At 44.8% G+C, this 72,089-nt stretch overlaps 1 protein-coding gene and 2 long non-coding RNA genes across 3 annotated transcripts; 2 read left to right on the forward strand and 1 right to left on the reverse strand.

Moving 5' to 3' along the window:
• Positions 1–3,095: 3,095 nt before the first annotated feature.
• Positions 3,096–21,908, reverse strand: LOC124667398 (cationic peroxidase SPC4-like). The gene is made up of 2 exons (XM_047204689.1): positions 21,236–21,908; positions 3,096–3,756 (listed from the first exon to the last, which is right to left on the reverse strand). The coding sequence occupies exons 1-2, from the start codon at positions 21,887–21,889 to the stop codon at positions 3,334–3,336; spliced, it is 1,077 nt and encodes a 358-aa protein (XP_047060645.1). The 5' UTR covers positions 21,890–21,908; the 3' UTR covers positions 3,096–3,333.
• LOC124667399 lies at positions 7,685–9,699 on the forward strand. The gene is made up of 3 exons (XR_006991258.1): positions 7,685–8,703; positions 8,792–8,869; positions 9,621–9,699. It is a non-coding gene; the product is annotated as an uncharacterized LOC124667399 (long non-coding RNA).
• Positions 9,716–10,692, forward strand: LOC124667400. Its single transcript, XR_006991259.1, has 3 exons — positions 9,716–9,889; positions 9,979–10,094; positions 10,631–10,692. It is a non-coding gene; the product is annotated as an uncharacterized LOC124667400 (long non-coding RNA).
• Positions 21,909–72,089: the final 50,181 nt, after the last annotated feature.

Below are 72,089 nucleotides of genomic sequence, written 5' to 3' on the forward strand. Positions count from 1 at the left end.
TTTTACATTTTTTTGAACTTTTATTTCCCTTTATAATACCCATTTGTTTTCAGGTCAAAACCTCGAAAGTTAACATAACTAGATGGTGAACCCTTCCAAACTTCAAATACAGAGATAGATAGATTGGTTCGTTTATCATTTTTACCGTGAATAGTAATGGCTACAAGAAATCGGTGATGGTTTATCATTTTTTTGCGTGAAAAGTAATGGATACAACAAATCGGTGATGGTTTATCATTTTTTCGTGAAAATTAATGGCTACGACAAATCGGTGATGGTTTATCATTTTTTGCGTGAAAATTAATGGCTACAACAAATCGGTGATGGTTTATCATTTTTTGCGTGAAAAGTAATGCCTAAAAGAGTTTATAATTTTTAGCGCGTGAAAATAAATACAGAAAACCGCCCTTTAGCATACTTAGAGAGTGGAAGGTAACCGCCGACAGAGAGAGAGGGGTTATCCTGCCCGTTAGATCATACGATCAACGGTCGGTGGGCACGATCCGCGTGACATGGGCTAGACCAATCGGGACAATGTTGCATGTGTGAGAGAATTTGTGGAGGGAGAGGGCAAAACTGAGTAGTATCAAGAAACCAAGGGCACCTATGTAATAAAAAGACTAAGGGATTCAAATATGAGATTTAAAAAATGGAAAATGCGTGTTTTGTACAATGAAACCCATCTTGGCCTATCTCAAATTATTTGCAATACAAATATACCTGAGTATATCTAAATTTCCAGGGTTAGACTCGAGGACGCGTGTTGCGGTGCAGAAATGGAAGACGTGCAATTGTTGACGCGTAGACGCGGGTCGCGGTGCAGAAGTCGAAGATGTGCAATCGTGGACGCGTGTCGCATTGCAGAAGTCCAAGACGTGCAGACGTGCAGCGGTGGACGCGTAGGACGCGGGTCGCATTAACCACCCCTTGCCTTTATAGACGCCTCCTCCCACTATCTCTGTCACTCTCACTCGCCTACGCAACGCCGCCTCTCTCACGTCCCATCATCTTCTCCAAAGCAAAAAAACCCTCTTCCTCTCCCTCTCCTCTGCCGGCGAGATGGACAAGGAGAATGCCAATCCCATCGTCCACGGCGCCGTCGGCTCCAAGCGCGACACCTCCCTCTTCGACGCCGTCCCCTCAACGGACGTCGCCGCTTCCTCCGCCGGTGCATCGGAGGCTGCTGCCGCCGGTGGCGCTCAGATCCCGCCGGGATGGGACCCCTACGAGGAGGTGCCGTACGTCCCGCCCCGAACCCCTACGACACCTCCATGGAGGACGCATGGAACGAGGTAACTACTGTTTGCTTTCTTTTTTGTTCCCCATTCCTTTTTGAACCCTATTTTTGCTGGTGTAGATGGATCTGTGGATGGATGAGTATTGGGATAATATTTGCGCCAATTTTATTCCATTTTGCTTTGATCCCTCCTTGATTTCGTTTAAGATTTGGGGTTCGGCCGTTCGGTTAATTTATGCAAGTAATAATGGGATCTCAATCAGTTAATTTATGCAAGTAATCATAGGATCTCAATCAGTTATTTTATGCACGAATCAAAAGATATCAACCGTTTCATTTTGCAAATAATCTGGAATGTGTTCAAGTTCAGATCTGGAATCTGTTTCTTTGCCTATGATGAATCTGTGGGCACAGATTTTTACAGGGAGGGTTCAGCGAACCATTTCTGTGTACAAATCTGTTGTGCATGAGCTTTGTTTCGCTGACTACATCCATGTAGACATATAATCGTGTCCACCCTAGGCTGCCTCTGTTTTTCCTAACTTTGTTATCATGCACGTAGTCATCGTTGCAACTCATTCACTAATAGTTCCCGTTTGATATGGATCAGCTGTCTGGCAGCAACGTCGGCAGCGACGACGAGCACCATGACATCAAGACTCGCCAGGTGCTGCGGAGGCTGCAGGTCGACCAGTACGTCTCCTACTTCGCCAAGGGTGTCTACAGGTGCCCCTTCTGCACTAGGAGGCTCGGCGGCACTGACTTCAACTGCCTCCTCACGCATGCCGAGAACATCGGCAACACCAACCCCAAGGTCGGCGCGTCGGTGAACCCCCACTCCTTCCGCGCCAAGCATATGGCGCTCGGCATGCACCTCCGCAGCATCCAGCGGGTGGAGATCTCCGCCGGGCGCATGCCTCCGCTCAAGCCCAAGGCTCCCAAGGGGAGCAACAAGTGGAGGCAGAGGCAGATGGGGTAGGCGGAGTCCTGGACGTGTGCTGCTGCTGCCTCCTCCATTTTGTTGTTAGGATCCCTTTGTTGTTAGCTAGGGATCCCTCGTTGTTATGTTGTTAGTATGATGGTGCTGTGAAGAACCTCGAACCCTACCATGTTTGGCTGCTGAATGCAGCTTATTATCTAGTGAGGGATCCCTATTATCTATCCCTATTCTACTATATGACCTTGTAAATTTATCGTACATTCCCTGTAGATTTGCTTCTAGATTTAACTACATACATATGGACCATATGGAGTACTAGATTGGGCTCCCTACTAGATTTGCTGCCATATTGGGCAAACAACGAGGGCCAAAAGGCACAAATAATAATTGAAGAAAGACAGAAATGCAAGCTTCTCTAGATTTGATACTAATTAGGTGAAAAAAGGCAGAGAGAAGGAGAGAAGGAGGCAGAAAAGTTACTCTTAAAAGGGAAAATACCAATTTGGGTCGAGAGAGACAAAACCCAGCTCCTGCTCACGTGCAACCAAACGCTATCTCGTCCTGTCCCACGCGGTCCCTTTCTACCAGCCCCACGCAACGCGGCCCCACACGTTAGCACGGAACGGTCAACTAAACGGGAATCCTGCCGTCTTAGCTGCTTCTGTGCGTTTCAAACAAGGACTTGGAGAAAACTGAGGAAAAACTAAGGAGCTGGAGAAAACTGAGCACAACTAAGGTCCCGAGGGCACGAAAATAGAAATCCCTTTTTTTTGATATTTGAAAATGTGTGTAAGATGTATTTTAAAATTAAGTGAGCATAGCCGTGAGGGAAAATACCACAAAGACGACAACTTATATGCGGGCACATGCCCTTTGTTAAATAATAGTCGAATAAAGGAACAACAGACATCAGTCATATATTGAAAATAACATCAAATATTCATCTCAATTTTCTAGTCGTCATTCGACACACCAAAAACCATCTCGTGATTATTAAACTGGTCGAGTTGCTCAAGAAACTAAACACACATGCATCAACTGTGGCTCTCAAAGCCCAAACCATTACCACACGGCTCGCTAATAAAGCTACAACTTTGGGAAGAAAGTACGTAGGCTAGAGATGGATCGACTGAACCAACCTATCCACAGCGCATATCTACAACACCAAGCTCTGGGCGGCCTCGGTGACGGTCTCGAGCACGGACCACGGCAGGTCGTCGTTGGTGCGGCCTTTGTTGGGCGCGGAGCAATCGTTGCGTATCTGTCCCTGGTTACCGGTGAGCACGTTGATCTGCCCCATCTTGACGACGGAGAAGACGAACTGGTCGAAGAAGGCGGCCTGGTCGACGGCGAACCTGGTGACGGTGGGCTTGGTCCTGGCGTCGGTGTGCAGATCCTGGTCGGAGGTGAAGAGGCCCTGGCGGTTGAGCAGGTCGACGTAGTACTTGTTGTCGAAGACGTTGGGGGTGCGGATGTCGTTGTTGGTGGTGTTGTCGGTGTTGAGCGCCGGGCAGGTGAGCCTGAGCTGCGACGCGAACCACTTGTTGAGGGTGACGTCGTTCTGCGGGAAGAGGCGCTCCTGGAAGGAGGTGCAGTGCGCGCCGGAGAGCGCGACGAGGTCGTTGGCGTCCAGGCTTGTGATCCTGGCGAGGAAGCGGAGGAGCGTGTACGAATGAAACGTACGCGCGCTGGCTGGATCCCAAATTCAGAGCGCCGCGCGAGGATGTGGTTGCATGTTGAGCGTGTGCATTTGGACCACGCGCGCAACGCAACGTTGCCGTCGCGGCTGATAAATTACGGAGCTCGATCCGAATGAAACGTACGCCATTTGGACTCATTCTTTCTCTACCGCTTGCATTGCGTCAGCCGGACAGCTGGCCAGCCGTGAAATCTGTCTGTCTCATTTACGTGTAATTAGCCACTCTGGCTGGCTCCGATCGAATCATGCACGGTCACGTACGTACGTGTTTAATTTGCGCTCCATCTGGATCGACTAGCTGTACATCCTTTTTTTTATTTCTTCTTTCTGGATTTGAAGCCCACCCGCGAGAGATACGTACTCCTTTTAGAATTACCGACGCCACGCCATTTTTTCCTACCACTGCCCGGTGCCCGGCCGCAACGCTGGCTAGCTCGCGCGCGTGGGTACAAGTACGATACCTAGTACAAATAAACACCAACCCGAAAACAAGAAACCGGGAAAATTCTCATGGTTATGTTTACGCCGGTACATCCATATCTTATGCCGCTGACATCATGAATAATGGCGCTTCCACGAATTAAGGATTGAGATATATATATATATATAGACCTAATTAAGATTTAAGAGCATCTCCAATCGCCTCCTCCAAACCGATTTGGGGCTCGCCGGACAAAAAAAAAAAAGCTTCCAGCCGCGTCCCCCAATGCCGTTTTTTTGTCCGGCGCGGCCCGATACGGTGTCCAGCGCCCCGAGCCCGTCCCCGTCCCACAGGGGACGCTCCAAGCACGCCGGACACAACGAAAAGCGAGGCGAAGCGACGCAGGCCCGATGCGTCACCGGCTCGGAAGCCTAAAACCCCGTCGCCTACCTTTGGTCAAGCGACGTTAATGGCGTCCCAGTTTTTCCAGGCGACGCATGGACACGTCTCGTCGTGCATGGCCCTGTGGCCGTCCGCGCCGGCGTTATTGCGTGCAACCACCCGCGCCGCCGCCGTACATTAAGAGGCCCCGCGGTTCGTCCCAATCTCTCACGGCTCCCAAACCTTCTCGTCGCCGCCCCCGCATCTTCTCCTCGCTGCCCCAAGCAATGTCGTCCTCGTCCGCCCGCAAGATCGCCGCGGCGGGCCGGAAGATGGCCATGAACGGCATTGGCATCCCGCCACCGCCGCCGCCGAAGCCGTGCACGGAGCAATGGAAGGACATCATCATGGCTCGGTGGGCTGAACTCAGCGCCGAGGAGCGGGCGGATCCGACCTGGGCACCCAAGAACAACGACAAGTGGTGGGCCACGTACTTCAAGACCATGTACGACGAGGAGATGCGCAGCACCGATGGCCTCATCGGCGGGCCGAACAGCTAGAGCAAGGACGGGCGTGCCTGGTTCTTGGGCGTTCCGGGGCTCACCCGCGAGAGTGTCATCCGCAACGGCGCTCCTAGGTTGGAGGCGCCGCCCTCACCGCCACCGTCTCCCGCAGCGCAATGGCAGCCGAGGAGGACCTCCTACTTGTCCTCCTCGAACTCTTCTTCCTCAGGACCGGCCCGATAGACGCCGTCCTCATCGTACCGCTCGGCGCCCTACACCGTTCCTACCCGCGTGAAGGAGGAGCCGGTGACGCCCGTCAATCTGAGGCGAGGCGGCAGCGGCAGCGGCAGCCGGTGCTAGCAAGAGAGGCGGGGCGGCGCCCTCCTCATCCCGAAGCCGGAGGTGAAGGAGGAACCGGAGGAAGCGTCACAGGCGGCGCTGCTGGCGGAGTACGAGCGGCAGCAGCGCCTCATCGCCAACAGCGACGACCCCGAGGACTGCCCAGGGCTGCGAGCGGCGTGCTTGGCGTCGCTGAACGACAAGGACGCCTGGAGGAGCGACCTGGACACGGCGATCGCCATGTCCATCCGCGACTCTGGCAAGCCGCTCGTGGACCTCACCCACGACGACGAGGCAGGACCAAGCGGCCTGGTGAAGGACGAGCCCGACGAGCGCGTCAAGCAGGAGGTCATCACCGACGACATGTACAACTTCCACCAGTATTACGACGCCTCCGGCCGCCGCAAATACATCTAGATTAGGTTTAGTTTAAATTTAGTCGAATCGCATTCGAATCTATGTAAATTATGCTAAGTTTGGATGAATTTAATCGAATTTCGCTCAATTTTAAAAAAATTCCAAAATTTTGTTTTTTGGAGACGCGACCGGGGAGCGACGTCCCACAAACACGACACGAACAAAACACGTCCCCCAAATGCTCGATCCGGCAACGGTTTGGGGGGCGTGCTCTAATGTTGACTCCACATCAGGTAATAGTTGATGACAAAAGGTTGTGCATGTCTTGGTACTATTACATACGGAAATATATATATGCTCAGTACACCCGGAAGATGGAAGGAACCCAAAATGACGAGACGGACGTGAGAAAATCAATTTGCTGCAGTTTCCGAAGCGACACCGAAATTCAATTCAAATCGACACCGAAAATCCCCCAATTCAATTCAATTCAATTCAATTCAATCCCTCACGACTCCCCTCCCACTCAACCAGCCGCCCAAAAATCCCCCGCCGCCGCACCTCCGCTCGCCGGCGCTGCCTTCCCGGCCGATTTCGCAGCTACCCTGCGCCCCCAACCGCGCCCTAGTGCTGCGCCGCCTCTCTTGCCGGCCGGAGCTCTTCGAGGGCGGCGCATCCCAGCCGGAAATGGCGCGCCTCCCTCGACAGCCATCCATCCGGCCGCCTAGTCCCCGCGCGGATACTGCACCTCTAGCCGCGCCTCCGCCACCATGACAAGAAGAAGGCCACCACGCTGCTGCTTTCCCCCGACGGCAACAGCCATGATGCCGGGAACGACCACGAGCTGCTGCTCATCGGCGCCCCGCCTCCGCCGCAGCACGCCGGTGAGCACCCCCTCACGTGCACTCCCTGCACCTCACCTCCGCTCATAACCGTGCTGCAATGTTTGCTCCTGTATGTGAGGTGGTGAAGCACAAGGAGGCAGCCAGGACGGGCAACAGGAACGGTCGCCACGGCTCATAGCAAGGTGCCTCCCTGATGGACTTAGTTTGTTCCTCTTCCAGATGTTTCAGTTTCAAAGTGATTGTTTCCTAGTCCTGAATTGTTGTCAGCATTTCAGGACATGTGTGCTGGTCTTGCGATCGATTAGGAGTGGCTACGTTTAATTTTTTCCATGTCTACATATTTATGGTGCTGCTCCTAGCTAGTATATTTCTGGTCTATGATTTACGTTAGGCCGGTTCAAATTGAGTTTTGATGATTTTTCAGATCAATTTGCGTGGAGACATTCCACATGACAAGTATCTACCCTTATGAGTAGATAAATTATGAGGCATTGCTGGTGCTCACCGTCATGTCACCTGCGGATCTTCATCTCAGCTCTTTTTTTGGTTAAGGTTATGCTAATCGTAAAGAACAAGAAAGTTATATTTGCCCACCGTTTGATTAGCTTATTTTGGACAATTGACTACTGTTCTCTGATGTTTCGGTTACTGTCGAGCAGCTCTAGTGTCTAAAATAAATATGTGGTCTTCTTGCTATATATCCTCTTAGAGCTGATACTCATGTTCCTGATTCTTGTATATACTCAATTTGGTTCTTGCGCTCTTACTTGGATAAGATAATACTTGACCTGGCATTTTAGTTGATTAGCATGTAATTGGCAGTAGTTAGGCCTATCAATAGTTTCTTGTTTACCTCAATGGTAAAGCATGCTTATGCAAGACTCTCTTGTATTCTGCAGGATGGAAGGAAGCAGTGGCAAGAGAGCATTTGAAGCGTCGATATAAGCTACTATTCCCTCTTCTTCTCCCTGCCTCTCTTTTTCTCCCCGCCTTCCTCTGCATACCCGTTCCTCTCTTATGGTGTGTTTGTGTAGTACTGTGTCTAGTGTTAGGCTGTTAGTTCTCTGCATTTATCCCTTGTGCTAGAGGTGGTGGCTGATGTCCCATGTCCTTGTCTAATTTAATCTCACTCATTTATCATTGCTAATTGGGTCTAAACTTGATGTACTCTCTCTGATCCAAAATAAGTGTCGGCGACTTAGTACAAACTTTGTACTAGATTAGTACAAAATCTCCGACATTTATTATGGATCCGAGGGATTACTATACTTAGTGGCAAGCTAGCTCAGTGGTGGCACATTGTATGTTGTTTGGAAGTTCTGCAATCTGAATGTATCAATTTCATTTTGGTGTTAAATTGTTCGTCCTTCTGGTTTGTGCACCAGCATGCTCTACTACACACCGGCAGTTAGTTTTGGGTGCTAGATGTAGAGATGAAGTTCCTGGAATCATTTAAGGCCTTCCTTGTATAGTTTTCTTACATCTTGATTAATTCATTTTGTGCCATGAAGTATCTGTAATCCAATTCCAGTTGTGTGTTGCAAAATGACCTTAGTTATCTTAGGGGATAATCTTTATTTTTGTTCTTTCGTCCTGTTACAAATTCATACGTTTAGAAATTGTTTGAGTCATTGGAATATTGTAATTACCTCTAATGGGTTGTAGTATTTGTTTTAATCAACATGCATCTTTACCGAATACTAATCTTCTTTATTTGTTTTACCCATATTGCAGTTGATGGACAAGGCATGGACACACAAGTATGCCAGAATTTTTCCTTGATGTGATGCAAAGTATCCTACTTGTGGAGTTGACAGTCGAGCTAGGCAGCATGACCGGCTGTGCTCGTTGGATACTCATGTATATGAGTAGCAAAGTCTGACAAAGATCTCATGTGTGATGCAAGATTGGGGTCCGCGGATGCCCTCTGCATATGTTGTGGTCAAATTGAGGTGACAACCGGGAATGACATCTCCATCTTGTGAGTAGACGCCATTGTTTTTCTTTGGGTGAAAAATCTACAATAGAGCTGACCATCACCTTTGCTCTTCTTGTTGGAGGATAACAAGGAGGATGAGAAGCTTTCTAGCACCTTGGTTAGCTCAAGTGATGCTATGGTTGCAAGCAACGATCAACGAAGGTTTCAGGTTCCGAAGCCTGTCGTGTTGTATATGTAACGTTCCGGGATGGGATAGTATGGTATTGCAGAAAACTTGCGCGCTAGCTGCTGAGCATCAGTTTTGCCTTGACCACGTTTATTTGAGGAAGTTCTGGTCGGTTGTTTGTTTGTGTGTCACACATGGGTTTCAGCGGTGGTCTTTGTTGAATTATATGTTTGATGTGTAGGTTTTTATTTATGTCCAAAAAGAGGTGAGGTATCGGTGAGATGTGACTGGTTGGCTCTGTGCCACGATGGTGGCAGATTTTTCTGGTTGTCGGATTTGGCTAGAGATAAGCGGGATTACCGGGATGTCTAGGGAGTAGTGCGTACTTGCCATTGAGAACACGGAGCGTTGATTCGAGTGAATCACATAGTAATTTTTTTATTTTAGAAATGCTTCTTGTTTCACTCTACTATCATGTGTAAATCTAATTTTGTCAGTTAGATGCTTAAATTCAATAATATTCCCTGTCTCCTTGTGTTCTTCTTCTTCTTTTGGAGTCTTGACTGGTTGATCATAGCATGTTCCTGCATATTTTTTAGATTTTTTAATCTTGAGAAAATTTTTGGAGAGGGATTGAGTAGGACCGTGTTAGTGTTAATCCTCTTTCTTTTATGTGCATGGAAATATGTGTATTCTTCATGTCAGGTTTTGGATGAATATTCCTGAAGAGTATTTTTCTTGATATTTATTTGAGTGTTTTTATCTTCACATTTTCTTATTATCCTGATTGCAGGCTGACAAGATTTGTCTTGATTCCATGGATGTTCAAACACTTAGGAAGACAATTTGTCAAGAAGTATTATGTTTTCCTAGCCTCGCAGGCTATTATCAAGCCTTCAACACCAAGTTTCTATGGGCCATCAACTTCCACCTCAAGCTCGTAGACATTGGCATCAAAAGGTTCCTCGAGCTGTGTTTGGAATCATGTTTAATGTTTAGAACTAGCCATGCTTGTACATGTAAGGTCAAGAATCATATGTATGCCATCGCCAAAAGTTGGAGGTTTTTTCATGTTCAAACACCTCTATGCTTGCATATAGAAGTTGAGAACGTTCTCAACCGTTAAATACATGGTCTTAATTTTTATGCAGGCAATGGCATGTACAGGATACTTGGGCATAGATGTACTGCAACAGTAGTAGGAGAGAGACGTCGGCAGGGCAGTATCGTGAGCAAGCAAATTCATGAGTGGCTCTAGGATACCAAGGTGATTCTTCTGTATCGAACTGGAATAATGATGTTTATTAATTGTGATTTATTTGTTAAGTAATTGTGGGAAATTAGATTTATCTCTTTCCTGATTATGCCGTGCTCTGGGTACTCTGTATGTTCCTTCTGCATGTCCTTAGTTTCTGTCAATCATGTTGTTATTTTATTACTTTCAATGTATATGTACCTAGCACTCTTGCGAAAATTATTTTTACCTATTCTTTTTTTTGATGGGAATGTATTCCATCACGGTAACATGTCCAAGTGAATCAGAGTTTCTTAGTTGCCACCAATACTTGCTCCCAGCGCTGGTAAATTTCATTCCTAGGCCGGGGCTTTTGAGAGCATAACATCTTCTATTCGTCTACTTAACCTCTAAAGGATACTTGGGTTACAAAGTTATTTTTATCTCTTTTAGTGTTGTTATTGCTGTATAAAAGTTTGCCATTGAAATTTGAAAAATAAAAACTATGGTATTTGAATATGCTCATTCTAGTTAAATTGACCTTTGTACTTCATATTTTTTTTTTATAGGATCATATTGTGGGATCAACTGTTGGTGTTTAGAAGCTCGATGAATTGACCTTTGAATTAACTCGCGAAGCAAAGCCAAAGGACACCTCCATGACGTTGCTCCAGAGTGCTCATCGACATCGGCACCCAATGGCAATGTTACTTCTTTTAGCCTACTGGGTGATCTGCCACTTCTAATATGTAAGTAGAATCTTCCTGTTGCGCTTCTTTCGTTATTGTGCACTTGCAGTTCTAGTTCACTTTTGTAGCTTGTGTGATTGATGAAGATAGTTCATATAGTTTGCAAGGCAATTTGTGAGGCTGTCTTGTACACCTGAGAAGCCAATAAGAGGTTGAATGTTGATTGTTGTGTGATCCAACAAGTGTCATTTTTTGTTGATCCTTGGTAGTTGTGCAAATTAAGTTAATTTCCGAGCATTCACAATCTTTGGAGCACTGCATGTGAGAGCATTTGATATAGTGACATGAGAAGAATGAAGCGTTATCTTGTATAACAAGATGTACGTATTTTCTTTAGGGTAATGTTGGTGTGTTGTACTCCCTCTCTCACAGTTTATAAGGCACGCGCGTACCTCTAGGTCGCAAATTTGATCAAGTTAGCATTAGTTATATGTTATAAAAATTATATCATTATAAAGTTTAGATGTTCTATTTTCTAATGATATAATTTTTGTATTATATAATTTAAATTATATAGGTTAAATTGATGACCTAGGGGTACGCGCGCGCCTAATAAACTGTGAAGGAGGGAGTACAAAATTTGTTGATTTCTTTTTCAAAGTAGCGATGTTTATGTTGTTTCTACATAACAAGTGAAACAAAATATAAATGTGTGCTTACATGAGTTGTGATAGTTGAGTTATGTACAAGTGTACATGGGTATCTGGTTATAGAATGGATTACTTTTGTCCAAATTATTTTTCGAACCACTGGTTCTATTATAGAACTTCTATCCACTGGTTTTGTTAATGTCTTCTATCGTAGGAAGGCAATGAGTGTTGCCTTCCACTTTTGTTAGACTTGTGCACTTAGAGTGGGATTTTTTTGGTCAAATGTCGTTTGAGCTGTGTGATTTATGAATGGATTGGACCTGTTTGTTACACAAATTTGAATATATTTCTTGCATGCAATAATGATATGCCCAAAGGGCCGCCGGTTCCCTTTGAATCCGTTTGGTGCTGAAGGTTATGATACAAGCATTTTGTTGTTCAACTGAAGTATATATATCCAACGAGGTGTTTCGTCAAGTACCTAAAGGAATATATCAACGAAATGGTTGGCTGGTGGAAGAAGTCCCTAGAAAGTAAGGGCATCGACTTGGTGAAGATGAGTAACCGATCGAACAACACCCTCGCGTGGTGGTACTTGGTTGGTGCATAAGAGGCTGGATTGGTGCCTCCGTATGATCGTTGCTACTTGGATATGTGTTTGTTATAAAGAATCAAAATCTTATTATCGATGAGTAGATCCTTGTGTCATTTGAATTTGGATGGTCATGATTAGAACTTGAATGTTTTCATGTTCTTGAGTCCATGTTAATAATTTACATATACCAATCGTAGTGCTGATCAACTAGATAGGCCTAGTAGTGTGTGATGTTAATTATTTCTTGATTATAATCTGGTGATGTGCATGCGGGTCATCAACCGTGGCGGAGGGGCATCGTCAACAACGTGCGGTACATCGGTCCGACGACGCAGGAAAGGTAGTTTTCTTTGTCTCCATTCTCTTGTGCTCCACAATTTTGGTGAGAGGTGAATGAATTATGTATGTATTTTAAATGTTTCAAGGAGGAGTTGTGCAAGCTCTATGCACTTGTATTATTTTATCTGTGATGTAAATGTCAAGGAAATAGGAGTTGTCATGCCAAAATTTTGAATTTCTAAACAAACCTTCTAATTAGCTGATTGACTAGTACTTTTATTTGGAGTTGCTATCTCAACTGGTATGAGAAAACGTCTACGCAAAGAAAAAGAAGAAACTGATTGAGTTAGCTAGCTAGCGCGGTTTGGTATGTTGACCATCTAGTATTTATACATGGCCATTTTTTCACGGTTGATTTAGTTTTGTTGCAACATGTACCTAAAACATTCATCTTATATTGCTAGATCAATTGGGCATGATTGATGCGCTGTAGCAATTTTGGTTGTACTATTACATTTTAAATTTCCCCGTCTTCTTCTCGCGGTGATGGATGGAGTTGAGCTGGCGAGCTTCTTCTTCGACCAATGTGGAGCTTGTTTTTCTTGTTTGATGTTGGCAAGTCTAGACGATTTGTGTCTATCAAGTGCCTTTGCCTTTGCCGTAGCGTAGTATCGCACCTTATTTATATTAAGTCTGTTGCTTGCTCTCTGTGTGCCCCAACAAGTGTAGTAATGGTAGTAGTATTAGCACTCTCCGCAGCAATTTTCATCACAGTCTTTGCTTAGCTCTAGCTATTGTTTTATAATTCATGCAGTTTTGTAACTATGTTTCAAATGTGTGATCAATGAAACTCTGTATTTGGGTTGTGCATTTTTGTATTGCCCGGTCGGACAAGAACGTGTAAAGCTAAATTAATACTTGTATATATCACTTTTGACAAAACAATTCATCCACTTCTGAGCTTTATCTTTATTTTTCTGTTTAGCAATTTGCAAGTGTGCGTGGATAATAGAGTATGTATTGTGCATGTCAGATACCTCATGTCAGCAGGACACTTGGTGCAACTTACCGGGGCCCTACCGATAGGAGCGGACTCTTAACGGATTCCTAGATTTTCTATGAGTCTGATACAATTATATCGTAAGGATCTTTAAAAAACAAGATTTCATATGTACTACCTTCGTTCAAAAATAAGTGTCTTAGTTTTATCTAGATACGGATGTATCTAAACACATTTTAGTTATGGATATATTCGTATCTACTCCCATCGATAAAAAGATGTCTTAACTTCGTCAAAAGTTTAGTTATAGATATATTCGTATCTACTCCCACCGATAAAAAGATGTCTTAACTTTATCAAAATTTAGATGTATCTAGACCCATTTTAGTATCTAGATACATCCAAATTTTTCTTAGGGAATTGAGACCACTTAGTTTTAGATGGAGGGAGTACATTATTCATGAATCTTGAAGTATAAATCACCGGTGAAGACCGTACCGCTTGGCATAGGACCGTAGCGAGTCGATCGAATATGCTAGTTTCTACATTAATTTGGCAGCGGGATCACACGAGTGTGTAATGCATCACCCAATGCAGATGTGCTAAGGAGTTGGAGGACTGAGGTTGGTGATGCGCACGATGCACTATAAGTGCCGTTTGGTCTACTCTTGGCCCATAACTAGCCTCCGGAAAATGAGCCATCGATAACAAGGGGGAATGAATTAACCACCGCATGGACTTCAGCTCCTCGTTTAGGGACGTCCATGCCATGTCAGCAATCCATGTGATTAGCCATCTAAACCGTCCATTCTTTCCATCAAGCAACCAAGATGAGCGCAATGAGAGAACCGAAGAGCTCATCTGCTGTTCCCGTTCATAATTTTACCTCTCCCTAGTACTTCAAACCTGGTTGGCAATCTCTATAAGTAGAATCCCATCGCCGTCCACCGCGTGTGGTTAGCGCGTGTGACTATGACTTAGACTTTGACTTTTAATTGTCGAGGAGAGCGAGAGGAGTCATGCCGCCGACCGAGCGAGTGCCATGGCCGGGTCACTGGAGATGGATATGGAGATGGTGACGGGCATCTCCGGCGGCAGCGGCGTGCAGAGGAGGAGGCAACTGGTGGCAACGGCTGAGATGCAGCACCAGGTAATTGATCCTCTATGTGTTTATTTCCGTGAATTGGTTCTTGGTGGATGAACAGAATTTCTCGTTTGCAAGATCTTGGCATGCTAATTGATAAATAGGCAGCCACATGATTCAGTTTGTATTATGTCATCTTTTACCACTGGTATGTCCAGATTAGAGCCCGTGCCACCGGTAAGGAAATAGTCTATAACTGTGGTGTACCATATCTTACCTACCGGATCATTGTTGTTACTGGTTCAGCGATCCCACAGGTTCTTCTATTCTCCTAGCCTGGGCATAGATTAAATTGTTTATACATGTCGACTGCTTGAGAAAATCACAAGGTGGTTTAATTTTTGATTTCCTACTAGGAATTACCCAGCCGGAAGACGAGAGTGATTTTCTTTGGGATGCCTGAGCATCTCCTCTTCTCAATCATATTTGCCGGATCTTGACGTGATCTATGCAGCAGGTATTAGCGCATCCATCTCCCACCATGTGTACTTCAGTTGTGCTGATTTGGATTGTGCATGTCCTATTTTTTTCTGGCCGTGATTCATTAGTCCTTACTCCGGGTTCACAAGATATTCATGTTTACTTATAATGATTTTGAAGGAAAGTTGGGTGAAGGCTCAGTTAGATACATATTATGCTAATTCAGTTTACGTTATTGTCTACTAACTTGCAGGGGTTCAATTGGATGCCCATGTGATTTCCAAGTTCAGTAGTTGTTCGTTTCTACAGGGAGATCATGATTTATGCAATTTCCACTCTTAGCTTTTGCTCCACTATTCTAATTGTTAAGATCATGTCAGAGAAGTGTTGTTTTGTTGTGTGTTTGGCTAAATAATATTTATCATTCACATGCTCATTTTTCTGCAGCTAGCTATATTTATTAAGCATTTACGCTATCCTTGTAAGTACATCATATTTTGTGAGCAATCAGTTTGGATAGTGTGAATATTATGTGGCTATACTTTATTTCTACTCAGCTCTTCTCGCAAGAACTACTTTTATTTTGCTTGCTGAGCTGATATCACATAACATGTTTTCTATGTTGGCACACATTGGCCCATAACAAATATACCACCTCCATCTAAAAATAAATGTCTTAATTTTATCTACATACGGATGTATCTAGAGTTCTAGACACATCTTGGTTGTAAATACATGGAAAAAGTCGAGGCATTTATTTTTGGATGGAGGGAGTATGAACCAGATTTACATATAGCCCTTATTAGCCATATTGTTAACAGATCCTTATTCTTCCCGATTTTTTTTGTCAGCATCATAATTGTCCTAAATAACAGTTCTGTACGGATAGTCCGATTTTACTCTATTGATCATGGTCTGTTATTTTCCATTCAATATATTGGCTAAAACCTCTAGATGTTGTTCAGCGGCATTCCAAGTTCGCTAAAAAAAATTGGACATTGGCCAGAAGATATCAACGTAATATTTATAAAGAACTGTACGAGCTCCACATTTGTGCAATGTCCGAAGTGTTAAGAATGATTATGTCACCTCCGAACATGTGAATTTTGATTATGCACTAACCCTCTAATGAGTTGTTTTGAGTTTGGTGTGGAGGAAGTTTTCAAGGATCAAGAGAGGAGGATGATACAATATGATCAAGGAGAGTGAAAGCCACCCTTGCGTCGATCTGAGGTGCAAAGGTGACACCTTGCTTAGTCATTATTTAGTAGATCCGATCCGTTACGATTGCTCCTTGTTCTTCAAGGATTAGTTTAATATCTACATAGTTAGGCCTTGCAAACGGGTTGAAGGATCCAGTAACACGTAGGGTGTAGTTTGCTAGCCCTAGATAAGATGTTCCGGGAATCAACTTCATGTTGGTTTTTAGGCCTTATCTAGGGCTGGTTTATTATCATCTTGCGTGGCTGCCGAGGCTCAATCACGTGTAGGATGTTCCGATTATGTGGTGAAAGCCCTAAATCGTCGTAGGTCGTTTTAGCTCTATATTGATCAAGCGGGACCACCTCAAAAACTTTAACTGACCGTGTCCGAGCACGAACGCGAGCAATGTAGAGAAAACTAGTGTCTCTCCTTTCCGGTGTGTATAGATGGGTGCTAGAAGAGTGTGGTGGCAAAGGGAAAGACCTCGCGGTGGTCCGTGGCGTCCGGCATAGCGGGGCGGCGTGGCCGTGCCCACGGCCGGCGTGCATGCATGTTCGGCATTGGCATCAGCATGTACGTTCGGCATTGGCCTCGGCGGTATCTCTGGTGTGTCAGTGATCGAATGAGGGGACGAGATTGAGGGTGCATCCCGACGGTGACCTAGCAGTGGCGGCGAGCATAGCCGTTCTGACCATGCCGATATCGGCATCGGCAAAGTTTGGAGGCGGTGGTGCTCGAATCAAGGTGGGATTTGTTTCTTGTACGCCAAAAGTGATTTGAAACAAGTTTCGTGTTGAAGGTTAGGTAACGAAAGTTTGTAACTAAGCCCAAAGTTATACTAGCGTCATGGTGAGGTTCTTTTTGATAGAGCTATACGGTTGGGCAAACTTTTTTGACACTTTTTAGATAGGGTTCCTTTTTGTTACACGTATGTACGTCATCATGTATGGCAAATTTGGGGTCATTTGGAGATGTTCGAAAAAATCACTTTGCTTAAACGCATGCCGTTTCGTCTCACTGAAACCAACTTTTCTAACAAGGTGATTTATTCTACCTTCTCTAAATGACCTCAAATTTCATACAGCTGATCTTTTATACATAGATAGATAGATTGTTTCATTTTTATATTTTTCGAACTTTTTATTTCCCTTTATAATACCCAATTGATTTTCAGGTCAAAATCTCGAAAAACAACATCATGTATGGCATCATTTTCGCCCTAAATTTCAAATTTTGTGAAACTTTCCCTTTTAGATATTCCTTGTTGTTATAGATATGGCATAATGTATGCCAAATTTGGTTAGGTCTCATCGAAACCAGCTTTTGTAACAAGTTAGGTTTTTTCGGCCTTCTCAAAAGGGATTTTTTTCTACCTTCTCTAAATGACCTCAAAAATCATACAGACGATCTTCTATACAAAGATAGGTAGATTGTTTCGTTTTTACATTTTTTTGAACTTTTATTTCCCTTTATAATACCCATTTGTTTTCGAGGTCAAAACCTCGAAAGTTAACATAACTAGATGGTGAACCCTTCCAAACTTCAAATACAGAGATAGATAGATTGGTTCGTTTATCATTTTTACCGTGAATAGTAATGGCTACAAGAAATCGGTGATGGTTTATCATTTTTTTGCGTGAAAAGTAATGGATACAACAAATCGGTGATGGTTTATCATTTTTTCGTGAAAATTAATGGCTACGACAAATCGGTGATGGTTTATCATTTTTTGCGTGAAAATTAATGGCTACAACAAATCGGTGATGGTTTATCATTTTTTGCGTGAAAAGTAATGCCTAAAAGAGTTTATAATTTTTAGCGCGTGAAAATAAATACAGAAAACCGCCCTTTAGCATACTTAGAGAGTGGAAGGTAACCGCCGACAGAGAGAGAGAGGGGTTATCCTGCCCGTTAGATCATACGATCAACGGTCGGTGGGCACGATCCGCGTGACATGGGCTAGACCAATCAGGACAATGTTGCATGTGTGAGAGAATTTGTGGAGGGAGAGGGCAAAACTGAGTAGTATCAAGAAACCAAGGGCACCTATGTAATAAAAAGACTAAGGGATTCAAATATGAGATTTAAAAAATGGAAAATGCGTGTTTTGTACAATGAAACCCATCTTGGCCTATCTCAAATTATTTGCAATACAAATATACCTGAGTATATCTAAATTTCCAGGGTTAGACTCGAGGACGCGTGTTGCGGTGCGAAATGGAAGACGTGCAATTGTTGACGCGTAGACGCGGGTCGCGGTGCGAAGTCGAAGATGTGCAATCGTGGACGCGTGTCGCATTGCGAAGTCCAAGACGTGCGGACGTGCGGCGGTGGACGCGTAGGACGCGGGTCGCATTAACCACCCCTTGCCTTTATAGACGCCTCCTCCCACTATCTCTGTCACTCTCACTCGCCTACGCAACGCCGCCTCTCTCACGTCCCATCATCTTCTCCAAAGCAAAAAAACCCTCTTCCTCTCCCTCTCCTCTGCCGGCGAGATGGACAAGGAGAATGCCAATCCCATCGTCCACGGCGCCGTCGGCTCCAAGCGCGACACCTCCCTCTTCGACGCCGTCCCCTCAACGGACGTCGCCGCTTCCTCCGCCGGTGCATCGGAGGCTGCTGCCGCCGGTGGCGCTCAGATCCCGCCGGGATGGGACCCCTACGAGGAGGTGCCGTACGTCCCGCCCCCGAACCCCTACGACACCTCCATGGAGGACGCATGGAACGAGGTAACTACTGTTTGCTTTCTTTTTTGTTCCCCATTCCTTTTTGAACCCTATTTTTGCTGGTGTAGATGGATCTGTGGATGGATGAGTATTGGGATAATATTTGCGCCAATTTTATTCCATTTTGCTTTGATCCCTCCTTGATTTCGTTTAAGATTTGGGGTTCGGCCGTTCGGTTAATTTATGCAAGTAATAATGGGATCTCAATCAGTTAATTTATGCAAGTAATCATAGGATCTCAATCGGTTATTTTATGCACGAATCAAAAGATATCAACCGTTTCATTTTGCAAATAATCTGGAATGTGTTCAAGTTCAGATCCGGAATCTGTTTCTTTGCCTATGATGAATCTGTGGGCACAGATTTTTACAGGGAGGGTTCAGCGAACCATTTCTGTGTACAAATCTGTTGTGCATGAGCTTTGTTTCGCTGACTACATCCATGTAGACATATAATCGTGTCCACCCTAGGCTGCCTCTGTTTTTCCTAACTTTGTTATCATGCACGTAGTCATCGTTGCAACTCATTCACTAATAGTTCCCGTTTGATATGGATCGGCTGTCCGGCAGCAACGTCGGCGGCGACGACGAGCACCATGACATCAAGACTCGCCGAGTGCTGCGGAGGCTGCGGGTCGACCGATACGTCTCCTACTTCGCCAAGGGTGTCTACGGGTGCCCCTTCGCACTAGGAGGCTCGGCGGCACCGACTTCAACTGCCTCCTCACGCATGCCGAGAACATCGGCAACACCAACCCCAAGGTCGGCGCGTCGGTGAACCCCCACTCCTTCCGCGCCAAGCATATGGCGCTCGGCATGCACCTCCGCAGCATCCAGCGGGTGGAGATCTCCGCCGGGCGCATGCCTCCGCTCAAGCCCAAGGCTCCCAAGGGGAGCAACAAGTGGAGGCAGAGGCAGATGGGGTAGGCGGAGTCCTGGACGTGTGCTTCTGCTTGCCTCCTCCATTTTGTTGTTAGGATCCCTTTGTTGTTAGCTAGGGATCCCTCGTTGTTATGTTGTTAGTATGATGGTGCTGTGAAGAACCTCGAACCCTACCATGTTTGGCTGCTGAATGCAGCTTATTATCTAGTGAGGGATCCCTATTATCTATCCCTATTCTACTATATGACCTTGTAAATTTATCGTACATTCCCTGTAGATTTGCTTCTAGATTTAACTACATACATATGGACCATATGGAGTACTAGATTGGGCTCCCTACTAGATTTGCTGCCATATTGGGCAAACAACGAGGGCCAAAAGGCACAAATAATAATTGAAGAAAGACAGAAATGCAAGCTTCTCTAGATTTGATACTAATTAGGTGAAAAAGGCAGAGAGAAGGAGAGAAGGAGGCAGAAAAGTTACTCTTAAAAGGGAAAATACCAATTTGGGTCGAGAGAGACAAAACCCAGCTCCTGCTCACGTGCAACCAAACGCTATCTCGTCCTGTCCCACGCGGTCCCTTTCTACCAGCCCCACGCAACGCGGCCCCACACGTTAGCACGGAACGGTCAACTAAACGGGAATCCTGCCGTCTTAGCTGCTTCTGTGCGTTTCAAACAAGGACTTGGAGAAAACTGAGGAAAAACTAAGGAGCTGGAGAAAACTGAGCACAACTAAGGTCCCGAGGGCACGAAAATAGAAATCCCTTTTTTTGATATTTGAAAATGTGTGTAAGATGTATTTTAAAATTAAGTGAGCATAGCCGTGAGGGAAAATACCACAAAGACGACAACTTATATGCGGGCACATGCCCTTTGTTAAATAATAGTCGAATAAAGGAACAACAGACATCAGTCATATATTGAAAATAACATCAAATATTCATCTCAATTTTCTAGTCGTCATTCGACACACCAAAAACCATCTCGTGATTATTAAACTGGTCGAGTTGCTCAAGAAACTAAACACACATGCATCAACTGTGGCTCTCAAAGCCCAAACCATTACCACACGGCTCGCTAATAAAGCTACAACTTTGGGAAGAAAGTACGTAGGCTAGAGATGGATCGACTGAACCAACCTATCCACAGCGCATATCTACAACACCAAGCTCTGGGCGGCCTCGGTGACGGTCTCGAGCACGGACCACGGCAGGTCGTCGTTGGTGCGGCCTTTGTTGGGCGCGGAGCAGTCGTTGCGTATCTGTCCCTGGCTGCCGGTGAGCACGTTGATCTGGCCCATCTTGACGACGGAGAAGACGAACTGGTCGAAAAAGGCGGCCTGGTCGACGGCGAACCTGGTGACGGTGGGCTTGGTCCTGGCGTCGGTGTGCAGGTCCTGGTCGGAGGTGAAGAGTCCCTGGCGGTTGAGCAGGTCGACGTAGTACTTGTTGTCGAAGACGTTGGGGGTGCGGATGTCGTTGTTGGTGGTGTTGTCGGTGTTGAGCGCCGGGCAGGTGAGCCTGAGCTGCGACGCGAACCACTTGTTGAGGGTGACGTCGTTCTGCGGGAAGAGGCGCTCCTGGAAGGAGGTGCAGTGCGCGATGCCGAGCGTGTGCGCGCCGGATAGCGCGACGAGGTCGTTGGCGTCGAGGCTGATCTTGGCGAGGAATCTGAGGAGGGTGGTGACGTTGGAGCTCGGTGCCGGGAGGGCGTTGAGGATGGTGGTGAGGTTCGCGGGGGCGAGCCCGTCGCGGCGGCCGAGCGGGACGGGGTAGTGCGGCCCGCCGGCGAGGTGCACGGAGTCGCGGGCGGCTAGGGCGGCGATGTCAGCGCAGGAGACGACGGCGCCGCAGGCCTTGGCGAGGAGCGCGCGGAGGTCGTTGATGGCCTTGAAGGCGGTGGGGCGGAGCGTGACGTTGGGTGGCGCGATCTTCTCGCTGTCGGTGCCGCCGGTCTTATCGAGGAGCACGGAGCCGTCGCAGCCCTGCACAAAGCAGTCGTGGAAGTGGATGCGGAGGAGCGCGGCGGCGAGGCCGACGTCCTTGCGGATGGCGTCGCTGAGGAAGTTGAAGACGATGGACTCGGCCTGCGGGCAGGTGGCCTTGTAGAAATCGAAGTTCAGGCCCTTGGCCAGCGGCGGTAGTGGAGCACTGATCTTGGTGGCCGCGGCCGTGGTGGACACGGAGATCGCCATAGCTGCCACGACGAGGAGCAGGACACGGCTAGAAGCCATGGTGATGGATGTAGCTCACTGTCAGTGCTCGCTATGCCAGATGTGGCGAGTTGTGGCCTTGTGGGTGTGGCAAGGATGGAGATGGACGTGGGTTTATATAGGCAGAACCCATGAATCTGACGTGGAGCTTGTGCATGCACCTAGCTAGTATCCCAGAATTTTCATGTCATGAGTCAAGATTTGCAGTGGGTGATTGGTGCAAGTTGCAGCAGAGAGGCATGCGTACACACACATCCGGTCGAAAAAGCAGGGGATTCCTCAACTTGTTGGGGGCATCAACCAAGGCGGCTAAGGATTGAGCTCTAGACAGAACATAACAGTATGGATGGATCCACTGCCTAGCAAAGTTAGTGGAGTCGTTAACCTATAGGCTACTACGACAGCACAACTTTAATAAACCGGTACGCTTTACTTTGGCTTTGACAAGCAAGCATTTTCTTTTGCAGTTTTGCGAGGCAGAGAATGACACGCTCAGTATACTAGCAAACAAACGCCGTTGAACATACTATCATCACATGATAAGGCTAGTACTTCCTCGGATACATTATAAGCGACGAGGGTTTAATTTAAATTTAAGCTAATTTGTACTAAAATCTTGACACTTCTTTATAGACCAGAGGACTTAGAAAACTTCATCGTACAATTAATTTTTCTACACTCACAAAGGTAAAATCCTACACTCACATTGCTAGCTTAGCTAGGTACTAATATCATCTACTAACTCCCTTCCAATATATGAAACTTTCACAAAAAAACTAAATTAACTTTCTAAAAAGGCTCGTTGTAGTATTCTGCATTTCTGCTTCCCACTTGTGTACTGGTCATCTTTCTTGAGCCCCTCTTCCATGACATGATTATTCAACGTTCATCGTCATGATTCTTCGCAGCATCTGGCCGGCCGGGTGGCTTTAGTTAATCCACACACATGCCTAAAAGCGGCTGGCGGCTAAGGAGCAACTGCATGGGTGCTTCCTTTTACTATTGCGTTCTTAATATTTGTACTAGTACTGTTTGTGTTCAGGTCCCGAAAAAAGTACTGTTTGTGTTAGCTACCATCAGTTTCAGGTTCGTGCACTCCACAGATCGATCAGTAGGACCGAGTGTCTTGTTTGATTTATTTTTGGGAGTCAATAATTTTTGGTATTATTCAATTTTCTGTGCAACTAGGAGACTCAGATGCAACCCGTGTAAAAAAAGCACAATATGGATAATAATGCCAAACTAACTATCTGAAAGTGTACTGATCGTTAAGACTGATGACGGTGTAGTATCATAAACTAGTATCATGCACTTCATACTACTGTGTAGTAGTAGTAGATTTTCATTTTATTTATTGACCTACATATGCATAATCTAAATAAAAAATATGTTTAAGATTTTTTTTACATTATTTTTTTAGTCCTGCTTTCTATGACACGGTATCTAACTAGGATACCACTATGAACTATCTCATCATTAACTGCAGTGACACATCAATATTTTGCATGCATATTATGCATGATACTTCTTATGATACCTCATTGTGGATAGTCTTAACGTAATTCACAAATGACAGAATTAGCAACTGCTTTTGTTTTTGTGTTTCCTCTCGATTCCACTTTTATACCGGTCATTGAATTTTTAATTCCCTTGAATGAGTATGGACATGTGATCTCAAGTCGAGGCCGTGTCCAATATCCATATCTAGGCTACCCGCGGTTATCCTAAAAGCTTAAGCAGGACCAAATGCAGCCAGTGTTATCATGCTTTTCCACCACATGGGTTTCAGAAAAATTAAACTAGCTTAATATTAACCCACGAAGGGAAGTGAAAAGACTGCTAAAATAGTCAAATGAAGGCTCTTCAACCAAAAATGGTCAAACAAAGATTTATTTTCTGTAATTTTCTATACTTCCTCTGTATTAGTGGTACGCACGTAGTTTAAGAAAACACTTTGACTATTATTTTGGTTAATAAAAATATGAATTTTATGTAAAAAATAACTAGAATTTTTTTTTGAATCTGAATCTAATGGTATAGTTTTTGTGTAGACATATAATTCATATTTTGTTAACTATATTAAAGGTCAAAGTTTATCTTAGACTGTGTGTGCATGCATGTTAAAATGTACCGAAGGGAGTAGTCAATGTTGTCAAAACTTAAAAAATGTAGTAATTAATTTTTGGTGTTAACTGGTGACGAGGGTGCTCATCGGCAATGCCCACCTTTTGGGGCTTAGGGTTGACGGAATCTTGCAGGCTGACATGAGACATCGGATACCAAACAAACGAGGAGAGAGATTTACCCAGGTCGGGGTCCTCGGTGAGGTAAAACCCTTACTTCCTGCTTGTCTGATCTTGATTATCGAAATTATCATGTTACAATGGGGTAGCCGAAAGCTCAGACTATGATCTCGTCGATAGGCTAAGATTTCTAATGACCTAGCTCTAGACTTGCGGTGGTTTTGGCTGCGGTGATTGTGTGTCCCTCGGCAGACCCTCTCCTGGTCCTTATATTGCAGGCCAGGTCCCGAGAGTTCTGTCCGGGTTCGACTAGGTTACAAAGAGTTCTACATCTAAAATTTCCTTGTCTCTTCGTCTTCTTGCCTTGTTCGTCAAGAATCCTTCTTTGGAACCGACATAACGGCCCACCTTGGTTGGTGGATGATCTTCATGGGTCCCTGGTTGGGTCGTAGGAGGTATCGTAATACTGGTTACCCGAAGGGTAATGCCCACATCAGTAGCTCCCGAGTGACTGGCCGAAGTAAAGCTTCGGGTAGGGACTAAAATTATCTTCTGTCAAACGTTCATAATTGCCGGAAGATCTTGATTTCTTTGAAACAGAAAGCTTATTTTTATCGGGTGCGCGTCCAACGCTTCTGATGGGAGTAGCCCCCGAGTCTAGGCACGGATGCTTGCAACCGTGTGTAGACTCATGTTGTACTACTCGAATGTTTTTAGGCTGTTGATGTTTTCTGTGAACTGTCGTGGTCATTCGATATCTTTTGTATATCGGGACTTCAATATATTCGAATAAGGTCATGCTTGTTGATAGTACGTAAAGGATTTTGAGTAACCTGCCCAGTCTTACTCGATAAATCGATGCTAGTTAATTTCCGATGGCAAAACAACGTTACTTTATTCAGAATCAAGTCTCCGGGCATGATCCTGGATCTTTTGAAATCTTCGAATCCATAACTGACGAGGGAATACCTCGGCAATGCCTACGTATTGTAGACTAGGGTTTCGGGAGAGCGACGATGGAGATTCCGGGGACGAGATTAGGCACACGACGTACCCAGCTTCGGGTCCCCTCGGTGGAGGATCCCTACGTGCTGCTAGCAATCCGAGTATAATATCATATGTATGTTTACAGGGGTGCCGCCGTAGCGGAGCTATGTTGTCTATATTCTGTCTATGTCTTGGCCTCTCTATTTCGGGTGCCCTGGCTAGCTTTATATATGCAACCAGCCTAGGGTTTTACAAGAGTCCTAGTCGACTACTTCTTCGGGTTGCCATGTTGGGCCTTCTCCATATTGGGCCGAGCCGATCCAGGTATACCAATAATGGGTATCCGAAGGGTATGCCCATGTCAGTAGCCGCCGAGTTTATAGGGAAGTCGAAGACTTGCGTAGAAACTCCAAGCATAACCATCTCCGAAGTCGAAGAAACACAAGGCGAGGTCCATGTCGTGGATCATGTGTAGCGTAGATGATGTCGACGATTCTTGAAATTATCGGGTGCGCGGCAGCGCTCCCGATGGGAGTAGCCCTCGAGTTTATGGGCAAGTGCTTGCACTTGGTCATAGACTCAAGTTGTACTACTCGATGAAGAACTTGACTATATTTCTGGAGGACTTGATGAAATCCATGTGCTCCCGATGGGAGTAGGCTCCACTCGAGTCATAGAATCGAGTTGAGTCTACAAACCTTGATTGTCGTACATGCTGTCGAAGTTATTTTCTATCGGGTGCGCGACCAGCGCTCCCGATGGGAGTAGCCCCCGAGGCTACGGCCAAGAACTTGTGCTTGGTTGTAGGCTCAACTCTTTATGCCGCTATATTGTCATTCTTTTTTGAGCTTTTCACATTTATCGGGTGCGCGACCAGCGCTCCCGATGGGAGTAGCCCCCGAGGCTACAGCCAAGTGTTTGCACTTGGGTGTAGGCTCAACTTGCTTTTAATCGACTCCACAATTTTTCTCTTTCTTGTATCTTATCGAGAGGGTAAACAATGCTCTCGATAAGAGTAGCCCCCGAGCCTATGAGCAGGTGCTTGCACCTAGGCATAGGCTCAAGTTGTACTACTCGATAACGAACTTGGTGCGCCCCTCTTTTTATCGACTCCAAGCCGTTGCTATTTTTATTTGACATCCATATCTATATTGTACAGGGATAATGGTAATTGGGGCTAGTTCATCTGACGGATCAGGTACTAGTTAACTGCTCTAGTGGCAATCCGCAAAAACCTACTTCAAGATCACGTCCCCGGACATGATCTCGGGATACTGGTGTTAACTTCGACAGGTGCCGCTTAAGGTCTTACCATTCTGTCGAGTCCCAGTCATGTTTTATCGGGTACCTAACGCGTCCGTTAGGATTTTTCTTCGTATCTGTTGATACGGATAAAAGTAGCGAGCGCAGTCTTCGGCGATGCCACGCCCAGCAGAACGGATCCGGGGTCTTACCTTCGCAAATTTGCGGCATTCAGAAATTGATCGCAACTTTGGCGTTCTGAGAATATATTGTCGAGTGCCTTGTTCGGCTGATGCAATGACCCATTTTGCGGGTTCTTCTATATTTTTCTCGGGTGTGATGAGACAGCCGAATATATTGGATTCTTCTATATTGTCGGGTTCATCACCGATGCTCTTGCTCGGAACAAATGATGAGTCAATGGACCCGAAGATTTGTCTATCCTCTTCTCTTTTCTTTCCTCCTTTTTTTTTTTTTTTTTTTTTTAGGTTCCTCCTTGATGATTATTTCGTCGAGTTCCTCCTTCAGGAAAATTTCTTCGGGTCCTCCCTAATTCTTCGGGTCCTCCCCGAGGATAATTCTTCGGGTCCTTCCTGAGGACAATTCTTCGGGTTCTTTCTGAGGACAATTTTTCGGGACCTCCTTCAAGATAATTTTTCGGGACCTCCTTGGAAATAATTTTTCGGGACCTCCTTGGAAATAATTTTTCGGGACCTCCTTGGAAATAATTTTTCGGGACCTCCATAAAGATAATTTGTCGAGACCTCCATGAAGATAATTTGTCGGGTTCTCTCAAGATGTCGTCGGGTGCTCTTTTGAATTCGTCGGGTTCCCTCTTGAAGATAATTTCATCGGGTACTCTTTTGATTTCGTCGGGTACTCTTTTGAATTCGTCGGGTTCCTCCCTGAGGACAATTTTTTCAGGTTCTCCCTTATATACTTTGAATTTGCTTTCTCCTGCAAAAATAAACAAACTTTTTCTATCTTTTCCTTGACTCTCTTTTTCGCATGCGGTGTCAGATGCTCAGATTCGATGATATGTAAAGTGAATATACGCCGCGCAGCCCCCGAGCGTCGGGTGCGACGAAAGTAAACGATAATCAACTTTGTGCAAAATAAAAGAACACTTAGCTTTTTGGACACGACGAAGTCGATGCATGATGAAGTCTTCGAGTGTAGATAAGAAACTAGCCAAAGTAGAAACCACCAAATAGTAAAAGTGGATGCCGCGAAGTTGTTGATGAAGAAATAGCTGAGCCCCCGAGCGTTGCTGAGGTGATGTCATGATTGTTGTGTCGCAGTAGTGACCCGAGGAGAAATCGTTGTCGAGCCTCCGAGCGTTAGGCGTGACGTCGAAATAAGTTGATGGAGTCGCGGCGTCATATTTGGTGAAGCCATTAGAGATGAAGCCATAGACAATAATATACGAAGATGAATCCCAGATGAAGTATTTGAGATGAATCCATATTGAAGATTACACCATTAAATATAGAGCATATATTGAAGATAAGCCCGTCGATATCATAGAGGATGAATCCATTGGCCCGAAGAATCCAGTAATAATCATAGAAGATGAATCCGTCGATATCATAGAGGATGAATCCATTGACCCGAAGAATCAAGTAATAACCATAGAAGGTGAATCCGTCGATATCATAGAGGATGAATCCATTGACCCGAAGAATCAAGTAATAACCATAGAAGGTGAATCCGCTAATATCATAGAAGATGAATCCATTGACCCGAAGAATCCAGTAATAACCATAGAAGATGAATCCATTGTCCCGGAAAACGTATCGGGTAATATTGTATAAGAGTGAACTAATAATAACCCGAAGAGAAACAATCCAGCAAGCCGAAGAAATTAAATCCACTGAGCCGAAGAAGATAAAGCTACTAAGTCGAAGAAAGTACTTCCACTGAGCTGGAGGAAATAATTCCACTGAGCCGGAGAAAATAATTCCATTGAGCCGAAGAAAATATATCCAGAGCCGAAGAAAATATGTTCACCAAGCACCCGAGTATATTTGTGGTAATGAAGTAATGGCGCAGCCCCTAGTGTCGGGTTTATTTGCTGCAATATTGCAATGGCACAGCTCCCGAATATTTGGGTATGACGAAAGTAAATAAATAATTGAATCTTGGAGGAAAATGAAAACTTAGCCTTTTATCGGGTGCGGCGAAACCGATGTGGACGCAAGTCGTGCCTCGGACGCAGTCTGTAGTCACGCGGCACCCGAGTGTGCTGAGTCCACAGTGTCGGGTTCGTGACGATCGAGCCCCCGAGCATGGCAGGTGCATGATGTCGAGTGCGCAACGTTGGCGAACGAGGTCGGCAAAGTAAAGTAGTCGAAGCTTATTCCCGATCTGCAGTAATATCACGGCGCTAGAAACTGCACGCAAATAGTACGAGCCAGAAAATATTGGCCAAATAAATTTTGCGAATAGTAATTAACTGAAAATATAACACCTGATTGTCGGCGAACAGAAGAGTTCGATGCTGCCAGCGACACGGATGGTGTCGGTATGTTAGTATTCGTATTTGATGGCGATATCAGTTCCTCCAAAACCGATAGCGAGCCGGGATTCTTCAGACTTGATAGCGATGCAGGGTTCTCTGGACTTGATGGCGATGAAGCTCTTCGTAGATAAAGTCGTTGGCGGCCATGATGAAGTCTGAGTTGTCCGCACAGCCCAATGCCTTATGTAATATACGATTGTCTCTTTTTATGTATATATATATGTACGTAGGAGCTAACTCCAGCCAGCAGATTGGTCAACCTTTCTTCTTCTTCTTTTTTCTAATTGACTTGGGATCTTGTACGGAACTTCGTCTTGCACTTGATTATCTTGCTTGGAACTTGACCAACCGGCATCAGCCTCGTATTGATCCCCAAGCGTTGCCCAAAGAAAACTGCTCATCCATAACGATTTTGACAGGGGACATGACGCGCAATAGATCGATCTGAAGACTGATTTTTACTTTCTCGAACTTTGCACAGACTCCCGATCGGGCGCCCTTGCCGTTTGGATAATTGATGAACCTGCCTGCACGCGGGCACGATTTTTTTTCCCCGATCTTCCAGCTTCGCGATGAACTTTAGACTTGATGAGTTGCAATCCAGATTGAAGGCGAAGTTTCATCTGCGCGGCCCGTCGATGATGATGGAATCGCGGTACTTGTTGACGAAGTTGGATGCGCCACAAGCTAGATGGATTTGTCGATTGTTGATGAAGAACTCGACGGATCTCGCCCGGATAACGAAATCCAGCGTCGCGATTTCCCACAGACGGCGCCAATTGACGAGGGAATACCTCGGCAATGCCTACGTATTGTAGACTAGGGTTTCGGGAGAGCGACGATGGAGATTCCGGGGACGAGATTAGGCACACGACGTACCCAGCTTCGGGTCCCCTCGGTGGAGGATCCCTACGTGCTGCTAGCAATCCAGTATAATATCATATGTATGTTTACAGGGTGCCGCCGTAGCGGAGCTATGTTGTCTATATTCTGTCTATGTCTTGGCCTCTCTATTTCGGGTGCCCTGGCTAGCTTTATATATGCAACCAGCCTAGGGTTTTACAAGAGTCCTAGTCGACTACTTCTTCGGGTTGCCAGGCCTTCTCCATATTGGGCCGAGCCGATCCAGGTATACCAATAATGGGTATCCGAAGGGTATGCCCATGTCAATAACTTTTATCGGGTGCACGTCCGGCGCTCCTGATGGGAGTAGCCCCCGAGTCTAGTGACGAATGCTTGCAACCGTGCGTAGTCTCAAGTCAAGCAACTCGATGTTATAATTTCCTTCGGATGCTTCATGATGAGCCTATACTTTTTGTGACATCATCAATGACGTTGCCACTGCGGCGGTTCGATTGAAAGGACGTGACCTGACGGGCTCACCCCACTCCTGCGCGGTCAGTTAGGAAATGACTAGTCTTTGAGCATTGACCGAGGCGCCTCCTCGATTTCCGTGCGTGGTGGAGAAAATGTCCTTTGTTATGATGGACGCAACGACATGTGGTGACATAATCAAAGATCTCTTTTGGTAACTTTTGTCTTATAAAGGAGAAGGAAAAAATTTACTTCCTCCGTTCTCCTCTTTCACAGTCTTTCTTCTTCCTTCTTTCTTCTTCCTCAAAGCTATCGTGCCGCCGCCGCCATTCTTCGATCTTCTTCCGCTTTCCAAACACTCCCGGAGATGGTGAAGAAGAAGAACCACACCGTGCCGCCGGCGCCACATATAGTGGCTTTACTGCCAAGGTTACATCTGGTGCACTAAAGAGGGGCGCATCAGAAGTCTCCGCCGCAGCGCCCGTGCCGGAAGTTTCTACCACAGCGCCTGCGCCCGGTGACTGGCCTGCCTCAACGACGACCAAGCGTGACGAGAAGAAAGCTCGTAGCCTTGGTATGATTTCTGCTGACGAGGGGAACGTCATCCTTCCAGGTTTGGCCTCGCGTCCCAAACCTCCTGCCGGTTTTACTGTGATGTTCATATCGTTCTTGTACCGTGGTCTTTGTCTTCCTGCCCATGAGTTTCTCCGGCGTCTTCTTCATGTGTATGAGATCCAATTGTGGCAACTGACTCCCAATTCGATCCTTCATCTCGATATTTTCATCACCCTCTGTGAGGCCTTTCTGGGTATTGAACCTCACTGGGGTTTGTGGAAAAAGATCTTCTTTGTCAAACGTTAGAACTGTAGTGGCGGTTCTTTTGTCACCGGTGGAGTTGGATTCGTTGTCCGCAAGGCAGCGAATTACTTCAATTTTCCAATGAGAGAGTCAGTTAAAGGGTGGAGGTTGAAGTAGTTCTATCTCAAAGACTCGTCAGCATCTAAAACGCGTCTGCCAAAGTTTGTTGACATTCTTGAAACCGTGCCGAAGAAATCTTGGAAGAATATACTGACACCCGAAGAAAAGCCTGTAGTCGATATATTATTTGACAGAATTCTTCGGATCAAAGAGTCTGACGGTCAAACTATGATGGGTACCAAAATAGCGGCCGTTTTCCTAAAACGCCGCATCCAGCCAGTTATGTCTAGGGCCCACCCATTGTGGTTATATTCAGGTCCCATGGACGAAACTAGAGTCAGTGTTGCTGAGTTATCTGAGAAGGAATTGTTGGATGAAGTCGGACGTTTGACTCATTTTAGTCAAGAGGATTCAATTCCGCTTCTAGCTCTTCAAGCACCTTTTGATTCTGACCATCAATCGAATGAAGTAATTCTCTTCTCTTGTTTACAATAACATTCGTATCCGATATATGCCCTTCTCCTTTTGTTAAAATCTTTACTTGCTTTGACAGGTTCTGTTAACTGCCGAATGTTTTCCGAATGTATCGGATGAAAACCTTGAGGAGGGCGATTCCTCTGCCCCTATGGAGTCCCGTGCCGAAGAAAATGAAGCTTTTGAAGATGAAGACAATGATCCTGCAAATCCTGAAGCTCTTTCTGCAGACCATAGATCCTTTGCTGATGACATAAGTGATACAGCGGAGTCAAATCATGACAATGATGCTGATCATGCTGCCTTTGTTGATGCAGCTCCGGAGAAAGCCAGCGCCCAAACTTCGAAGAGACCGTCTGGCGGCTTCGCATACGAGGATGATTTGTTAGATTTGTAAGTTTCTTCTATTGCTCCAGGAATTCCTTTGTATTCGAATACTTATTCTAATTGATTTATATGTTTACAGCGACAAGAGCTTCATAGAGCCTCCTTCGAAGAAGGCAAAGACGAGCCCCAGCAGGCCAACTCCCGTAGCTTCTGAAGCTTCTGCTCGAGCGGCAGCTACGGCTGCTCAACTTTCAACAGCTTCTTCCCTTTCTAAAGGGAAGGAGATTCCTTTGACAGCTGCTACAGTAGTTTCTCCTCCTCCTACTGAAAAGCCCGCAAGTTTTTCATTTTCTTTGATGATGGTTCTGTTTCTAACAGCCCCCGAGTCTATATTCGACTGCTCGTAGTTGAACGCTTTAAAAAGATAATTCACTGTTTAGCAGGTGCTAATTTTTTCTTCTTCTTCTTTTTATAGGACATTCAAACGGTCATCACTACTTTCAAGGGCTTTGCCTCCCAATTCTCTTCGCTTGAAGCCGATAACATTCGAGTTCAAAAGGAGGTTGAATCCACTTCTTCAAAGCTTGATAATGCAGTGAAAATGGCTGCCGCTGCCTGCCAGAAAGAAGGAGCTTGATCGACTGAAGAAAAAGCTAAAGATGAGGAAACACTGAGGGTTGAAGCCGAAGCCCAAAGGAACAAGAAGGAAGGCCTTCTTTACCAATCGACTTTGGCTATGCTTAGTAATCTTCAGCGTCTTAACTTTTGTACTTTCCTTTCTTATTTTCATTGTTTCTCAAATTTTATTACTTATCTTCTGCAGAAGCTGCCAATATTCCTGCTGGTCCCTTTGACAAGCTCCCGGATGATTCTCCCGCCGACGCTCTGTCCATGGGAATTGAGTCCGGGGAACTTATCCAAGCTCTTCTTCAAAATAACAAGGGAGTCATGTCGAGGCTGCATGCCATGATCTTCCCAAAGGACAATCAAGAGAAGACGTTGGAACAGCTGACGGATGCTTTCGCCGTCGACACCAAGGATATTATCGAGGTATTCAAACGTACCTCGCGTACCTACGACACTCTCCTTGCTTTCCATCTTATGATGGGATACGACTTTAAAGCCGATATGGAGCGGATGACGAAGGAGCTGCCTGATGGCGTGTATTTCACACGTTCGTTGGGCAACCCCAAGAGGAAGGTATGATGCGCACAGCAGCAAGTTTTCCCTCAGAAAGAAACCAAGGTTTATCGAACCAGGAGGAGCCAAGAAGCACGTTGAAGGTTGATGGCGGCGGGATGTAGTGCGGCGCAACACCGGAGATTCCGACGCCAACGTGGAACCCGCACAACACAACCAAAGTACTTTGCCCCAACGAAACAGTGAGGTTGTCAATCTCACCGGCTTGCTGTAACAAAGGATTAACCGTATTGTGTGGAAGATGATTGTTTGCAGAAAACAAGTAGAACAAGTATTGCAATGAGATTGTATTTCAAGTAAAGAGAATTGGACCGGGGTCCACAGCTCACTAGAGGTGTCTCTCCCATAAGACGGACAAGCATGTTGGGTGAACAAATTACAGCTTGGGCAATTGACAAATAAAGAGAGCATGACCATGCACATACATATCATGATGAGTATAGTGAGATTTAATTGGGCATTACGACAAAGTACATAGACCGTCATCCAACCGCATCTATGCCTAAAAAGTCCACCTTCGAGTTATCATCCGAACCCCTCCAGCATTAAGTTGCTAACAACAGTACAATTGCATTAAGTATTGCGCGTAATGTAACTAGTGACTACATCCTTGAACATAGCACTAATGTTTTATCCCTAGTGGCAACAAGACATCCATAACCTTAGTGGTTCTTGTCACTCCTCCGCATTCACGAGGCATGAACCCACTATCGAGCATAAATACTCCCTCTTGGAGTTACTAGCATCAACTTGGCCAGAGCATCTACTAATAACGGAGAGCATGCAAGATCATAAACAACACATAAGCATAGCTTTGATAATCAACATAACAAGTATTCTCTATTCATCGGATCCCAACAAACGCAACATATAGAATTACGGATAGATGATCTTGATCATGTTAGGCAGCTCACAAGATCCGACAATGATAGCACAATGGGGAGAAGACAACCATCTAGCTACCGCTATGGACCCATAGTCCAGGGGTAGACTACTCACACATCACACCGGAGGCGACCATGGCGGCGTAGAGTCCTCCGGGAGATGATTCCCCTCTCCGGCAGGGTGCCGGAGGCGATCTCCTGGATCCCCCGAGATGGGATCGGCGGCGGCGGCGTCTCCGGAAGGTTTTCCGTATCGTGGTTCTCGGTATCGGGGTTTTCGTCACGGAGACTTTTTATAGGCGAAAGGGCAGGTCAAGAGGCGGCACGGGGCCCCACACCACAGGGCCGCACGGCCAAGGGGGCCGCGCCGCCCTAGGGTGTGGCCCCTCCGTGGCCCCTCTTCGTCTCTCCTTCGGACTTCCGGAAGCTTCGTGAGAAAATAGGCCCCCGGGCTTTGATTTCGTCCAATTCCGAGAATATTTCCTTACTAGGATTTCTGAAACCAAAAACAGCAGAAAACAAAGAATCGGCACTTCGGCATCTTGTTAATAGGTTAGTTCCGGAAAATGCACGAATATGACATAAAGTGTGCATAAAACATGTAGATAACATCAATAATGTGGCATGGAACATAAGAAATTATCGATACGTCGGAGACGTATCAGCATCCCTAAGCTTAGTTCTCGCTCGTCCCGAGCAGGTAAAACGATAACACATATAATTTCTGGAGTGACATGCCATCATAATCTTGATCATACTATTTGTAAAGCATATGTAGTGAATGCAGCGATCAAAACAATGTATATGACATGAGTAAACAAGTGAATCATAAAGCAAAGACTTTTCATGAATAGCACTTCAAGACAAGCATCAATAAGTCTTGCATAAGAGTTAACTCATAAAGCAATAATTCAAAGTAAAGGTATTGAAGCAACACAAAAGAAGATTAAGTTTCAGCGGTTGCTTTCAACTTGTAACATGTATATCTCATGGATATTGTCAACATAGAGTAATATAATAAGTGCAATAAGCAAGTATGTAGGAATCAATGCATAGTTCACACAAGTGTTTGCTTCTTGAGGTGGAGAGAAATAGGTGAACTCGACTCAACATTGAAAGTAAAAGAATGGTCCTCCATAGAGGAAAAGCATCGATTGCTATATTTGTGCTAGAGCTTTGATTTTGAAAACATGAAACAATTTTGTCAACGGTAGTAATAAAGCATATGTATCATGTAAATTATATCTTACAAGTTGCAAGCCTCATGCATAGTATACTAATAGTGCCCGCACCTTGTCCTAATTAGCTTGGACTACCGGATCATCACAATGCATTGTTTTTACCAAGTGTCACAAAGGGGTACCTCTATGCCGCCCGTACAAAGGTCTAAGGAGAAAGCTCGCATTGGATTTCTCGCTATTGATTATTCTTCAACTTAGACATCCATACCGGGACAACATAGACAACAGATAATGGACTCCTCTTTTATGCATAAGCATATAACAACAATTAATAATTTTCTCATTTGAGATTTGAGGATTGTTGTCCAAAACTGAAACTTCCACCATGGAACATGGCTTTAGTTAGCGGCCCAATGTTCTTCTCTAACATATGCATGCTTAACCATATGGTGGTAGATCTCTCTTACTTCAGACAAGACGAACATGCATAGCAACTCACATGAAATTCAACAAAGAGTAGTTGATGGCGTCCCCAGTAAACATGGTTATCGCACAACAAGCAACTTAATAAGAGATAAAGTGCATAATTACATATTCAATACCACAATAGTTTAGAGCTATTTGTCCCATGAGCTATATATTGCAAAGGTGAATGATGGAATTTTAAAGGTAGCACTCAAGCAATTTACATTGGAATGGCGGAAAATACCATGTAGTAGGTAGGTATGGTGGACACAAATGGCATAGTGGTTGGCTCAAGTATTTTGGATGCATGAGAAGTATTCCCTCTCGATACAAGGTTTAGGCTAGCAAGGCTTATTTGAAACAAACACAAGGATGAACCGGTGCAGCAAAACTCACATAAAAGACATATTGAAAACATTATAAGACTCTACACCGTCTTCCTTGTTGTTCAAACTCAATACTAGAAATTATCTAGACCTTAGAGAAACCAAATATGCAAACCAAATTTTAGCATGCTCTATGTATTTCTTCATTAATGGGTGCAAAGCATATGATGCAAGAGCTTAATCATGAGCACAACAATTGCCAAGTATCACATTACCCAATACATTTATAGCAATTACTACATGTATCATTTTCCAATTCCAACCATATAACAATTTAACGAAGGAGAAACTTCGCCATGAATACTATGAGTAGAAACCAAGGACATACTTGTCCATATGCTACAGCGGAGCGTGTCTCTCTCCCATAAAGCGAATGCTAGGATCCATTTTATTCAAACAAAACAAAAAACAAAAACAAACCGACGCTCCAAGAAAAAGCACATAAGATGTGATGGAATAAAAATATAGTTTCGGGGAGGAACCTGATAATGTTGTCGATGAAGAAGGGGATGCCTTGGGCATCCCCAAGCTTAGACGCTTGAGTCTTCTTGATATATGCAGGGGTGAACCACCGGGTGCATCCCCAAGCTTAGAGCTTTCACTCTCCTTGATCATGTTGCATCATACTCCTCTCTTGATCCTTGAAAACTTCCTCCACACCAAACTCGAAACAACTCATTAGAGGGTTAGTGCACATTATAAATTGACATATTCAGAGGTGACACAATCATTCTTAACACTTCTGGACATTGCATAATGCTACTGGACATTAGTGGATCAAAGAAATTCATCCAACATAGCGAAAGAGGCAATGCGAAATAAAAGGCAGAATCTGTCAAAACAGAACAGTTCGTATTGACGAATTTTAAAATGGCACCAGACTTGCTCAAATGAAAATGCTCAAATTGAATGAAAGTTGCGTACATATCTGAGGATCATGCACGTAAATTGGCTTAATTTTCTGAGTTACCTACAGGGAGGTGGACCCAGATTCGTGACAGCAAAGAAATCTGGAACTGTGCAGTAATCCAAATCTAGTACTTACTTTTCTATCAACGGCTTAACTTGGCACAACAAAACACAAAACTAAGATAAGGAGAGGTTGCTACAGTAGTAAACAACTTCCAAGACACAAAATAAAAACAAAGTACTGTAGGTAAAAACATGGGTTGTCTCCCATAAGCGCTTTTCTTTAACGCCTTTCAGCTAGGCGCAGAAAGTGTGTATCAAGTATTATCAAGAGATGAAGTGTCAACATCATAATTTGTTCTCATGATAGAATCAAAAGGTACCTTCATTCTCTTTCTAGGGAAGTGTTCCATACCTTTCTTGAGAGGAAATTGATATTTTATATTACCTTCCTTCATATCAATGATAGCACCAACAGTTCGAAGAAAAGGTCTTCCCAATATAATGGGGCAAGATGCATTGTATTCAATATCCAAGACAACAAAATCAACGGGAACCAGGTTATTGTTAATGGTAATGCGAACATTATCAACTTTACCCAAAGGTTTCTTTGTAGAATGATCAGCAAGATTAACATCCAAATAACAATTTTTCAACGGTGGCAAGTCAAGCATATTATAAATTTTCTTAGGCATAACAGAGATACTTGCACCAAGATCACATAAAGCATTACAATCAAAATCTTTAATCTTCATCTTAATGATGGGCTCCCAACCATCCTCTAACTTTTTAGGAATAGAGGCTTCACGCTCTAGTTTCTCTTCTCTAGCTTTTATGAGAGCATTTGTAATATGATGCGTGAAAGCCAAATTTATAGCACTAGCATTAGGACTTTTAGCAAGTTTTTGCAAGAACTTTATAACTTCAGAGATGTGGCAATCATCAAAATTCAAACCATTATAATCTAAAGCAATGGGATCATCATCCCCAATGTTGGAAAAAATTTCAGCAGCCTTTATCACAGCAGTTTCAGCAGCTTTAGCAGTTTCGAGCAGCTTTTCGCGCTTTGCATTCGAAGTGGAAACATTGCTAACACCAATTCTTTTATTAATATGAGTAGGAGGTGCAGCAACATGTGTAGCATTAGCATTACTAGTGGTGGTAATAGTCCAAACTTTAGCTATATTCTTCTCTTTAGCTAGTTTTTCGTTTTCTTCTCTATCCCATCTAGCACGCAGTTCAGCCATTAATCTTATATTCTCATTAATTCTAACTTGAATGGCATTTGCTGTAGTAGTAATTTTATTATGATGATTCTCATTAGTTATAACTTTCGATTTCAAAAGATGAACATCAGCAGCAAGACTATCAACTTTAGAAGCAAGTATATCGATTTTCCCAAGCTTTTCTTCAACAGATTTGTTAAAAGCAGTTTGTGTACTAATAAATTCCTTAAGCATGGCTTCAAGTCCAGGGGGTGAACTCCTATTATTGTTGTAAGAATTCCCATAAGAATTACCATAGCCGTTGCCATTATTATAAGGATATGGCCTATAGTTGTTACTAGAATTGTTCCGGTAAGCATTGTTGTTGAAATTATTATTTTTAATGAAGTTTACATCAACATGTTCTTCTTGTGCAACCAATGAAGCTAATGGAACATTATTAGGATCAATATTAGTCCTATCATTCACAAGCATAGACATAATAGCATCGATCTTATCACTCAAGGAAGAGGTTTCTTCGACAGAATTTACCTTCTTACCTTGTGGAGCTCTTTCCGTGTGCCATTCAGAGTAGTTGATCATCATATTATCAAGAAGCTTTGTTGCTTCACCAAGAGTGATGGACATAAAGGTACCTCCAGCAGCTGAATCCAATAAATTCCGTGAAGAAAAATTTAGTCCCGCATAGAAGGTTTGGATGATCATCCAAGTAGTCAGCTCCATGGGTTGGGCAATTTTTAACCGGAGATTTCATTCTCTCCCAAGCTTGAGCAACATGTTCAGTATCTAATTGTTTAAAATTCATTATGCTACTCCTCAAAGATATAATTTTAGCAGGGGGATAATATCTACCAATAAAAGCATCCTTGCATTTAGTCCATGAATCAATACTATTCTTAGGCAGAGATAGCAACCAATCTTTAGCTCTTCCTCTTAATGAGAAAGGGAACAATTTTAGTTTAATAATATTACCATATACATCTTTATATTTTTGCATTTCACATAGTTCAACAAAATTATTAAGATGGGCAGCAGCATCATCGTAACTAACACCGTAAAATTGCTCTCGCATAACAAGATTCAAGAAAGCAGGTTTAATTTCAAAGAATTCTGCTGTAGTAGCAGGTGGAGCAATAGGTGTGCATAAGAAATCATTATTATTTGTGGTTGTGAAGTCACACAACTTAGTGTTTTCAGCGTTGGCCATTTTAGCAACAGTAAATAAAGCAAACTAGATAAAGTAAATGCAAGTAAACTAATTTTTTGTGTGTTTTTGATATAGTAAACAAGATAACAAGTAAAGTAAAACTAGCAACTAATTTTTTTGTATTTTGATTTAGTGCAGCAAACAAAGTAGTAAATAAAACTAAGCAAGACAAAAACAAAGTAAAGAGATTGAGAAGTGGAGACTCCCCTTGGAGCGTGTCTTGATCTCCCCGGCAACGGCGCCGTAAAATATGCTTGATGGCGTGTATTTCACACGTTCGTTGGGCAACCCCAAGAGGAAGGTATGATGCGCACAGCAGCAAGTTTTCCCTCGTAAAGAAACCAAGGTTTATCGAACCAGGAGGAGCCAAGAAGCACGTTGAAGGTTGATGGCGGCGGGATGTAGTGCGGCGCAACACCGTAGATTCCGGCGCCAACGTGGAACCCGCACAACACAACCAAAGTACTTTGCCCCAACGAAACGAGTGAGGTTGTCAATCTCACCGGCTTGCTGTAACAAAGGATTAACCGTATTGTGTGGAAGATGATTGTTTGCAGAAAACAAGTAGAACAAGTATTGCAAGAGATTGTATTTCAAGAAAGAGAATTGGACCGGGGTCCACAGCTCACTAGAGGTGTCTCTCCCATAAGACGAACAAGCATGTTGGGTGAACAAATTACAGCTTGGGCAATTGATAAATAAAGAGAGCATGACCATGCACATACATATCATGATGAGTATAGTGAGATTTAATTGGGCATTACGACAAAGTACATAGACCGTCATCCAACCGCATCTATGCCTAAAAAGTCCACCTTCAGAGTTATCATCCGAACCCCTCCAAGTATTAAGTTGCTAACAACAGTACAATTGCATTAAGTATTGCGCGTAATGTAACTAGTGACTACATCCTTGAACATAGCACTAATGTTTTATCCCTAGTGGCAACAAGCACATCCATAACCTTAGTGGTTCTTGTCACTCCTCCAGTATTCACGAGGCATGAACCCACTATCGAGCATAAATACTCCCTCTTGGAGTTACTAGCATCAACTTGGCCGCAGCATCTACTAATAACGGAGAGCATGCAAGATCATAAACAACACATAAGCATAGCTTTGATAATCAACATAACAAGTATTCTCTATTCATCGGATCCCAACAAACGCAACATATAGAATTACGGATAGATGATCTTGATCATGTTAGGCAGCTCACAAGATCCGACAATGATAGCACAATGGGGAGAAGACAACCATCTAGCTACTGCTATGGACCCATAGTCCAGGGGTAGACTACTCACACATCACACCGGAGGCGACCATGGCGGCGTAGAGTCCTCCGGGAGATGATTCCCCTCTCCGGCAGGGTGCCGGAGGCGATCTCCCGGATCCCCCGAGATGGGATCGGCGGCGGCGGCGTCTCCGGAAGGTTTTCCGTATCGTGGTTCTCGGCACCGGGGTTTTCGTCATGGAGACTTTTTATAGGCGAAAGGGCAGGTCAAGAGGCGGCACGGGGCCCCACACCACAGGGCCGCGCGGCCAAGGGGGGCCGCGCCGCCCTAGGGTGTGGCCCCTCCGTGGCCCCTCTTCGTCTCTCCTTCGGACTTCCGGAAGCTTCGTGAGAAAATAGGCCCCCGGGCTTTGATTTCGTCCAATTCCGAGAATATTTCCTTACTAGGATTTCTGAAACCAAAAACAGCAGAAAACAAGAATCGGCACTTCGGCATCTTGTTAATAGGTTAGTTCCAGAAAATGCACGAATATGACATAAAGTGTGCATAAAACATGTAGATAACATCAATAATGTGGCATGGAACATAAGAAATTATCGATACGTCGGAGACGTATCACTGCCGAAGGACCAAGACGGGCAAGTTATTGACCTGAGCCTTTTCAAAGCATCAGCGCGCAAGTGCGCATTGCAACTTCTTGGATTAGTTTTGGCTAACAAGTCATCTTCTGTCCCAAGTTTATCGACCCAAACCCAGGCTCCTTGACTTTCTTTTTGTCAACTTGTAATCTTCTCCGTTTGATTCAGACAATGCCTTATCAAAAGGCCTTTTCATTGTAATGAACTCCGTACTGGCAATGTTGCCAGTATCTCCTTATTTTAATTGCAATGTTCCTAGTCTTTGAATGTACGCTCCCGATGGGAGTAAGATCAATTGAAATTACGTATATTCCTTGACACACTTAATTGATGTATCTTGCAGGTGGCTCCCGTACCGTCCTTTGCCGAAGGTTCTCCCGTATGAAGACCCGTATTCTCCAGATGGAAAAAAATATGCGTGGTATTCATGCCATGGCTGCCATTATAAAGAAGAAAGGCGAGCTAGCCATTGATGCAGAACGATACGCACTCAGTGAATTGAAAAAAGCAACAGAAAGTTTGAACTGTAAGTATTTGCCTCTTCCTTAGCTTCTTTGATACCACCAAGAATATCTTTCTGATGTCATCTCTGTCATTGCTTTTGATAGTCATAGCTCTGAATTTGCCGGAAGAAAACAAGCGCGTGCATGAACATGTAAATGCTTTGACCAGTCTAGCATGTTTTGGTGAAGTCTTCTTGAGGGACCAATCAAAGGCTGCTACTGCTGCAAAATTTCAAGATCGGGTGTAACAGGTACACCGATTCTTTGAGAAATGTTATACTGGCTTGAAGACGATAAGGAAAACAATGTTTCCCCTGAATGAAACTCCTCCGACTTTGTTGACTTTGATGTCGAAGTTCAGCAACGCCAAGAAGGTCCGGAGTCTAATTCGTGCACAACTTCTCGCAGGAGCCGAAACTGCTTTTGCCCTTGTGCTATCGAAACATCCTTCTGCGAATTTAATGGCGATTGCAAATGCTGATGGTGATATAGGCCGATTTTATCCTGTTGTGAAAGTTCCCGCTTCCATTGTAATTGAGAGGCTGGAAGATAACTCAAAAGTAGATGACGAAGTAGAAATTCCAGAAGTGCAATCCTGATGATATTTGTACTCTTTTTGTAATGATTATACTCATGCATCCGATATTTGTTGCAGCCGACTGTTCGGGTGCATTGGGTGCAAGTTTATTCATGTGTATGATATAAATTTAAATCTATTGGAGATGTTACATTTACCACTTTTGGCTAAATATAACTTTTCTCCAATTTTATCTCCAGAGGCTGTTGGCAGGTTTTTGTTATTGAGAGAGCAAATCTTGATGCGCGTTAGTATTTTGACATCTGTATTGTGATGCTTATGTATGAAACTTATCGGAAGAAAATTCTTTGAGTGATCAGTTCACGTTGCAGGTTTGATGATCCTGTAGTAATTGCAAGTTCGCTTCAACCGACGATGTATGTTTTGGCGACAGACCCCGAGCGAATCGAGGGAACTATGCCTGCCGTTGACTCCGTCGCTCTTTAGTACCTCCTTTGTTTGAAGTACCGTCATGGGCCTTTTTTGTAAGTAGTTTTTATCCTTGCCATCCGCAGCACTCACGTATTCTTGAGGCTTTAGTAGAGGATAATTGTGTATTATTTATAAGTTTCGTTTGTTTTACCTTCTATTGCAACGCTCGTATTTTTCTGAGGCTTTAGATGGTAATTTCGGGTATAGTCATTGAAAACGACCCTCGATCTTTTTTATCAAGTTTATGTGTCGAAATCAATATTTGCGGTATTGTGCAAAAAAATCTTGAAGAACTTGTTCGGGTGTCCCGAATTGATTCAGTACTCGCATAAACGAAACTTGAGTCTTTATTAATAATGTAAACTAAGAATGTTGTGGCTAGAAAAGCCTTATTGAAAGAAAATTTCTAAGAAAAATTTAAAGATGCATAATGCCGCTCGTCTTCTTTAAGCAAGAGGAGGGTCCTTGTCTTGGGTCTTGTCTAGGGAGCCGGTGGCTCTGGAGGTGCCGATGATTTTCTCAGGAGTACTTGCGACAAGTGCGAGAGTGTTAATGTCTTCGGCTGAGGCTTATTATCAACTGCCGAAGGCGCAACTACTGAAACTCCCAATGCGGGGTCATCTGGTTTCTTTTTCGACTTCTTGACACTGTCATCCTCATTGAGTTTGAAATCTTTATCTCGAGAGATCAATTGTTTAGAGGGGAAGTCGATAGCTTCCTACTTTACTCCAAACTTACCGCCGATCTTTTGAAACTCGCGATCACAATTATCCGAGCGAGAGAAACTTCCATGAACTGTGATATTGGTCCCATTGTTGCCTGGCATTTTGAGCTTGAGATACGCATAATGTGGCACAACCATGAACTTGGCATAAGCTGGTCTCCCGAGTATAGCATGGTACTGTGATTTCCAATTCACTACCTCAAATTCGATCTTTTCTTTCCTGAAATTGTCAGGTTTCCCGAAGACGACATTCAAGAAAATCTTGCCAAGAGAATACGCTGGCAAAGTAGGAACGATGCCATGAAAAATGTATCAGATTCTTCTAGCATTTTGATTGTAATGCCCATGTTTCTGACTGTGCTGGCGAATATCAAATTTAATCCGCTTCCGCCATCCATGAACACTTTTCTCATACTGAATCCTCCTATTTGTGCTTCAACTATCAAGGCAGCATGACCTGGCTTTGGGATGGTCATCAGATGGTCCACCCTGCTAAATAGGATGCTTTGCGACGACCAGTCGACATACTCTGGAATATTTGCCATGGTACTTTCAGCGAGGTTGATTTCTTGTGTGAGTTTCTTCATCTCTCTTCTCGAAACACCAGATTTGTGAATCATGCTCATCTGTCCCTGCGGTGGAGGGGGGAGGACTCGTTAGGGTTATGAGTTTGCACTTGCTGAACTTGGTGCTGAGGTGGTGGTGGTGGTGGCGGAAGGTTCGACTGCTGCTACTGCCCCTGCCTGTTTCGTAGAACTTCTGCATCTCAATAAACTGTCGACATTCTCTCAGCAGATGACTCGACTTCTTAGTGTCATCCTTGGGGTCGATGTATGCATGTATATAACATGAATCATTTAGCTGCTCAGCAAAAGGCAATTCCGGAACCCTTGAAGGTCGTCCTTTGTAATTTTCGCGATTCTCTGAATTGTTACGATTGTTGTCTTGACGATCATAACGTCTATCATCATACCGATCATTGATGGCGTGTAACTCACACGTTCGTTGGGAACCCCAAGAGGAAGGTATGATGCGCACAGCAGCAAGTTTTCCCTCAGAAAGAAACCAAGGTTTATCGAACCGAGGAGGAGCCAAGAAGCACGTTGAAGGTTGATGGCGGCGGGATGTAGTGCGGCGCAACACCAGAGATTCCGGCGCCAACGTGGAACCTGCACAACACAAACCATGTACTTTGCCCCAACGAAACAGTGAGGTTGTCAATCTCACCGGCTTGCTGTAACAAAGGATTAACCGTATTGTGTGGAAGATGATTGTTTGCAGAAAACAGTAAAACAAGTATTGCGATAGATTGTATTTCGAGTAAAGAGAATTGGACCGGGGTCCACAGTTCACTAGAGGTGTCTCTCCCATAAGATAAAAGCATGTTGGGTAAACAAATTACAGTCGGGCAATTGACAAATAGAGAGAGCATAACGCACATACATGTCATGACTCATGATAAGTATAGTGAGATTTAATTGGGCATTACGACAAAGTACATAGACCGCTATCCAGCATGCATCTATGCCTAAAAAGTCCACCTTCAGGTTATCATCCGAACCCCCTCCAGTATTAAGTTGCTAACAACAGACAATTGCATTAAGTATTGCGCATAATGTAATCAATAACTACATCCTTAGACATAGCATCAATGTTTTATCCCTAGTGGCAACAGCACATCCATAATCTTAGAACTTTACATCACTTGTCCCAGATTCACGGAGACATGAACCCACTATCGAGCATAAATACTCCCTCTTCGAGTTACTAGCATCAACTTGGCCAGAGCCTCTACTAATAACGGAGAGCATGCAAGATCATAAACAACACATACGTAATAACTTGATAATTAACATAACATAGTATTCTCTATCCATCGGATCCCGACAAACACAACATATAGTATTACAGATAGATGATCTTGATCATGTTAGGCAGCTCACAAGATTCAACAATGAAGCACAATGAGGAGAAGACAACCATCTAGCTACTGCTATGGACCCATAGTCCGGGGGTGAACTACTCACTCATCACTCCGGAGGCGACCATGGTGGCGTAGAGTCCTCCGGGAGATGAATCCCCTCTCCGGCGGGGTGCCGGAGGAGATCTCCGAGAATCCCCCGAGATGGGATTGGCGGCGGCGGCGTCTCAGTAAGGTTTTCCGTATCGTGGCTCTGGGTACTGGGGGTTTCGGGACGGAGGCTTTAAGTAGGCGGAAGGGCAGGACAAGAGGCGGCACGAGGGGCCCACACTACAGGCCGGCGCGGCCAGGGCTTGGGCCGCGCCGCCCTGTAGTCTGGCCACCTCGTGGCCCCACTTCGTCTCCTCTTCGGTCTTCCGGAAGCTTCGTGGCAAAATAGGACCACGGGCGTTGATTTCGTCCAATTCCGAGAATATTTCTTTACTAGGATTTCTGAAACCAAAAACAGCAGAAAACGACAAGCGGCACTTCGACATCTTGTTAATAGGTTAGTTCCGGAAAATGCACGAATATGACATAAAGTGTGCATAAAACATGTAGATATCATCAATAATGTGGCATGGAACACAAGAAATTATCGATACGTCGGAGACGTATCAGCATCCCCAAGCTTAGTTACTGCTCGTCCCGAGCAGGTAAAACGATAACAAAGATAATTTCTGGAGTGACATGCCATCATAACCTTGATCATACTATTTGTAAACATATGTAATGAATGCAGCGATCAAAACAATGGAAATGACTTGAGCAAACAAGTGAATCATAAAGCAAAGACTTTTCATGAATAGTACTTCAAGACAAGCATCAATAAGTCTTGCATAAGAGTTAACTCATAAAGCAATAAATCAAAGTAAAGGTATTGAAGCAACACAAAGGAAGATTAAGTTTCAGCGGTTGCTTTCAACTTATAACATGTATATCTCATGGATAATCGTCAACATAGAGAAATATAATAAGTGCAATATGCAAGTATGTAGGAATCAATGCACAGTTCACACAAGTGTTTGCTTCTTGAGGTGGAGAGAAATAGGTGAACTGACTCAACATAAAAGTAAAGAGAATGGTCCTTCAAAGAGGAAAGCATCGATTGCTATATTTGTGCTAGAGCTTTGATTTTGAAAACATGAAACAATTTTGTCAACGGTAGTAATAAAGCATATGAATTATGTAAATTATATCTTACAAGTTGCAAGCCTCATGCATAGTATACTAATAGTGCCCGCACCTTGTCCTAATTAGCTTGGACTACCGGATCATCACAATACACATGTTTTAACCAAGTGTCACAATGGGGTACCTCCATGCCGCTCGTACAAAGGTCTAAGGAGAAAGCTCGCATTTTGGATTTCTCGCTTTTGATTATTCTCAACTTAGACATCCATACAGGGACAACATGGATAACGAGATAATGGACTCCTCTTTAATGCATAAGCATGTGGCAACAATTATTATTCTCATATGAGATTGAGGATATATGTCCAAAGCTGAAACTTCCACCATGAATCATGGCTTTAGTTAGCGGCCCAATGTTCTTCTCTAACAATATGTATGCTCCAACCATTAAGGTGGTAGATCTCTCTTACTTCGGACAAGACGGACATGCATAGCAACTCACATGATATTCAACAAAGAATAGTTGATGGCGTCCCCGAAACATGGTTATCGCACAACAAGCAACTTAATAAGAGATAAAGTGCATAAGTACATATTCAATACCACAATAGTTTTTAAGCTATTTGTCCCATGAGCTATATATTGCAAAGGCGAATGATGGAATTTTAAAGGTAGCACTCAAGCAATTTACTTTGGAATGGCGGAGAAATACCATGTAGTAGGTAGGTATGGTGGACACAAATGGCATAGTGGTTGGCTCAAGGATTTTGGATGCATGAGAAGTATTCCCTCTCGATACAAGGTTTGGGCTAGCAAGGTTATTTGAAACAAACACAAGGATGAACCGGTGCAGCAAAACTCACATAAAAGACATATTGAAAATATTATAAGACTCTACACCGTCTTCCTTGTTGTTCAAAACTCAATACTAGAAATTATCTAGACTTTAGAGAAACCAAATATGCAAACCAAATTAGCAAGCTCTAGGTGTTTCTTCATTAATGGGTGCAAAGTATATGATGCAAGAGCTTAAACATGAGCACAACAATTGCCAAGTATCACATTATCCAAGACATTTTAGCAATTTACTACATGTATCATTTTCCAATTCCAACCATATAACAATTTAACGAAGAAGAAACTTCGCCATGAATACTATGAGTAGAGCCTAAGGACATACTTGTCCATATGCTACAGCGGAGCGTGTCTCTCTCCCATATAGTGAATGCTTGTTATCACCGGATTTTGGCCAAATCAGGAGGTGGGCCGTAAGGGAGATGGGCTTGGAAGATTATATGTGGAAGATCTCTGAAGCGGCCTTGCACGAAGAGTTTGGGCTAGATTGCCCGTGTATCACGTATTATAGTAGATCGCATCTTAGATTAGAAGATAGAGTTTGTCTCGTACACGGTGGGGATTATTCCCACGTTAGAAAGTCCCTTGGACTATAAATATGTATCTAGGGTTTATGGAATAAACAACAACCAACGTTCAACCACAAATCAATCCTGGCGCATCGCCAACTCCTTCGTCTTGAGGGTTTCTACCGGTAAGCATCATGCTGCCTAGATCGCATCTAGCGATCTAGGCAGCACAAGCTTATGTTGTTCAAACGTTGCTCGTACTGAAGCCTTTTTGATGGCGAGCAACGTAGTTATCTTAGATATGTTAGGGTTAGCATTGTTCTTTGTATCATATGCTATCGTACTGCAACCCTTGCATATCTAGCCGCCCTCACACCTATCTTAGGTGTGGGGGCGGCACCCCGCTTGATCTTTATTTAGTAGATCCGATCCGTTACGGTTGCTCCTTGTTCCTCAAGGATTAGTTTAATATCTGCAATAGTTAGGCCTTACAAACGGTTGGTGGATCCAGCGGCACGTAGGGTGTCGTTCGCTAGTCCTAGACAGGATGTTCCGGGGATCAACCTCGTGTTGGTTTTTAGGCCTTGTCTAGGATCGGCTTACGATCACCGTGCGTGGCCGCGAGACCCAATCGTGAGTAGGATGATCCGATTATGCGGTGAAAACCCTAAATCGTCGTAGGTCGTTTTAGCTTTATCTTGATCAAGCAGGACCACCATATATTCGTGCACCTCGTACGAATCATGGGTGGATCGGCTCCTTGAGCCGATTCACATGATAACTCTGAAGCCGATCGAGGCTCGTATTTAATGTTTACGTGTATGCCATGCGAGGAAACTAAGCGAGGCATCTCCATCACCTTCACGACCGGGTATAGGTCGGGTGGCACGCCCTTGCATCGGCATCGGACGTGTGTACCGGAGGCTTTGCGGGCCGTCGCTCGGAGGGACCGGGGCCAGCCGCGGACCTAAGTTGTTCCCGGCTCTCTTGTGTTGCCCGTCGCTGCCCGCCGGTGGGTTTTGACCGCAACACATTCGGCACGCCCGGTGGGACAAGCTTCTTCATCAACCACATCGCCATCTACATCCGAGATGGCGGACGGCACCTCCGGTCACGTACGAGGATCCGACCAGACGAGCTCAAGAAGAAGTATGACGAGGTCAAAGCAATCCTCGAAGCCGACCTCATCGGCTCTTTCCACGAGAACCCGTTCACATGGCATCGGGTGGAAGGGGTTCTCGCCTAATGGTGCACTCGATGGGATAGACCTCTCTGCCCCGTCAGAAGAACGCACCAGGTCCCTGCGGCAGGAGATCAACTACATGGTGGCTCACTCGCTACATCACCACTCCGAGAACCTGGTGGACACTTTGGAGCGTGTCGCTCTTCGGGTGATCCAGGAGATCATGAGGCACCAGTACTCGCCGTCAGGACCAGCTCTCGGGACACGTCAAGGAGAGTTGCCACTCCAGTCCCGTCCACCGCTGCCATTTGCGTGGACAGCACCAGAAGTGCCGAATTTACCGGCATTCATCGTCTACAAGATCGGTGGTGACCCTAGTGACTGCCAGTTCTTGCATGAGGCGCCTAAGGAGATCCCTCACGGGTACATGTGCACATACGTGCCAGACTGCGATAGCTGGGCGCTCACAAACCAGGCCGCAACATCGGGGACTTCGGGAAAGCGGGAGGAACGTCGGCAACGGATCTTGAGAAGCAGACGTGGCTAGCTAAATATGCCACCCCGACGAACCTCCAGAGCTCAGCTCCTGCAGTTGGCTCAGAGCTGGAAAAGCAAGCATGGCTGGCTAAGTACGCCACCCCGGCGAATTTTCAGAGTTCAACTCCTGCAGCCAGCACACCATACTGAGAGACCAGTTCGGCATGGTGCCGAAAAGGAGGGCAATCGGCTATTCCAAGCCGTACCCCGACGAGTACGAGTTGATCCCGCTGCCACCTAAATATCGGCTCTCTGATTTCTCCAAATTCAGTGGATCGGATGGTTCCAGCTCCATCGAGCATGTGAGCCGATATTTGGCACAACTAGGAACGGCCTCAGTGTCGGATCCACTACGCGTGAGGTTCTTCTCACAGTCCCTCACGGGATCGGCTTTCGGGTGGTACACCTCTTTGCCACCGAGACTCGATCCGGACTTGGAAGCGAGTTGGAAGAACGGTTCCATACGCGAGTACCACTCGGAGGCTTCGAGTCCGGCCTTGCCGATCCTAGCACAAATACGTCGAAGCGTGGAGAAGCGTGACGAGAATACATCCGGCGCTTCGGGAATCTTAGGAACCGATGTTATTCGGTTCGTGTGACTGAAAGGAAGCGATCGAGCTGCGCGGTAGCGGGCCTTGCGGTACCGCTCAAGGACATGGCCTCCCAAGCGGACTACCCCTCAGCGGCGCACATGGTTCAGAAACTGTCGGCATATGAACAGCGCCACCCGGACTTGTACCAGGACAAATTCAGGCGTGCAGTAGTCCTGGTCGAGGCAGAGGAAGATGAAGGCTCTGTGGGAGATCAAGAAGTAGCAATGGCTGAATGGACTCGGGGGGCAACCCCCGTGTCCTGCAAATGGGTTAAGCCACCAGGACCGCCCAGGGGTTTTGATTTTGACGTGACCAAAACTGAGCAAATCTTCGACCTCCTACTCAAGGAGAAGCAGTTGAAGATACCCGAAGGTCTCAAATTCCCCACGGTACAGGAGCTGAACGGAAAGCCATACTGCAAATGGCATAACTCGCTCTCCCATGCCACCAACGGCTGCAGGGTGTGGCGTCGGCAGATCCAAATGGCGATAGAACAAGGACGTCTGATTTTCAACCGGTACGCCATGAAGGTCGACACTCACCCCTTCCCCGCCGTTAACATGGTGGAATGCACTTACCCTGAAGGTTGCCAGTCAGGATCCTCGTTCAGCATCAACATGGTAGGACCTGGACACCACGCTGGCAAGGACGGAGACGAGGGCAGCTGCTCTCGTAGCAAGGACACAGAGGAGGCCGCTCCACGCGATCGGCTCCGTCATGATGGCAAGCGCTACGTCACAGAGGAAGAAGTGAGGAATGTAAGATATCAGCGACCTCTCTCTGATCACCTCCTTAACAAGTACGTGAGTCAGTATGACCAACGCCGACGATCCAGCGATGATGATGAAAGAGAGCGTCTGGCTAGAGAAGCCAGAAGACATCATCGGCATGATCGCGATGAGGAGGAGTACGAGCGCCGTGCCAAGGAAAAGGCAAGGGAGCGAGACGACGAGGATAGGCACTGGGACTGCCCCTTCTTCAGACACTGCTGGGATTCAGGAATGAGCCGATTGCCCACAATCGGCAATTGCCCAGAATGCAACCAGAAGAAGAAGGAGGCAGCCAACGTGTCCGTGTTCAAACGTCTAGGGCCTCTCCCAACACAAAGCAAACGCGCTGAGTCCCCTCGTTTGGAAGATCTCGAGGATTCAGAAGACGAGGGAGAAGAAGAAGAAGACAGGTACCACCGTCCAAGGTGGTGCCCTGATGGACTCAGCCGTTCCCAAAAGCGCAGGGTTCAGCGACTGCGTGGCTTGGAGGAAGCCGAAAGGCTATACCTGCACACGCTAAGGAAAGCGCGGCCTGATCTGGCCGCAAAGGTCCAGCGAACCTTGGATGAAGAGGGTCGACCACGGAAAATGGAGTGGCGCCCCAAGCAAAGGAAAGCCGATGATGACACATCGGCTGGCACAAACATGGTGCTCATCCTTCCGATGGAGTTTAATGCTCCAGGATTAAACGATGCACTCAAGGTGGACGACAGCAAGCGCATCGACATGACAAAGGATGAGGTTGGGCTGGTCTTATCCACCGGCCTGACCGTGTAACTGGAACAAACCAATGAGCAAACGTGGCGAGGCTGATCTTTGTGATCGGCCCCAAAAAATCTATGAAGGAAAGTTACAAGACATTCATTGAGCGTTTCGATCAATATGGAGGCCGATTTTCAGCAATCGGCCAAAATTATCTTCACCACAGGTTCTGCTTACGTTCAACATTGATCTTTTGGGCAGCGGTCACATCGGCGGATGAGAGTCAACACGAACCCTAGCGGAGCCGACGTGTAAATACAGTGCCTTGGCTAACCACAAAGCCGATATCTGCAGTCACCTGGCAGATTCGGCTCGGGGGGCATCTAATCAGATGAACATGTGCAGATAAACATGTGTGCGGTGAAACATTGGGGGCCGATAGAAAAATCGGCCCCGTAAAAAAAAAATCTCTAGCCGATGCAAGGACATCGACTTTAGAATGAAAGGAGGTACAGCTGATATAAGCAGAAGCCCGATGGAGCAGTTGTTGAGTTACAGGGAGAGGCTCTACTGGATGAATTCCTTCTCAAGACTTCCAACTCCTTCTGCAAAGTTTCCAAGTTCAGCAGTACCATTGCAAGCATACAGATCAGGTTAAGGGTGAGTCCAACAAAGGGAGCATACCTATCCTAGGAACATGAGCACAGCCGATGACGAGTCAAGCGGCTATGGCGTTTTGCCTGGCATGGACCAAGGGGGCGGCTTGATCAATGTCACTTTCAGAGGTTGTTACGCCCAGAGTTTAGGAGGGCATTAGAGATTCAAAAACATCCTCACCGGAAGTTGCATTAGTCTGCCAAAGATGAAGATCCGATCTGATCAGCAAGGCGCAAAGGAGGACTTGGGAAGCCGTTATATTTGAGGCTTCTTAGTTCAAGGAACAGATTTGCTGATCTTTCCAAAGCTTTTCAGTACAACGGCTCTTCCGGAAATCAAGAGGCTCAGGGGGCAGTTCGCCCTGAAATATCTTTGCTCTGGAGAGCCGATTTTGTTGGAATCAGCTGGCTCTACATCGCAACTGTTCTGAAGAATGATGCTTTTGTTACAGAGTTATCAGTTTCAGCATCCAAGCTGATTCAGCAACAGTTCCGGGGCTCTCTCAAAAACGCCCGCTCAAGCTCAAATCACCGGTCTGCTGCAGTCGGCTGCACCCAGTGCTATCGTCATCGACAGAGCTGGCTAACTTGGGAGGATGACTGAATTGGCCTGTCTCGCAGATTATCGTGAGAGACCAAGGCGTGGCCCCATCTGGTCATCGAGCATCGTTTAGGCTGACAATCGTCAAAGTCAGATGAGAAAAAATCGGCTAAATCAGCATAAAGAACATCGGCAAAATCAAAGGAGATTTTTCATTGATAATAAGATTTCTTACAAAGAGAAGCCGATTGTTCAGCAAAAGGGACAGATTGCTACTGCTAATCCTATACTAGTAGGTCCCTATTCTAAGGGCTGTTGCCGTCTTCGCCGTCGCTGGGGTAGCTGCCCTCATTGCTGCTGTCGACGAATCCCTCGGTGCTGCTACTGTGACCTTCAGCGGAGGCTTCTTCCTCGTCATCATCATCGTCCTCGTCTGACCAAGCCCAGCCACGGATGCGCTTTGGCGGCGGTTCGTCGGAGGAGGTGTCATCCTCCTGTTCCGTCTTCATGTCGGAGGAGATGTCTTCGAGTTCGTCATCCTCTTCTTCTTTGGTGACGGAGGTGAATTTACCCCAGAAGGGAGGGTCGTCGTCGTCGCTCTCCGCCTCCAGTGCTCCGTCAACCAGGTACCGGAGGTCATCTTCCCCGTCGGTTAGGGGCATGGCCCCATCTGACCAGACGAGGTCCTCGCCCTTTGGCACGAAATCGAAGTCCCACTCCCGCTTGTCCCAATGCTTGGGAGCACGACGGTTGTACGCCTCCATCTGGTCGTGCTCTGGAATTGACTCGCTTGAGGAAGAGGATTGGAGGGAAACGGAAGAGGAGGAAGAAGACGACATGGCTATGAAAGGAGAGGGTTTTTTGGTGCCGATAGCTAGAACAGAGGAAGGGGATGAAGAAGGCTAATCAATCGGCACGGTTAAATAAAGAGGAGCCTGGCGGAGATTTAATGCCATTGCAGTTTCCGAGGAGGTGATGCTAAAAGCTATCGAATTTTGCAAGAGAAGATGAGAAGACAGGGCATCATGATGAAGGATACTGCAACGGTTCTGTTCTGCCATGACATGACCCCTCGAAGGAGAAACAGAGTGGTTTTGAAATTATCATTACCAAAACCAGGGGGGCATGTGTTATCACCGGATTTTGGCCAAATCAGGAGGTGGGCCGTAACGGAGATGGGCTTGGAAGATTATATGTGGAAGATCTCTGAAGCGGCCTTGCACGAAGAGTTTGGGCTAGATTGCCCGTGTATCTGTATTATAGTAGATTGCATCTTAGATTAAAAGTTAGAGTTTGTCTCGTACACGGTGGGGATTATTCCCACGTTAGAAAGTCCCCTGGACTATAAATATGTATCTAGGGTTTATGAAATAAACAACAACCAACGTTCAACCACAAATCAATCCTGGCGCATCGCCAACTCCTTCGTCTTGAGGGTTTCTACCGGTAAGCATCATGCTGCCTAGATCGCATCTAGCGATCTAGGCAGCACAAGCTTATGTTGTTCAAACGTTGCTCGTCTTCGAAGCCTTTTTGATGGCGAGCAACGTAGTTATCTTAGATATGTTAGGGTTAGCATTGTTCTTCGTATCATATGCTATCGTAGTGCAACCCTTGCATATCTAGCCGCCCTCACACCTATCTTAGGTGTGGGGGCGGCACCCGCTTGATCTTTATTTAGTAGATCCGATCCGTTACGGTTGCTCCTTGTTCCTCAAGGATTAGTTTAATATCTGCAATAGTTAGGCCTTACAAAGGGTTGGAGGATCCAGCGGCACGTAGGGTGTCGTTCGCTAGTCCTAGACAGGATGTTCCGGGGATCAACCTCGTGTTGGTTTTTAGGCCTTGTCTAGGATCGGCTTACGATCACCGTGCGTGGCCGCGAGGCCCAATCGTGAGTAGGATGACCCGATTATGCGGTGAAAACCCTAAATCGTCATAGGTCGTTTTAGCTTTATCTTGATCAAGCAGGACCACCATATATTCGTGCACCTCGTACGAATCATGGGTGGATCGGCTCCTTGAGCCGATTCACGAGATAACTCTGAGAGCCGATCGAGGCTCGTATTTAATGTTTACGTGTATGCCATGCAGGAAACTAAGCGAGGCATCTCCATCACCTTCACGACCAGGTATAGGTCAGGTGGCACGCCCTTGCATCGGCATCGGACGTGTGTACCAGAGGCTTTGCGGGCCGTCGCTCGGAGGGACCAGGGCCAGCCGCAGCCCTAAGTTGTTCCCGGCTCTACTGTGTTGCCCGTCGCTGCCCGCCGGTGGGTTTTGACCGCAACAATGCTAGGATCCATTTTATTCAAACAAAACAAAAACAAAAACAAAAACAAACCGACGCTCCAAGCAAAGCACATAAGATGTGACGGAATAAAAATATAGTTTCAGGAGAGGAACCTGATAATGTTGTCGACGAAGAAGGGAATGCCTTGGGCATCCCCAAGCTTAGACGCTTGAGTCTTCTTAGAATATGCAGGGGTGAACCACCGGGGCATCCCCAAGCTTAGATCTTTCACTCTCCTTGATCATATTGCATCATACTCCTCTCTTGATCCTTGAAAACTTCCTCCACACCAAACTTAGAACAACTCATTAGAGGGTTAGTGCACAATAAAAATTAACATGTTCAGAGGTGACACAATCATTCTTAACACTTCTGGACATTTCATAAAGCTACTTGGACATTAATGGATCAAAGAAATTCATCCAACATAGCAAAAGAGGCAATGCGAAATAAAAGGAAGAATCTGTCAAAACAGAACAGTTCGTAAAGACGAATTTTAAAATGGCACCAGACTTGCTCAAATGAAAATTCCCAAATTGAATGAAAGTTGCGTACATATCTGAGGATCACGCACGTAAATTGGCTTAATTTTCTGAGCTACCTACAGGGAGGCAGGTCGAAATTCGTGACAGCAAAGAAATCTGAAACTGCGCAGTAATCCAAATCTAGTATGAACTTTTCTATCAAAGACTTTACTTGGCACAACAAAACACAAAACTAAGATAAGGAGAGGTTGCTACAGTAGTAAACAACATCCAAGACACAAAATAAAAACCAAGTACTGTAGTAAAAACCATGGGTTGTCTCCCATAAGCGCTTTTCTTTAACGCCTTTCAGCTAGGCGCAGAAAGTGTAAATCAAGTAACATCAAGAGACGAAGCATCAACATCATAATTTGTTCTAATAATAGAATCATAAGGTAACTTCATTCTCTTTCTAGGGAAGTGTTCCATACCTTTCTTGAGAGGAAATTGATATTTAATATTACCTTCCTTCATATCAATAGTAGCACCAACGGTTCGAAGAAAAGGTCTTCCCAATATAATGGGGCAAGATGCATTGCATTCAATATCCAAGACAACAAAATCAACGGGGACAAGGTTATTGTTAACCATAATATGAACATTATCAACTCTCCCCAAAGGTTTCTTTTTAGCATTATCAGTGAGATTAACATCCAAATAACAATTTTTCAATGGTGGCAAGTCAAGCATATCATAGACTTTTTAGGCATAACAGAAATACTTGCACCAAGATCACATAAAGCATTACAATCAAAATCTTTAACCTTCATCTTAATGATGGGTTCCCAACCATCCTCTAGCTTTCTAGGAATAGAAGTTTCAAGTTTTAGTTTTTCTTCTCGAGCTTTTATGAGAGCATTTATAATATGTTTTGTGAAAGCCAAGTTTATAGCACTAGCATTAGGACTTTTAGCAAGTTTTTGTAAGAACTTTATACCTTCAGAGATGTGGCAATCATCAAAATCTAAATCATTATGAGCTACAGCAATGGGATCATCATCCCCAAGGTTGGAAAAAATTTCAGCAGTTTTATCACAAGCAATTTTAGCAGTTTTAGCAGTTTCAGGCAGTTTCTCGCGCTTTGCATTAGAAGTGGAAACATTGCTAACACCAATTATTTTATTAGTAATAGTAGGAGGTGCAGCAACTTGTGTAGCATTAGCATTACTAGTGGTGGTAATAGTCCAAACTTTAGCTACATTCTTCTCTTTAGCTAGTTTTTCATTTTCTTCTCTATCCCACCTAGCACGCAATTCAGCCATTAATCTTATATTCTCATTAATTCTAACTTGGATGGCATTTTCTGTAGTAACAATTTTATTTTCAATATCCCTATTAGGCATAACTTTCGATTTCAAAAGATCAACATCGGAGGCAAGACTATCAACCTTAGAAGCGAGAATATCAATTTTATTGAGCTTTTCCTCAACATGATTTGTTAAAAGTAGTTTGTGTACTAATAAATTCTTTAAGCATAGCTTCAAGTCCAGGGGTGTGTTCCTATTATTATTGTAAGAATTCCCATAAGAATTAGCATAACCGTTACCATTATTATAAGGATATGGCCTATAGTTATTACTAGAATTGTTCCGATAAGCATTGTTGTTGAAATTATTATTTTTAACGAAGTTTACATCAACATGTTCTTCTCGGGCAACCAATGAAGCTAACGGAACATTATTAGGATCAACATTAGTCCTATCATTCACAAGCATAGACATAATAGCATCAATCTTATCATTCAAGGAATAGGATTCTTCAACAGAATTTACCTTCTTACCTTGTGGAGCTCTTTCCGTGTGCCATTCAGAGTAATTAATCATCATATTATCAAGGAGCTTTGTTGCTTCACCAAGAGTGATGGACATAAAGGTACCTCCAGCAGCTGAATCCAATAAATTCCGCGAAGAAAAATTTAGTCCTGCATAGAAGTTTTGGATGATCATCCAAGTAGTCAGTCCATGGGTTGGGCAATTTTTAACCAAAGATTTCATTCTTTCCCATGCTTGTGCAACATGCTCAGTATCTAATTGTTTAAAATTCATTATGCTACTCCTCAAAGATATAATTTTAGCAGGTGGATAATATCTACCAATAAAAGCATCCTTGCATTTAGTCCATGAATCAATACTATTCTTAGGCGAGAGATAGCAACCAATCTTTAGCTCTTCCTCTTAATGAGAAAGGGAACAATTTTAATTTTATAATGTCACCATCTACATCCTTATACTTTTGCATTTCACACAATTCAACAAAATTATTAAGATGGGCAGCAGCATCATCGGAACTAACACCAGAAAATTGCTCTCGCATAACAAGATTCAGTAAAGCAGGTTTAATTTCAAAGAATTCTGCTGTAGTAGCAGGTGGAGCAATAGGTGTGCATAAGAAATCATTATTATTTGTGGTTGTGAAGTCACACAACTTAGTATTTTCAGGAGTACCCATTTTTTTGTGTTTTTGATATAGTAAACAAGATAGCAAATAAAGTAAAACTAGCAACTAATTTTTTTGTATTTTGGTTTAGTGCAGCAAACAAAGTAGTAAATAAAATAAAGCAAGACAAAAACAAAGTAAAGAGATTGGGAAGTGGAGACTCCCCTTGCAGCGTGTCTTGATCTCCCCGGCAACGGCGCCAGAAAAAGAGCTTGATGGCGTGTAACTCACACGTTCGTTGGGAACCCCAAGAGGAAGGTATGATGCGCACAGCAGCAAGTTTTCCTCAGAAAGAAACCAAGGTTTATCGAACCAGGAGGAGCCAAGAAGCACGTTGAAGGTTGATGGCGGCGGGATGTAGTGCGGCGCAACACCAGAGATTCCGGCGCCAACGTGGAACCTGCACAACACAAACCAAGTACTTTGCCCCAACGAAACAGTGAGGTTGTCAATCTCACCGGCTTGCTGTAACAAAGGATTAACCGTATTGTGTGGAAGATGATTGTTTGCAGAAAACAGTAAAACAAGTATTGCGATAGATTGTATTTCGAGTAAAGAGAATTGGACCGGGGTCCACAGTTCACTAGAGGTGTCTCTCCCATAAGATAAAAGCATGTTGGGTGAACAAATTACAGTCGGGCAATTGACAAATAGAGAGAGCATAACAATGCACATACATGTCATGATAAGTATAGTGAGATTTAATTGGGCATTATGACAAAGTACATAGACCGCTATCCAGCATGCATCTATGCCTAAAAAGTCCACCTTCAGGTTATCATCCGAACCCCCTCCAGTATTAAGTTGCTAACAACGGACAATTGCATTAAGTATTGCGCGTAATGTAATCAATAACTACATCCTTAGACATAGCATCAATGTTTTATCCCTAGTGGCAACGAGACATCCATAATCTTAGAACTTTACGTCATCTGTCCCGGATTCACGGAGACATGAACCCACTATCGAGCATAAATACTCCCTCTTGGAGTTACTAGCATCAACTTGGCCAGAGCCTCTACTAATAACGGAGAGCATGCAAGATCATAAACAACACATAGGTAATAACTTGATAATTAACATAACATAGTATTCTCTATCCATCGGATCCCGACAAACACAACATATAGTATTATAGATAGATGATCTTGATCATGTTAGGCAGCTCACAAGATCCAACAATGAAGCACAATGAGGAGAAGACAACCATCTAGCTACTGCTATGGACCCATAGTCCAGGGGTGAACTACTCACTCATCACTCCGGAGGCGACCATGGCGGCGTAGAGTCCTCCGGGAGATGAATCCCCTCTCCGGCAGGGTGCCGGAGGAGATCTCCGAATCCCCCGAGATGGGATTGGCGGCGGCGGCGTCTCAGTAAGGTTTTCCGTATCGTGGCTCTCGGTACTGGGGGTTTCGCGACGGAGGCTTTAAGTAGGCGGAAGGGCAGGTCAAGAGGCGGCACGAGGGGCCCACACTATAGGTCGGCGCGGCCAGGGCTTGGGCCGCACCGCCCTGTAGTTTGGCCACCTCGTGGCCCCACTTCGTCTCCTCTTCGGTCTTCTGGAAGCTTCGTGGCAAAATAGGACCCTGGGCGTTGATTTCATCCAATTCTGAGAATATTTCTTTACTAGGATTTCTGAAACCAAAAACAGCAGAAAACAGCAACTGGCACTTCGGCATCTTGTTAATAGGTTAGTTCCAGAAAATGCACGAATATGACATAAAGTGTGCATAAAACATGTAGATATCATCAATAATGTGGCATGGAACACAAGAAATTATCGATACGTCGGAGACGTATCAATCATCTCGTCGATCGGAATATCCAGCAGCTACCATGTTAGTATCATCGTATCCGCGATCTTTCCTCTTCTTGCGGCGATCTCTTCGATTACCCGAATCGTGCCTCGGTTGGTCGTCGTCTTCGTCGTCATTGCGCGGACGATATTTTCTTACGCGATCTTCTCCACCAGCCCAACTATTGGCGATCTCCATCAACTTGGTGATAGTTTTTGGCTTCTTTCGACCAAGTTCTTCAATATATGTTTCCCGTTGGATGCCATCACTGAAAGCATCGATTGCTCTATCGACGGAAACATCTTCGACATCGTTCAATAGTTTGGTAAAATGTCCGATGTACGTGCGCATCGACTCTTTTGGTTTCTGCTGGCAATGACGTAGTTCCTCGATTCTGACCGGCCTCTTGTATGTTGCCTGGAAGTTTTTGACGAAAGCGTCGACCAGATCTTCCCATGATCTGATAGAACCCTTTGACAAACCTCTCAACCATGCTCGTGCCGAATCCTTCAGGTAAAGCTGCAAACACTGCATAGCTGCTATTTGATTTCCTTTGTGCAGGATCATAGTTTGTAAGTAATCATCAATCCAGGATCTTGGCTCCTGCTGCCCATCGTATTTAGCAGCATCAGTGGGAGTAGGCTTAAACCTTTTAGGTGGAATTGTCTCCCGAATCTTGTAGCTCAAACAATCGGCTCCTCACAGTTCGCCGTCGTAATCCTGAGTTTCTTCGGAGTCGTCGCTGTCATATTATTCCCTTGCGGCTCGCCGTCGTCGAGCTTTATCAATCCTACTTTGAGTGATATCATCTCGAGCGTCTTTCGAATGATGCCTGGAACCACTGCCCTGGTGTGCAGACTTCTCCTTTCGAGGGACGAGTTTATCTCCAAGAACCGCAAGGCTTTCCAGAGCACCCCGATGAGCTTGTGCCATGGGCCCTTCGGGTGTTGGCTGATGGTTGATCAGATAGGCCGCGAGGTTGGTGGTTGCTCCCTCAACGGTTTTTGGTCTCAACATGCCTGCGGTGTCCATAGTCATAAAGGATTTGGACAAGTTCGAAGTTATCTCCCTTGCATCATCTTCCGAAAGTCGAGGCATCCTTGGTCGATATCTTCCTGAACCTTGGTTGCTCCAAGACGCACTAGCGTGTGAGGCTCTCCAGCGTTCACTAGATTGATCAGCCGCTATCCGACGTCGATCGAGATTTGCTTGCTCGTTTGACAGTTGCACTCGATTCCTTTCCGAGATAGAACGATATGCGTTAAGAGTCCCTACCGAAGTCCCAGAAGGGAGCCGAGTATTGTTGGTTATGGCAGCTCGAGCTGCTTCCCACTCTTCTTCTGCAATAGTGTAGTCACTGTTATCATTGCTGGCGCTGTTTTCGGCGTTGTGGCGCCTACTGGCACGTGGTGTGCGCTCTCCTTCTTCTCCTCCGTCCCCCAAGTTGAGGATAGCGTAGATCTGATGATGTGCCACCCTCCAAGTGGCTGTCCTGGCGGCGCTGTCGATACTTTCTTCTCCCGAAGAATAATTGGCACTGCAGACGAATGGCGTGTCGTCTGAGCCCAATCAGTGCCTGGTATCGCAGTTTAAGCAGTAATATGAAGTCAGATGAGATGACAGAGAATCATCGGATCCGACGGACATAGATGACATTGATCGGGGAGTCGATGGCGGTGAAGAGTTTGTCGATGTAGATAATTCAGTCGATAGATCGACCGGGACCGGAGTCGACGCGGTCGATCCTGCAGCTGACGAAGGTAGAGTCCTTGCTGAGTTGGAGACGAGCGGATCGGGCAGCCGAAGGATGCCCTCAGCGTTGATGCAGTAGTGGATGCTCCCGAACGTCATGCCCAACCCTCCTCGTAGATCCGAAAAGGTCGGACGAGACGAGTCGTTGTGCGGAGTAAACTCGAAGGACCCAAATCGAATCGAGTTCCCCGAGCTTGGCGATGAAGGGGCCAACGACAACGCCGGTGATGCTGATGAAGTTGCAGATGACATGGCTGAAGCAGCCGATTCAGGGCCTTGCGCCAACAGGTTTCTCCAGACAGCGCCAATTGACGAGGGTGCTCCTCGGCAATGCCCACCTTTTGGGGCTTAGGGTTGACGGAATCTTGCAGGCTGACACGAGACATCGACAAAGGTAAAACTCTTACTTCCTTCTTGTCTGATCTTGATTATCGAAATTATCGGATTACAATGGGGTAGCCGAAGGCTCAGACTATGATCTCGTCGAGATGCTAAGATTTCTAATGACCTAGCTCTAGACTTGCGGTGGTTTTGGCTGCGTTGATTGTGTGTCCCTCGGCAGACCTTCTCCTAGTCCTTATATTGCAGGCCAGGTCCCGAGAGTTATGTCCAGGTTCGACTAGGTTACAAGGAGTTCTACATCTAAACTTTCCTTGTCTCTTCGTCTTCTTGTCTTGTTCGTCAAGAATCATTCTTTGGAACCAACATAACAACCCACCTTAATTGGTGGATGATCTTTATGGGCCCCTAATTTGGCCGTAGGAGGTATCGTAATACTGATTACCCGAAGGGTAATGCCCACATTAACTGAAGTAGTTCTGGAAATGCAAGGTCATATTGAAAATATGTGTTATATACGGCCTCATCATGTACCTATATTAATGTAAATGTACACATATTTTTGTACTTTCTTCAACATATATATTGGCACAAGCTTGTACATGTCATTTAATAATTTCATACCGGTCATTTTGGATCTAAAAATAGAAGTGAATTTCATTGGCATATCTTAGGATAGCCAGGAGGGCCCTTGCCACCCCCAACCTCGACACACCCCTCCCAAATTAGACTTATATTTGTGACTATTCAACCAAGCTCTTCTGGCTTGCCAAGCTTGGCGGCTAATTCAAAACTTCAGCAGTTTGGCAGTCAAGCTGATGAAAGTAATTACACGTGAGCTCCAGCATGGAGGGAAACATGGGCTGTAGCTCCTAAAATAGGAAATTATTTGGAGAATAGGCAACAGCAAAATCATCGGATTTTGGGGAGACAATTGGTTACCAAAAAACTCGGTGTTAAAACATGTCCAAGGAAAAAAAAATAAACACTAGGTTCAGGAGAGTCTCGCGGCTGGTTTGTGAAAGATCAAACTCTTGGAATGAGGATATTATAAAAAACATTTTCATTCAAATGATGTTGAGCAAATAATCAACTCAACTCCTATGTACTTGCTGCGTTATGGTTTATAGTTTTGGCACGGAAATTAAGAAACACATATTGATGACAAGTTACACGAGTTTTGGGCAAGATTACCCCTGAATTGTTGCTTTGACAAAATAGAGGAGTTTGCATGAGCTAAAAAAATGCAATCAAATCCGTAATTTTTTTCTAAACGAGTGGTTCTACGCAATACACCTTATATTTTAGAGTTTTTTTCTTCAGAAAAACTATACACCTTATATCAAGGAACGGAGGGAGTATGTAACAAGAAACTTTTTCTTGCTTGGCACTACCAGCCTCTGCACCGATTGCTGCACAAAGAAGAAATAATAATTGCGGTAGCCGATCATACATCTAGTGGAGGTGGATGAGACAACATGTTTCTTACGTTGGGCCTCCAGCTAAGGGTTGGGATGGAAGACAGCTAGGGAAACCTAGAAAGCTTATCACTCTCAGCTTCTAGTCTTTAGAGCAAGTCCAATAGGACCCATATACCCATATTGATAGGATATATATGGGCGAAAAGGAAAAAATGCCTCCACCTGTTCCCCTACCGACGCCCCAAAAAATCCGCGGCTCCAACCAGACCCCCTCTCTCCCCTACAAATCGATGGGAGGGGGGTTGTAGGCACCCCCGATCAGTCGCCCCGAGCAACTTCTCCCTCCTAGACTACTCCTCCCGCCTCCTGGTTCGTCTCTCTCATCTATTCCTCCGTTTTTTCTCGAAATACCTCTCAAAATGTAGCTCGATTTGTCCACACTAGTCGGGTTTGAGAGAGAAGAAGAAGAGTAGAGGGGAGGGGGTGGGCCGGCTCTTCCATGGTGAGATCATCGCGGCGGGGGAGCTGGGTGTTAAGCACCGCGATAGCCGTGGATGGGGGCGCGAGAGGGTGGTGTGGTTGTCATTGACTTGGGCCATATTGTGTTTGTTCTACTGCCTACGATATGTTTCTGTTTTTCTATATACAATATTTTTGCTAAATTGTTTGACAACTTATTGTTCAATTGTTGTCCTATTTCGGTTAAAGTTTAGTCCACTGTATCAATGCCTCAATTGCTATGATCCGAGGTGTATATTGATGAAGGTTGATTTGATGGCGGATCCATGTATTGTTGATCTGAGTTCAAGCTTAAAGAAAGGTAAATATATCAATGTGCATTAGGATGAGGCTACTCAGTCTAACAAATATCAAAATATACCCCTAATTCTAGTCCTTGTTCGTCTTCTCCTAGTGCCAACACAAACAGGTTTGAGGATGAAGCTATGGAACCCAACATAGAAATTACCGCTATTTCGACAAGACCAATTGGTAGGAAGGTGGCGAGAGTGTAACAAGCTAAATTGCTACATAGATGGCATACAATACTACATAGGCGAGAGTGAACTTGTTTGTCTCATTGGACACGAGACATAAATTTCATGAATTATTTCCTATTTGATACTTCTTTTTATTTTTTTCAATTTTATGAACTATTTCTTGGGTTGTATGAATTATTTCCATGAATTATAGTGGTTTTGAAATAACCGTTTACAAAGTTAGTTACGAAGATATTGTTTAAATACATGTGAATATGATATAGGGGAGATGATATAGGGCAGCGGCTGAAAATAGACAAAATATAGGGCGAGCCCTGCTGGACTTGCTCTTACAGTTTTTTGTGCCGCCATCACACTCGTTTTCATGGCAAGCACCGAGTGATTCATGTCGCTGTCCTTTGGTTAGTAGTTTTCATGTTTCTTAATCATGACATTGTGTTTGTTTATTTCTCCTTTATCAAACTAATGAGTTGCTTGTATGACTAATTTTGTTGTTGCAGCTATCGGTTAGTTGTGTATGGGGAGCCTGGCACTGGCCCTTCTAGATCTGTACATATTAGTCAAGCCACTTTTATGACATCCTCGTCTCTCGGTTGCTTACAGTTGGAGAGGAGGTAAGTTCATATGCCTACTATTATCTCCATTATTATTGTTATTATTATTATTATTATTATAGAATTTATTGGAGTTACTGATGCAGATTCAAAACTTAGTGACTTCAACAATATTTGCACTCTCAAGATTTTTGCACTTTATTAGTGTGACCGAAAGAGCGAAAAGAACAAGAGATCTCCAAACCTACAAATAGAGAGTAATCGAAGGATACTTTCTATATTTTTATGTTGTGGCTGCTAGAAGAAGATCTCCAAACCCTACACCAACTTGATGCATTTTCTTCCAATTGGTTAGCTTTTTTTTTCTTGTATTCTAATCATGAAGTTGTGTTTAATTATTTCTCCCTTATAAAGCTAATGAGTTACTGGCTTGACCAACGTTGCTATCGCAGATGCCGGATTGCAATGTTTGTGGAGCCTTTCACCAGCCTTTCCAGATTTGTAAACGCTATTAATCAAGCGTCTTTACGACATCATCAGTTCGATCGGTAGCTTGCGGTTGGGAGAGGGGGTAAGTACATATGTATACTTTTTGTATAATATAATATAACAATGTAGAATTTATTTCATCTATTTATGTTAGTTCCTTATTATGCGCTACGTTTTTTAGTTACTATCCTCGAGATAGATTGTAAATAATTGAGTACTCAATCAATCTCCTTAATTCGCCAAAAAAGTAGCCAAAAAAGAAGGGACACCGTTCTTCCTTTTACTCCTTTCCTTTCGTAGAAATGAACCGGTCACGTTGGGGAGGAAGGGAGGAGGGAAAATTTGGAGCGACACAGAATGGGCCACAAACATCACGCAAGACTCAAAGATTTCAAAAAAAAAGTAGGGCAACCGACCTACATCATCCATTACTAGTTCCCTCCCTAATTTTGGGTGGAGGTGAGGCACCAACCAGGGTCTATCTCTTCCTCCATTCATTACAAAATACTCACATGGAACATCTTCCACTGACGCGATAGTTCGGACCGAAAGGGGCACTCTCCACTAGGATTTAGCATATATACCCCCGTTTTCACCTTGCTGGAGGGATTTCTGACTCAGTTCTCGGCTTCTCCCCTTTGCTCGAGCGATTTTGTGATGGAAATTCCAGCCCCTTGCTTCGTAGAGACGAACGGCGCCGATAGCGAGGAGATCGCCGTTCCTACGGGAAATGACGTACGTGGCCAGGAGAGGGCTGCCCCTTAGGGCAACGGCGCCCAAGGCGTGGAGAGCCATGCCGGGGAGAGAAGAAGTGCTGACCCCGACGCTACCACAACGCAAATGCAGGAGACTAGGGTAGACAGTAAGACCTGCCAACAGGTACCTTCGCCTGTCTCCACCCTCTCGCAACCGACGACTCTCCCTCTCTTGTGGGTTTATTTTCCTTCTCACCTTATGTTCCTCCGATGCTCTCGTCGTGCCACCATGGAAAACCGTACTTTGTGGTAGCTTGACCTTGCAAGCTCTCCCCCATTTTCTTGACCTTGCAAGATGCCGCGAAGTGCGGTTATCCCTGATGGCACTGTGAGAGCATTGGAGTAACATAAGGCGAAAAGGAAATCAAACCGACAAGAGAGGGAGCCATCAGTTGCCTAGGGGTAGAGACGGGCGATGGTACCTAGTGGCAGGTGTTTTTGTCTGCACTAGTCTTCAGGATCTGCATCGCGGCGATGTTGGGGCCAACACCGTCGCTCTCCCTGGCAAGGCTTTCTACGCCTTGGGCGCCAACGCGCTCCAGGGCAGCCCTCTCCTGGCCGTGGACGTCGTCTCCCACAGGAGTAGAGATCTCCTTGCTGCCGGCGCCGTCCAACTCAGGAAGCAAGGGCCGCAATTTCCATCACAAAATCGCTCGAGCAAAGGGGAAAAAATCAAGAATTGAGTGAGAGATCTCTCTGGCAAGATGAAAGCAGGGAGTATATATGCTAAATCATGGTTGAGAGAGCCACTTACGCTCCAAATTCTCGCACCACTGGAAGATTTTCCATGTGATTACTTCGGAATGAAGGGAGGAAGAGACAGATGCTGGCAAGCGCCGCGCCTAAAGCCAAAAGTAAGGAGGGAACTAGTAACGGGCGATGTAGGTAGGTTGCCTGTTTACGGCTGATTCTACGTCCAAATCTTTCCTCCCCCCTTTCTCCTCGCCATCCCGGGTTCATGTCTATGGAAGGAACAACGATATCCCTTCGTTTTGGTAACTTTTTTTTAGAATAAAGGAGCTTCTCAGAGTGATTAAAATATATCTCAAGGATAGTTCCTAAAAAATGTGACACATAAATCTGTCAATTGTTTTGGATTAACTGGTCAATCGGTTTGGTTTCTTTTTCTGGGATTAAGTGGTTCGGGTCATTACAGGTGGAGTCTGTGAAAAGTTAGGTTTTGTTTGGGTCTACGGAAGTACTCCTTCTGTTACATTCTATAGTGCCTATAGTTTTTTTTAGCACGAAAATTAGCGCAAGAGTATTTTTTACACAAGACCCCCCTAGCTTAACGATTTGAGATCAACGTAAAATTTGGGAAATCCATATCTTCCTAACTTACCATAACAAATCCCACAAATCACTCTTGTTGATTCTCCATATATGTGCAGCCAAGTTCAATTAAGGAAAGTAAAACATTGCTTCCTAATTTTAAGAAATCGTTGGGCCATGCATTAGGAATCTCAATTAATTATTTTTAATTTTATATGGATTTTTTCTCACGCATGTTGTGTGGGAGCTGAACGGGGGAGGGGATAATTGAAAAAAAACCAAGCTACAACCTTATATTCTGAAACAAATGCCAAAAACCTATAGGCACTATAGAAAGAAACGGAGGGAGTAACATTTATGTATCGTTGGTTGTAGGCCTAAACAATTGGGGTGCTGCCGCACACCCCGAGCGGGTTGTTGGGCCGACCCAACATTCCCCCTCCTTTTATTTTATTTAATTGTTTGTTTTTTTCATTTTTTCTGTTCTATTTTTTTACGTTTTTCAAAAGCCGATTCATTTTAAATCTGATTTTTTAAAATCTGGAATTTTACATTTTGGTTTTTTCTGAAATTTAAATATTTTCAAATTTTTATTTTTTAAAATTTGAACATTTTTTTGAAATTGAACATTTTTCAGATTTTGGATTTTTTTTCGATATTTGAACATTTTTTCGAACTTGAACATTTTTTTGAGATTGATCATTTTTTCAGATATTTGATTTTTCTCGAAACTTGAACAATTTCAAATATGAACATATTTTAAATTTGAACATTTTTAAAATTATTTTTTTAAAATATTGTTTTGAATATGAAAATATTCTAAATTTGAAAGTTTTTCACGTTTGAACGGTTTTCAAATTTGAACGTTTCTCAAAATCAAACGATTTTCAAATTTGAACATTTTTGAATTTGAACATTTTAAATTTGAACATTTTTAAAATTTTAAAATCTAAAAAATAAATATAAAAACTGAAAACAGAAAAGAAAAACAGAAAAGAGAAAAGAAAAACGAAATAGAAAAGAGAGGAAAATAACGAAAACCAAAAAAGCCTACCTGGGCCAGGCCCACACCCGCGTGGGTGGTGTGCAGTGGCCAGTAGCCACGGACCTGGTCGGTGTATAGGTTTTCCCTAAACAATTTGGTTCCTACAAATCATTAACTATGGTCGAGAACCGGTTATTTAGGTTTGTTCCTGCACCAGCGACCAGGACAAGCGGCCTCTGGACCATCCTTCGCCATCGAGCGCGCGACGCTTTGTCGTGGCAGGCAGATGATTATCTCATTGATCTCGTCGTCTCGGATGTCGCCGCTCCGCTCCCAGTCAAGTGAGCAGATGGTCTCGTCTTTGCTATCCAATTCGTCGTTGTCATCGTCAGGTTCTTGACCATAGTAGCTGGAGAACTGAAACACAAATGAGACCCCGGAGCTGCAGTCATTCAGCAGACATGAGATCACCATCAGGATGTTGGACCTTGATGCCCTCTTGTACGGGTCGCTCTCTTCATCTGTAGCAATTATAAGGACACGAGCTCGAACATCAAAGTATATATGGAACTTGTTGAATAAACAAGGTGAATGTGTCAAATTATTCAGTTTCATCAGTTAGCAAGTTAGCATAGATAGTTTTTTTTTTGCGAATTACCTTGTATTACTCATAAACATCATGAATTACAAACTCACACGTGTCAGCTAAACCCTGGCGAGCCACAGTGTCGTTTGAGCATTTGTTCTAGCATAATTTGCCATAAAGTGACTACAAGTGTTCTGACATCTCTTAACATGAGTAATACAAGACTGGCGAACCTTCATTAAGGTTTTAATCTCTTCTGTCGTGGTTGTGTAGAAAGAGAGATCCACTTCATTGTTCTTGATGAGCTTGACAATCGCCAAACAATCAATTTCGATCATCAAGGGCTAATTGCACCAGTGTAAGGCAAGTGACAACCCATCCAAAAGTGCTGGTAATTCCGCTCCTAGGACATCAACAAGAGGGCCTTTGACGGAGGAGGTCACTGACATTGCCTTCTGCGATGCAGCCAAAGCTCGCCCTGCTCGTTCCGCTCGCAATAGTCCGATTAATTCCCCAGGTGAAAAAACATTAGACATTCCATTTTCGAAAACCCGCACTTTTGATGTTACTTGGCGTATAATAATCTCTATATGCCTATTATGGATCTGCACTCCTTGGGATCGATGAGCTTTTTGGATTTTATTCTGGCATGTCAACCTTGATCAATATTTGCACACAGAAATCACGAGGAGAACAACACTACTCACGCACGCATCACAGAGATTGGATTGCTACAGGCTCGTGTCGGACCTGGGATTTTATTTCTTATTTTTGGACTAGGGTTTACGGGGGGTTTTTACATGTATTTATAGGACTTGGGCTTGGGCAGAGTCCCTGCTAGACACGACATACCATCGTGCTTAAACCCAACATGGCGTTCCAAGTAGGGTTTCCTTGCTTATACAAAACGTATAGATCGATTAATAATTATTTAAACCTATACAATTTTTTTTTTGGAAGGAATCTGAAAGAAGTAAAAACACAAGCTATCTGGCAAGCCGCACGTCGTGCCAAGTAGGTTTCCTTGCTTGTTGTATGATTCCGTCAAGGATTACGCTAGCTAGGCTTCCTGTGTGTTCCCAAATTCCAGCCCTATGCACACTATACATATATGTTTGTCGACTATAGAAGTCCAGAAGATCACAGAAAGTACCGTGTACATTACTATCTAGAGAGACACAGCCGCAAAAACAGACACCTACACGGTAAACTACAGGAACGACGTCGCTGCTGATAATGACGGCCGCCGACGGAAGCATCGAGGGAAAACCGTCCTTGTCACCGCCACCATGGTCAAAGCTTGCCGACGAAGTACTCGCGATGGTCCGCCTCAAAGTCTCGCTGCGCGACCGGGTGCGCATCGCCGCTGTCTGCAGATCGTGGCGCAGCCTGGCATCACGGCACCCTGCAGAGCCCACCGTCCCGTTGCTGCTGATCTCGCCGCCGCACAAATCCGTCGGCCCCATGTCGGAGCGTCTGTACAACCCCGAGGATGGTGGGCGCTTTTACTTCAACGTGCCTTGGGACCTTTGGTACAAGCGGATCGTCGGTTCCTACGATGGCGGCTGGATCGCCGCCATCGGCAACCACAAGCTTGTGATCAAGAACCTCTTTTCAGATACGGCAGCTACGCTTCAGCTGAAGACTGGGTTTGACTTCCAGGTGTGCAAAATCGTCTTCTCGGAGGCCCCGACCTCGAGCAACTGCATCTTGGCCGCCATCACCACTAACAGATTAAACATTGCAATGTACAGAGTTGGCCGACCGGACGGCGGCTGGACATCGACACGAGGGCCTTCCATGGAGGAGCTCACCGACATTGCTTTCTGCGGTGAAGAGCTCTATGGCCTTTGTGGTGACAATTTCGAAGCATCGGATTGTGTCTCTAAGGAAAGAACGATGCTTAAGCTGTTCAAGTTTGACATCGGCGTAAATGATGACGGTGCACCAATGGTCATTGGTGCACAACAATTGGGCGAACAGTTCGACATTGGAATGAGAGACAGCGTGAACATGTGGATGCCCATACGGGAGCGCAAGAAACAGATACGCGGCAGCTACATTGTCGATCTACATGGCAAGCCATCTATCGCAGTTGTGGCTAAATGGCAGCATGACCTCGGGCCTTTCTTCAAAGTGTTTTTCCTGGTTAATGACGATCATGATGACTATATGTGGGAAGAGGTGATGAGCCTGGGTGACTACGCCTTGTTCGTAAGCCCAACTTGCTCCAAGGCGGTGGAGGCTGGTGGCCATATGAAGGGAAACACAGTGTATTACTCGTGCCATCGTGGCTACTCGGGTAGCAGCAAGTTGAGAGCCGGTGACGGAGACGAGGTGGAGAGGATTGGGTCGGTAGGGTTGTACGTAGGGAACGGTCCTCTTGGTTCCATGTGGCTTCTCCGTCCTGCAGAGTTATCAATTAATAACCGAACTGCGTGCACAATTTATTTAGACATACATGCTATAGGGTAGCCTACTTATTCTAGTGTGTGCTTTAATCACATTTTTGGTAGCTTCCTTACCATTATTGTGGAGCATAATTGCTTGAACAAAATTGAATTCCATCAGTTTATATTGAGCCGTCACTCTCTATCGGCGGAGGGGACGGACGGCGGGATAATCCAACCATGGAGGACGCCGGAGTGTGTTAGGGTTGCAATAGGCGGCATCGGTGCAATTGGGAAGAAGTTCAGTGGGTAGCGGGAAGAGGAAAAATCATACTTAACCACTTAATCCAGGGGGGTAAATATAAGGAACAGAGCGACCGCTTTTACTCTAAACTGTATATTGATTCGACAATCTGCGGTCTAGGAGTGAACTTTTGTATCCCTTGTATGCTGCAAATCATTGTCAGCTTCTTTACTTAACCCTCGACTGGGCAACGCGAATGTGTGGTACGTATGGATAAGGTGTACACATGAGCAGGTGCTAAAGAAATCCCTTCTAGTAAAATAATGTTTAGGGTACTACTAATTAAAATTAC

The sequence above is a fragment of the Lolium rigidum genome, chromosome 6 (assembly GCF_022539505.1).
Source record: "Lolium rigidum isolate FL_2022 chromosome 6, APGP_CSIRO_Lrig_0.1, whole genome shotgun sequence".
Lineage (NCBI taxonomy): Eukaryota > Viridiplantae > Streptophyta > Magnoliopsida > Poales > Poaceae > Lolium > Lolium rigidum.

Bases quoted from the DNA above. Each gene is read 5' to 3' on its own strand.
- LOC124667398 (XM_047204689.1), bottom strand. From the start codon at position 21,889: ATGGCTTCTAGCCGTGTCCTGCTCCTCGTCGTGGCAGCTATGGCGATC. The intron at 3,757-21,235 runs GAGCGCCTCTTC...ACCTCCTTCCAG, and splicing joins CGCACTGCACCTCCTTCCAG to GAGCGCCTCTTCCCGCAGAA.